Source organism: Lactuca virosa, chromosome 8, assembly GCF_052849685.1.
Source record: "Lactuca virosa cultivar CGN04683 chromosome 8, Lactuca_virosa_CGN04683_v6, whole genome shotgun sequence".
Lineage (NCBI taxonomy): Eukaryota > Viridiplantae > Streptophyta > Magnoliopsida > Asterales > Asteraceae > Lactuca > Lactuca virosa.
This window is the reverse complement of record NC_136433.1, coordinates 316339432-316411520: the sequence shown is the minus strand read 5'-3', so window position 1 is coordinate 316411520 and position 72089 is coordinate 316339432. Positions and strand designations below refer to the sequence as shown.

The following is a 72089-nucleotide window of genomic DNA, read 5'->3' as shown; positions in this document are numbered from 1 at the left end:
ATGTATACTGAGCATACATATATATAGAATCGGATAGAAAATAGATTGGGTGAATTCGTTCCAAGCCCACAACCAAACAACGAACAGGAAATGAAGCGGAGAACACACATCCTATTACCTGTCGGACCCTATTGGTATATATATATATATCCTGTGATGTATACATTAAGGAATCATAAGACTAGCATTATGGTCCTTTCTTTTAAACGTAGCCTTCTACCAAGGCATCTTTTGTTAAACGTAGCCTTCTACCAAGGTATCTACTGTTATGTGCTAGACTTGACGGTTCCGTTTGTCGTTTGTAAAAATGTATGTTTTCCCTAGTTTATAACTATCTTAACTCGAAAATAGTTTGAGTTTGACTTTCAAGTGGTACTGTCACTTTATGAAAGTAATGGGAAATGTAAGTACACAATTGTCGTTTATAATGACATGCGGATGTACTGATGACCTAAAAACATGTTTGTTTTATTATGGTCATAATGTGAAGGCTAGTACCCCTACTAATTGTTCTCCCTGTCTAGAGATTAAGGGAACCAAATGCGACCTCTGCAAATTCTTGCAAGCCGTGTAATTCACATTTGTTATATGATAATGTATACCCAATATAACTATCACCTTTTGTTTAAAACAATGAGTTAGTGATTCATTGGTATAATTAGATCTTGTTTGTTCTCATGCTATAGCAACCTAACTTGTTTGTTTTGTACTGTATGTTGTACATTCTGTTTGTTTCTCATAATTGTGTGTTCTCTCTGTATGGTATTGTTTGTTTCTCTTCATTGTATGTTCTGTATGGTATTGTTTGTTTCTCTTCACTGTATGTTCTGACTCATGTATGAACTGACTCTTTGTGTGCTTCATTGTACTAGAAGTAATGAAAAGTATCTACCTAAACTATACCTATTATAGTTTACTAATGTTTTACTTGAACTGTTATTGAAAAGACTCGTTTATCTACTAAGTTATGTTTGTACTTTAAAAACGGAGTTTTGTATAACTATAAAGTAACATAACTTTAAAAGAGTTTTTGAAATGTTTTGACAACTTATAAATGACATAAGTAACATTTTGAAAGATGTTTATACCAAACAATTACACAATTATCATTGTGTTCAACTTGTATTTCCCCCTTAAAACAGTTAAAACAGTTAAAAGATTCATTACGGGGTATGAACTCACCTGATGTGGGTGATTCAAACGGGTATGCGTGTAAGGATGAGAAGTTCCACGAATGAAGTCCCGAGACACAATAGGTCCTAAATGAAATATAATGACACATATTGGCGTGAATATAGTGTTTATAAACAACTATATGAAAGGAAACACCTTTCGGGACTAGGAAACACTTTGACCAAGTGTTGGAATCACATGTAATTCAACAAAGGAGGGTAGAATGACCCTCACATGAGTTTACGACCATGTGTTTACGGCCCAAGGGAGTTTATGGCCGTAAACTCATGGTCACTCATGTATAAGTGCAAGTTTGAAGGCCAGGGAAGCTTTAGGGACTTTTGCTCTACACTAGGATGAGAAAGACCAACCCAAAGGAAGCTTTTGATGAGTTTACGGCCCAAAGGTGTTTACGGCCGTAAACTCATGGTCATTGTGCACTTGAGAGTAGTTTAAGGTCTTATTTCCATCAAGTAAGGGTTCTAGGTCAAAGGTTTGCTTGTTGGAAGAGTTTAAGGCCCAAACATGCCATAACATGGAGTTTACGGCCAAGGAAGATCTTGGGCCGTAAACTCATGATCTTCATGGGAAAAGGCATGTTTCAATGTTGAAATTCAAGGCCTCCTACTAGATATGAAGTATAGGGAAGAGTACTTACGATCTAGAAGCTTGAAATGGTTGATATTCGCCAAGAACACTAGTGTGTGTTCTTGGTGTTCTTGGTGCAACTTGAAGATCTAAGAAAAGAATGATTTTCATGGATGAAATCATGGAAGGATACTAGATTAAGAGATGTATCAAAAACCTAGGAAGAATACTTACATCTTTTGAAGATCTAGGAAGGAAATCTTGATGATACTTGAGAGGATTTGAAGAAAATCGGCCAAGGAAAGGAAAGAATGAGAAAAATGGCCAAGGACCATATATATACACTTGAGTTTACGGCCACATGAGTTTACGGCCGTAAACTCATTGCCTTGTGGCCATGAACTCATTTTGATGAGGTTAAGGTTTGATTTTCTACACTGTGGTTCTAGCAGGTACATTCTAACACTCATTCCTTAAGTGTACTAGGCTAAAACTCCTTAGAATGACCTTAAACCAGGCTAGAACTCATTTCCAACGAGTCTGACACTCAGTTGAGTTGATTGACTGGGCTTTAAAAGTAAAAAAATTTCGGGTTGTCACAAGCAGTTATGCTAATCCTTCATTTGACTCTTTGTCAAGGAATTAGTCTTAATTTTCCAAATATGAAGGTTCTCATTCATCATACAATACAATTTGTATGATTCCAAGTTTTTGTCCAATTGAAACTCATGCGACAAGAATCTTTCCTTATTTGGTAAATTCTCGACATTTCCACAAATAACATAACTAAGAATCACATCCATTTCAACATTGCTAAAACTAGAAATACACAAACGTCAATTTTTCATACATGCCATTGCAAGGAAATAAATAAATAAGACAAAAAACAAAAATTTATTTTATTTACAAAAGGTGCGGAAAAACTTGTCCTTACAATGCAATTCAAATGAAAAACTACGCTATTACATATTCCTAAGCAATCTATCATAACTCTAAAAGTAGCAGCTCCAAAAATCCGATCATCGAATCATGCGATCGAAATCCATTTCTTCGCGATCAGACTCAGCTTACTTCTTCCTTTACGTTTCCTCTCTTTTCTTCGATTCTACAAAACATCAAAAAAATGTAATCTTATCACATAATGTATTAAGAATAAAAAAATACGAACTTACAAAGTTAGTTAATGGATTTTACCTGAAGTAGAGTCATACGTCTTGACACTCCCATCTCTTAGATCTCTCAGGTAGACAGGACAGCTTCGTCACCAATGCCCCTTCTCCTAGCAATAAAAGCAAATTGACTCTTTTGGAATAGCACACGGAACTACCTCAGACTTTGCCTTTCTCTTATGGTCAAACTTTTTGACCATGGCATGCCTTTCGTTGCCATTGCCTATGTCCATGGAGGTTTGGAAGGTAGATCTACCAATCAACTTTGCTTCTCCAGTGCGCCAAATCATTTCTGATTCAGGAGCAACAAGCAAATAGGTGAGATCGATGAGGGTCACGTCGTGGTCCATCTTATAGTACTCTCTTACGAACTCACTATATGAGTCAGGAAGCGATTGAAGAACCCAGTCAACAGCCAGCTTCTCACAGACAATGACTCCCAGCATTCTTAACTTGTCAATGTGCGACTTCATCTTTAAGATGTGTGCACACACTGACTTTCCTTCTTCGTGTTTACTTGCTAAAAGGGCTTGAGTGAGCTTGAACTTTTCAAGCCTTCGAACTTGTGGGTCAGGGAGAACAATAGGAGGAGGTGGAGGAAGTGAAGAATGATCTCTTGTTCTTCGATCGAATCGCGAAATATCATCTTCATGTGGAAAGCTTGTTCCAAGGGATTTGGGAAGACCATAGTTAGAATCAGACATTTACAAAACGGGAGAAAACTCATGTCAGTTGATTGAGTCCTTAATAAAACACCCAAATGAGATATTAAGGCTAGGATCCAACACAATGTTCTACAATTTGGAAGAGGGATGCCGTTGTTGGATTAGTGTCTAAGTCCATAACTATAATTGGTATGTACTTGACCCGATTGGCATGGTCCATTTGGGTTGCATGGCATCAGAACAATTTGGATAGACTTTTGTGAGAAAAGGATATTTATGATTTGTTAATATATCATAGGTTCTAATATATTAATATGAAATCATATTATTTAATTAGTATTGATCAAGAATTAATTTGGAATTAATTTTGTGATCAAAAGGAGACTAATTAAATATATGGGGATTGATTGTATAAATCATTCATTCTTATATATGTGGGCTTGTGATCCATAGTTCTTCATGTCGGGCTAAACCCATGGAGTAACCCATGGATACTCCATGGAGGTTTTAACTCATGGAGCATGAAGAATATGGAAAGACATGAGTTACATGGTGTAACCCTAATAGCCACCATATATAAGGACCCCATGGCTCAAGAAATTGGCACTGGTGTGTGTACACATGAGGGCTAGCCGATTTGAGCATAGGAACCTTTTCTCTCAAGTTCTTCCAAGATGTTGGTGATGTTGTGTGAACCATTTGAGGTGTCACACTTGAGGCACTAGGCTCTTAAGCTCCATGGAATCAAGCTACAACAAAGAGGTATGTAATTCTACTAGAAGTTATATTATATGTTCTTCATAATATGCTAGTTAGAACAATACCTTGGAAAATTGATATTTGCATGTATAATAGAGAAAACATAGATCCAAGCTATTTAGGGTTGCATGTACACCTTAGGAGTGTTAGAATGCTCAAAACCCTTCAGTGGTATCAGAGACTAGGCTTGTTTTCAATTATACTTGATGCAAATTGCTGAAAAATGCTGAAAAAATCGATTTTCTAGCTGTCTGGGCACTGGACTCGCCAAGTCCACTGATGGACTCGCCGAGTCCATGAAGAAATTCATCCTACTCGTCGAGTAAGTTCATGCACTCGACGAGTAGGAGCCCCAGACAACATATTTTCAAGTTTTTTGGCTGGAATTGGACTAGGAACATTACCCTAAGCTGTTTTTGAACTTGTAAACCTGTTTTTGATGTGGTAATGTTCATGCTAATCCAATTTCATAGATAATTGTCAATAGATTCATGTTTTGTATTAGTTTAATGGTTAGGATAATTACATGAAAAAGTGTTTGATCTGAATTATCTTGTTCTTATGAGTTGATTTAGATTAATAGAAAAGTTATGTGATAATATGTTTTCAATCCAAATTAATCTAAAAGTTGTTCATAACATGTGTTTTTGTAACTTGTCCTCAAGTTATATGAAAAGTCACATTTATGATTATTAAAACTCATAAGATTTCCATAAGTTATGAAAAATGGAGAGTCTCATTTTTAAATGTTTTAAAGTCTTCCATAACTTGTCCTCAAGTTATGGAACTTGAAGAGTTTTTCATTAAAACTACTTTAAACACATAAGTTATGGAATTGAAAAGTTTTGTAGTGTTCAAAACTTGCCCTCAAGTTTGGGAATTGGTAAAGTTTCCCCTCATGAATACTTTAATTCCAAGTTAAGCCCTTAGAATTTTAAAAGTTAAAATTCAACCCTTATACTTTATAGTATTATAAGTTAATAATATATATATATATATATATATATATATATATATATATATATATATATATATATATATATATATATATATATAAGAGCAAGTCAATCTTACCGTTAGTATGCCTCATTCACGAAGCCGGTCTATAAGGGGGGTATAAGGTTACTGCCTATAAAATGGCAGTTTAATGGGTTTCCACTCTCACCCACCGCTTCCTTGACTGGTGGAGGGTCGTTAGCCGAACGGGTAAGACAAGGACTAGAATTCTCCCTTCATTAAAAGTATTAATGATAAATGCTAAGTAACTAAACTATTATGAATTCCCAATCTTAGTTACTTAGGAAAATGTGAATTTGGTGCTAACCCATGAAATTACACTTTGCACTATGCTTAAGTCGTTAGTGGAGCACGTGTGGTTAACCGGCACACTAACCTGGATTTAACAAGGTAGGCAAAGGGTAACTTAATGTTTATCATAGTATCAGTGGAGCGCGTATGGTTAACCGGCACATCGATTGAGGGGTAATTATTAAGGGTACCAAGTATATTTGCATGGTTATTCACACCTTGTTTTGTGATCTTCGACATCCCAGTCACAAATTTTGAGAGGGAACAATCGAGATTGAAACATGCCATTGAAAAGTTCAATGAATCTCAAAAGATCTAGAAGTTTCAAATCCAATTAAAACCTAATATATTATTTCGTTTTTCATGGTGGAAATTGGTGAATCGTCATTCGCCTACCTTCAAATATTCTATAGCTTGGATTACGGCATCCCTCTTCCAAGTTATAAAATATTGTCTTGGGTCCTATCCTTAATATTTCATATTGGGTGTTATATTAAGGACTTTAAATCAACTATCTTGAATATCTCCCAAAAGATGTCTGATTCAAACATCTATGATCTTCCCAAAAACTCTTGGAACAGGCTTTCCTAATGAAGATGATGTCCCAAAAATCATTCTTCACTCCCTCCACCTCCTCCAATTATTCTCCCTAACCCACAAGTTCAAGGTCACTCAAGCCCTATTGGCAAGCAAGATCTATGTGTGCTCACATCTTGGAGATGAAGTCACATATTGACAAGCCGGGAGAGTTGGGTGTCAAAGTCTTGAGAAAGTTGGTTGTTCAATCACTTTCTAAGTCTCATAGTGAGTGTCCTTTGGGACTACTATGTAAAAGACTATGACATGTGTGACATCCCAGAATTTTAGTCAAAGACTGTGAACGGTCAAGTTCACAGTAAGTCTCTTTGTAGTTTGAATCATTGAGTTTTTGTGCATCTAATATAAAATAAATGAGTTATTTCAACTATTATAAGATATCAGATGGTATTTTACTTCCAAATGTGTAAATCGATAAACCAATCAAACAGCTCAAACTGCAACCATAGGAATGCGTGTGAAAAACTGAAAATATGTGTTAAGCAGTTGTGAGCAATATAAACATTCTAGTCTCGTAGTACACGTTTCCCTGATTCCGAAAATATAAAGAACGTCCAAAACGGAGTTCGTATGCAAATGATACGACCGTTTTAAGAATCCAAAATCAGTATAATACTAATTTCTTAAAAACCACAAAAACCGTTTCTATCCATTGAGGACTTGCACACCTCAAATAGAGATTCCGAAAGCGTTTTTGGACTCAGGCTATAGCCTATATTTAAATTCATATTTGAAATATTTTTGATAAAAGAATATATATGTATAAAAGTCAAAAAAATCATACGCTGTGAACCAGATTCGTGGAAATCTCACATTCGTGGAACATCATAGAATCACGCCGAAATCAGCATCAAACCTCAATTTATAAATTTTAACATTTTCTTGTTTTGTTATTGGAAATTCATTTTCGATATAAATTACAAAAAATACATAAGGAAATTTATTATTTATCAATATACACATACATACAATAAAAAGGTATATTAAATCTATTAAAAATATATCCATACCAATCAATAAATTCATACACAAATATATATTTATTTAAAGCAAATACGCATACATTAAATACATTATATAAAATATTAAAAATCAAACTTATACTTTTTACACTTAAAATGACAGCACATTTGTGGTTCCTTCTAAATTATATTTTGTACAAATAAACACTCTAAGGGGAAATACATTCTTGCACTTCACGATACTTTCTCCCCACGTTTTATTTTCACCTGCATACAGCTCACACACAGCTATGAGGAAAACACTGTCTGGTATTACTTCTACTCTTCAACTACTGATCCATAAACAATCAAACAACCATTAAACTTTTGATCATAAAAATTGATCAGATTCAAAGAAAAATTTAAGGACTCTTCCTGTTTCCCTTCTTTTTCAATCCCTGTTTTCACCTCCTGTTGAACATCAAACCCAGCACACATCCATGTTCTTCCTTTCTGCATTCGTTCCCAGCCAAGAACACAAGAACATTCTTGTTCTTGATTTCATGTATACCTGCAAATGAGAAATTCAACCACTAATTGATATGGCTTCATCTTCTTTCCATTGCAATTTCAAGCAACAAACACACATCCTAAATATCCCATCGAGTGAATCAAGAGGATTACATGTTGATGATCGATGGCCACAAGTAAACCATTGAACCATTTCTGCTCCTTGTTTACTTTCAAACGAAGCAATCAAACATTTTGCTGTTGCTGATTCCTCTTCAATCGAGAATTTTCCTCTTTCCCGTCGACCTTCACCACCGAATCCCCAGCTGCTTGCAATGTCCAGACCTCACACCTCACATCCGGACGAGACGAAGAAGACTTCGCTGCTTCTTCACGCCTTCCATCTCTTTGGACCCCATCGACCCTCGTTGCTGCCCTACCCCCATCCCATTCTTTCTTCGTCTCGTCAAGACCCGGAGACACCTCTCTCATCGCCGACCAAACCTTCTCCCTCGCACCTAGCAGCCGACCAAGAAGCAGTGGACGTCCGACCCTCCTCCGTCTGCTGCTGTCGCAGAGCCACCCTCCGCCACTATATCCGCTTGTTGTCATTGCTATGGAACCCCGACCGACCACCACTTGATGATAATATGAGTATTAGATCGACCACCACCATCATGTAATTTCTATTAATTGGATGTCCATTCGACTGCTCCAGTCGGAATCGTGAGACCTAGGTCGTGGTCTCGTCCCCAAATTGTTTGAACTGCAAAAGAAATTGCGACTGGTTTAAAAGACGGAACTGTTCAAACTTCGATTCCATTTATTTAAATCTGACCTTGAAGATGTTGAGTTCACGAGATTGACCCCTCATGTGACAACTCGAAATTTCTATCTTGTACAACCATTCACTTCAATAGAAGTCAGATTTGTTTCTGCTAACTTTTAAGTTGTTTGGAGTCAGTTTGAGTGTTCTACGGCCTAGACCTTCAAAAAGGAAATTATAAGACGTATACTCTAGGGTTTATTGTGCATCAATAAAGTCTCAAAACTCCAAGAGTTTGGAGTTTATGGCCCAAACATGAAGTTTACGGCCGTAAACTCTAAGGAGTATAAATATGACACTTAGTTATTTTACTCATTTTTTTACCATTTCCAAGCCAAGAACTCATTCTCTCTCAAGTATCATCCGATTTTCCTTCTTGATCTTCAACTTTGTAAGTGTTTCTTGCCTTGATTAGTTGATATCCTTCATCACCTAGTGATCTTACATGATTTCATCCATGAAATCTCTTCATTTTGATAGATCTTCAAGTGTTCTTCATTTCACCAAGAACACATACTAGTGTTCTTGGACTTTAAACACCCTTACAAGCTTCTATATTGTAAGAACTCTTACCTTAGCTTATTATAGGCTTGATACACTTGTTAAACAACTAGAAAACATCAAGAAACACAAGATCATAAGTGTTTACGGCCAAGGCAATCTCCTTGGGCCGTAAACTCTAATGAAAGGGCCATTGTGAGCCCTAGTCCCTTACTAAGCCTTGGATACAAGTCTAGATCACTTCCTTGTGGAGTATAGGACCTTAAACAAACAAAAGAACCAAGCACACATGAGTTTACGGCCGTAAACTCATGAGGAATGGTCCATGGGCCGTAAACTCTAAAAGGTGGTGCAATGGTGCCACAATCACTTCCTAAGGCTTGGACTTGATCATAGTATGCTTAACCTTGACTTGTAAGACCTTAAAACACCAAATGGTAGAAGTTACCATGGGTTTACGGCCGTAAACCCATTAGGACCGTAAACCCTAAACTGTAAACTCATGAAGAGTTTACCCTTGGACCGTAAACTCAAAAGCAAAGCCCTACAACCCCTAGATGCAATCCTTGGTACTTATAGCACTTGAATCACAGTGTTTTCCATGTTCTAGGGTGTCTTAACTTGGTAAATTAGTTGCTAAATGACTAATTGGATACACATATGTGTCATTATATGTTAAATAGGATCCGTGTGTGTGTTCAAGTCTTCACTTGACACTTAGCATCCTATACCATCCGTTCATCCAAACCACTCACTACAGGTGAGTTCATACCCCTTAATCTGTCTTTTAAATGATTTTAAATGCTTTTATGGGGGGGGGAATACAAGTTGAAACATTATAGTTATTATATCAATCACATGTGATTAATAACTATCAAACAAAGGATTTGCTATTCAATTAGATGTTTTATCAAACAAAACTACTTCAAATGGTTATCAATTACTTTTACATGTTAAATACTTTTTATTCAAACTCTTTTAAACTTATACTTTGCCAAATGCATATCTATATAGATATAGTTATATAAGTAGGATTGAAAGGACTTAGGACTGATAGCTCGCCTTGCTTCCTGTTCCTTGTTTGGTTGTGGACTTAGGGTATCGGTTATTTGTCCGAAGGTCGTTTGAATCTTAGTTATATATTATGTATATGTGTATAGATATAAAAGTTCCTTCATTCAGTTCAATACCTTTGGGTAGCAAAGGTATACAATCATGTTCATACATACAAACAACATTTCTAGTAAACTATAATAGGTATAGTTTAGGAAGTTACTAATACAATTACTAGAACAGTGAAACATACAATGAGTTAGTTCATACATGAGTCAATACATACTATGATGAGAAACAAACATACCATACAGATAGAGAATACTATGATGAGAAACAAACATAATATACTATGATGAGAAACAAACAGAGCATACTATGATGAGAAACAAACAATAACATACAAAGAGAACATACATACATACTAGACAGAGAGAGAACATACAATACAACTAGTACACACAATACATATACAAGAACACTACTACAGTTATGTGAGCCACGTAACGGGGCATGGCATCACCTGTGATGTCCCTTTTTGTATCCAGAATCTCCTTAAGTGGAGAGCGTTGAGTTTGTGTATAGATCTATACTGGATTGACTATCCTACACCTTGCTGCTAGCTACAGTGGGACTTGCAAGTCTACGGGTGCCAAACGTCATTCCTTCCGACGTCTTACATCGTCGCGTTTCTAGTCGGTAGCATGGTACAGGCATATCACATGGTACTTTAAATAACAATTGGTTTAAGGTAGTTAGTACAGTAGTAGTTACTTAATACAACACTACAGTACTATTTTATTTCCCCATTGCATTCACTTTATGATCTTCACACAATGAACAGTAATGTAAAAACTATATTCTTGGTTAATGATAGTCAGATTTGGGAAAATACATACTCTTACAAGAGACACACATACAAACACTTGATGCCTTGGTAGAAGGCTACTTTAGTAGAAAATATAGGGTTTTCTAGGAGATTCAAACACTTTACAAACATTTACAAACTTATACATCAAGTACTTACAAACACTTTCATACAAACACAGACACTAAAATACTTATGATCTCACCAGCTTTAAAGCTGATAAACTCTTTCAAAATAACTTGTATTCTCAGGTCACCAGTAGACAGGTACCGATGCCAGGTTTTGAGAAGATGGAGCTCGTTCAAGACTCATCTTTTATATTGCTTCATATTTTTGGTGTCTATTAAACTTTACAGAACACACTTGTATGAAATTATACTATGAATGCAATGGATGATGTTGTTGCTTGTTTACTACTATGCATTGTTGTGATACTGAACATGACGTCCTCCACCCCCGAACGATTCCGCCGTTCCGGTTTTGGGGTGTGACAGATTGGTATCAGAGCATTGTTTATAGTGAATCGAGTATATCAACCCATAAAAGATATACGAACTATAAACACAGCGGGATTTAAAAATACTCTGATAAAAGAGTTTATACTTTTAAATAATAAAATATTTAACCAAGTATACATACTTGCATTCATACTAAAATAAGTGTCACTAGGACAGAACAAAAGTATTACGATTGTTGGGCAGCACAAGTAGACATATAGTTAATCTGGGAAGATATAGCCTGATCAACTATATTATCCGAGGAGTGACTAGCATGTGCCTAAGTGTGGTTGTGAGGTTGCAACAAGTCTAAAAACTTACCAACGATACCACAACGAAAACCTTAGAACAAAACATAAACCTAAAATACTATAGGAGTATTTTGTGTTACTATAAATTACTTATGTGTTTATTTCTTATACCCCTTTTCTCGCGTAGATATCATGGTTGGATTCCATATCCCCGGAGACCCATACTATCCCAACAACGGCAATGAAGGATGGCTTGGAGAAGAGCCACCAGATGATCACCCAATCCCTTTGGATGATCACCAAGCTGAAGGCTTTTCTGATGGTTCTGACTTAGAACCGGAAGTCAACAACCTACCCCCCGTAGCTCCAAACCCAAACCCTCGTCCAACATTTCAAGGACTCACACCTTTGTGGGCCACAAACTTGAACAGATGGAGTCAGGAACAGGGTCAACCCATGCCCTACAATGGAGACAGAAGCTTTTACAACCTTAGCGAGGGAGGTTCAGCTAACAGGGTCCTACCCATCATGGTTCGTAGGATTTCTCGGAACACCGAGCAAGGACGAGCAGCTATCGACCGAGTCGTGGAGATTGACGCCAACTCTGGCGTTAACACGGTCCGCATTCGCCAACTCGAGGTAGCTATGGAAAGGGTTAGGATAACCAATGGGACTCTGCAGCAACAGCTAGCTGCAACCCAAGATGAAGTCAGGGAACTTCAAGCTCAGCAAGCAAGATCTTAAAGGCGTATGAGGGACATAGAACGCCTTCTGTCGGAGTCAAGGACTCACTCTAGTAGTTCTCGTCGCAGATAGAGTCTCCTCAACTTCTCTTTTGGATATAACTTAGTTTATGTAAAAACTCTAGTCTAATTTCCTATCTTTGTTAGAACTTGGACATGTTAGGTCTTGATTTGGTCGTAATTCTGTCAAAATTTTCCCATCTTGGTTGATGTAAGACCTACTTCTTGGTAATTTTTCCCGAACTTGTTACATCTGTAATTCCAGTATTATCGACAGATATCTAATCTCATGGAAATTATTATCCAAATGCGATCATCTTTTAGTACTAGATCTACATTCAATCGTGATATTCAATTGTGTTGTTGGACTATGGAGAGTTAGTCCATGAGGCATTGTCATCAAATTCTCCCTATTAAATTCTTATCAATATCTTCATCTTTGTAAACTTATAGTTGAAATATGCCTCCACGTCGATCAACGAGACGCGGTCCTCTGATAACTGCAACACCACCTGCTCCCCAAATCGATATGGCAGCTCTGAATGCTGCTGTAGCTGCGGATGTGGCTACAGCCATGGCTCAATATCATTCTTCTGGTTCCAGTGGGGGAGGAACCCCTGTTCAATCTACTCATGGTGAAATCCCTGTGCGCTTGAGAGAGTACTCCTACAAGGACTTCACCAGCTGCAAGCCACTGTCCTTTAAAGGGACTGGCGGAGTCATTGCCCTCTCGTAATGGTTCAAAAAGACAGAGTCGATCTTCGAGATCTGCTCATGCCCGGAGGGAAGCAAAGTCAAATTTGCTGCATGCACCTTCGAGGCAAAAGCCCTGACATGGTGGAATAGCCATGTAAAGTCACTATCTCTAATAGTGGAAAATGCTATGGGCTGGGAAGCTCTGAGAGAGCTGATGATCGAAGAATACTGCCCGAGGGGCGAAATCCAAAAGCTGGAGCGGGAACTGTGGAGCCTAACCATGAAAGGCTCCGACATAGTCTCCTACACCGCCAGGTTCTGCGAGCTGGTGGCCCTCTGTCCCAACATGGTTCATACAGAGGGAAAGAAGATAGAGAGATACATATGGGGGCTGGTGCCTCCATTTCAGGGGAATGTGTTAGCTTCAAACCCCACCACATTCGATAGTGCCAAGCGATTGGCACAATGGCTCATAGACCATGGGGTCCGTACTCCAGCAGCAACAACAACCCTAGCCATCTCAGAACCCTCCAAAGCTGCTGACAACAAGCGGAAGTTCTGGGATGACAAAAAGAAGAAGAAGGCTGCCAAAAAGCAGCAGGTCGTGGCAATTCATGCTGCGATAGCACCTGCCGCTGCTGCTCCGGTAAAGTAGTATGCTGGAAGTTTGCCAAAGTGCAACAGATGCAACTTCCACCACACAGGAGCCTGCCGGGGAAATGCAGTGCTCTAACTGCAACAGGAAGGGGCACACTGCCCGTTTCTGCAAAGCTCCGGCAAGGCCAGTCAACCAAGTCCCCGGCGCTGCAGTGGGCCAAGCTTGCTACAATTGTGGTGAAGTGGGCACTACAAAAGGAACTGCCCAAAGGCAGGGATCGTCGGCGGAGTAGGAAGAGTTCTGGCCATAGGCCACGAGGAAGCGGTTGCCGACCCCACAGTGGTCACTGGTACGTTTCTCCTCGATAACTCTTATGCATGCATTCTATTTGATAGTGGAGCGGAGAGGAGTTTCGTGAACCAAAAATTTGCTCATTTACTTAAGCAACAATCACGAGCACTTAATGAACCGTTCACTGTAGAAATGGCTAACGGAAAGACGGAGAGTACTAACTGCATATACATAGGTTGTACTCTAACCCTAGATAGCCATTCATTTTCGATCGACCTCATGCCGGTCTCAATCAAAAGTTTCGACGTCATTATCGGCATGGATTGGTTGAGTTTACATCGTGCCGACATCATGTGTTATGAAAAGGCTATTCGCCTTAATCTGCCGTCTGGTGAAACTCTAGTAATCTACGACGACAAACCCAGCACTAATCTTCGCCTCATCTCGAGCATTCAAGCCCAGAAATTCTTGCGAAAGGAATGTCGCACATTCCTTGCTCATGTTGTCGATGGGAGCCAAGAAACGAAATCTATTAAGAATATTCCAGTAGTACGTGATTTTCCCGACATCTTTCCAGAAGAACTCCCAGGGCTACCTCCGCAACGTCAGGTCGAGTTCAGAATCGACTTAGTTCCAGGGGCTACCCTAGTAGCCAAATCGCCCTATCGTCTAGCACCTGCAGAGATGCAAGAACTGTCCGGTCAACTTAACGAACTGCTCAGCAATGACTTTATAAGACCAAGCTTCTCACCCTGGGGAGCTCCAGTCTTGTTCGTCAAGAAGAAAGACGGATCGTTTCGTATGTGCATCAACTACAGAGAGCTCAACAAACTGACCGTCAAAAATCGTTATCCTCTGTCTCGCATAGATGATTTATTTGACCAACTTCAAGGGGCGAACTTCTTTTCAAAAATCGACTTAAGATCCGGGTATCACCAACTACGAGTGCTAGGGAAGGATGTTCCAAAGACAACCTTCCGAACTCGTTATGGACACTACGAATTCGTAGTGATGCCGTTCGGATTAACCAACACGCCCACAGTATTCATGGATTTAATGAATAGGGTGTGTCGTCCTTACTTGGATCAGTTCGTCATCGTCTTCATCGATGACATACTTATCAACTCTCGTAGTAAGGAGGAGCATAGTCAACATCTTCAACAGGTCTTGGAAACATTACGATCGGAGAAGCTCTATGCAAAGTTCTCGAAATGCGAATTTTGGATCCAAAGAGTCGAATTCTTAGGACACGTGATTAGCGAAGAAGGAATACACGTGGACCCTTCCAAAATCAAAGCCATTGAGAGCTGGTCAGCACCGAAGACGCCTACAGAAATTCGTCAATTTCTAGGCCTCGCTGGCTACTATCGCAGGTTCATTAAGAACTTCTCCCGGATTGCAAAACCTCTTACGACTTTGACCCAGAAAGGGCCTTTGACTGGGAAGAGAAGCAGGAGAAAGCGTTCCAAACGCTAAAGCGAGCCTTATGCACCGCACCGATACTATCCCTCCCTGAAGGAATAGAAGACTTTGTGGTCTATTTTGATGCGTCAAATCAAGGGCTCGGCTGTGTGTTGATGCAGCGAGGTAAGGTCATCGCCTATACCTCGAGATAACTGAAGACACACGAGGTCAACTACACCACTCACGATCTTGAGTTGGGAGCAGTAGTGTTTGCTCTGAAGATCTGGAGACACTACCTGTATGGTACAAAAAGCACAATCTTTACAGACCATAACAGCCTACAACATATATTCGACCAGAAGGAGCTCAACATGAGACAACGACGGTGGGTCGAGCTACTCAGTGATTACGAATGCAAAATTCGTTATCATCCCGGCAAGGCCAACGTAGTGGCTGATGCCCTGAGTCGGAAAGAATACTCTGGTCGTAGAGTCAAATCTTTGACTATGACTATCCATTCACACTTGTCCACACAAATTAAGGAGGCTCAGCTCGATGCTTTGAAACCTGAAAATATGGCGGGTGAATCCCTAAGAGGGATGGATAAGAATCTGGAAGTCAAGGGTGGCGGAGCCTTATATCTCATGGATCGGATTTGGACACCGAAACACGGTGGTTTTAGAGACTTGGTCATGACCGAGGCGCACAACACTCGATATTCCGTCCACCCAGGTTCAGATAAGATGTATCTGGATCTTAAAAAGCTATACTGGTGGCCTAACATGAAAGCAGAGATTGCTACCTTTGTGAGTAAATGCCTTACTTGCGCCAAGGTTAAGGTCGAATACCAAAAACCGTCAGGATTACTCCAACAATCGGAGATACCTGAATGGAAGTGGGAGCGGATCACAATGGACTTCATAACCAAGCTACCCAAGACGACGGGTGGTCTCGATACCATTTGGGTGATCGTAGACAGGTTGACCAAGTCCGCACACTTCCTGCCTATCAAAGAAACAGACAAGATGGAAAAGCTAACAAGAACCTACATAAGGGAGATCGTACGACTGCATGGTGTTCCTATATCTATTATCTCAGATAGAGATAGTAGATTCACTTCGAGGTTCTGGCAGTCGCTACAAAGTTCCCTAGGAACTAGGCTGGACATGAGTACAGCCTACCATCCACAGACCGACGGACAAAGTGAGAGGACTATCCAAACCTTGGAAGATATGTTGCGAGCCTGTGTGATCGACTTTGGGAAAGCATGGGATACTCATTTACCCCTTGTCGAATTTTCCTACAACAACAGTTATCACACGAGCATTAAGGCTGCTCCATTTGAGGCCCTCTATGGCCGAAAGTGCAGATCCCCTCTGTGCTGGGCTGAGGTGGGTGATACCCAGTTAGCTAAAGGACGAGTTCCTGACAGCACTCTCACAGGTCCGGAGATCATACGGGAAACGACAGAGAAGATAGTTCAGATTCGTGAACGATTGAAGGCCTCTAGAGACCGACAGAAAAGCTACGCAGATAAACGAAGGAAACCGTTGGAATTCCAGGTGGGCGAAGGTCTCACCCTGGAAAGGCTTAGTACGCTTCGGAAAGCGTGGAAAGCTAAATCCAAGATACATAGGGCCTTTCGAGATTCTCGTTAGAATCGGCCCTGTAGCTTACAAACTTAACTTACCTCGTGAACTCTGTAACGTACATTCTACCTTCCACGTCTCGAACTTGAAAAAGTGTCTGTCCGACGAGACTCTTGTAATTCCACTCGATGAAATCGAGATCAACGAGAGCCTCAACTTCATGGAAGAACCTGTAGAGATCATGGACCGGCAGGTCAAGCAAACGAAACAAAGCTGTATCCTGATAGTGAAGGTTCGTTGGAACGCCAATCGAGGACCTGAATTCACTTGGGAGCGAGAGGATCAGATGAAACTGAAATATCCTCATCTTTTTACTTAGTTATTTGTAACTACTTACTTGCTTAAACTCTAATTTCGGGACGAAGTTCCTTTTAACGGGGGGATGATGTGACAACTCGAAATTTCTATCTTGTACAACCATTCACTTCAATAGAAGTCAGATTTGTTTCTGCTAACTTTTAAGCTGTTTGGAGTCAGTTTGAGTGTTCTACGGCCTAGACCTTCAAAAAAGAAATTATAAGACGTATACTCTAGGGTTTATTGTGCATCCATAAAGTCTCAAAACTCCAAGAGTTTGGAGTTTACGGCCCAAACATGGAGTTTACGGCCGTAAACTCTAAGGAGTATAAATATGACACTTAGTCATTTTACTCAGTTTTTTACCATTTCCAAGCCAAGAACTCATTCTCTCTCATCCGATTTTCCTTCTTGATCTTCAACTTTGTAAGTGTTTCTTGCCTTGATTAGTTGATATCCTGAACCTAGTGATCTTACATGATTTCATCCATGAAATCTCTTCATTTTGATAGATCTTCAAGTGTTCTTCATTTCACCAAGAACACCAAGAACACACACTAGTGTTCTTGGACTTTAAACACCCTTACAAGCTTCTATATTGTAAGAACTCTTACCTTAGCTTATTATAGGCTTGATACACTTGTTAAACATCAAGAAACACAAGATCATAAGTGTTTACGGCCAAGGCAATCTCCTTGGGCCGTAAACTCTAATGAAAGGGCCATTGTGAGCCCTAGTCCCTTACTAAGCCTTGGATACAAGTCTAGATCACTTCCTTGTGGAGTATAGGACCTTAAACAAACAAAAGAACCAAGCACACATGAGTTTACGACCATAAACTCGTGAGGAATGGTCCATGGGCCGTAAACTCTAAAAGGTGGTGCAATGGTGCCACAATCACTTCCTAAGGCTTGGACTTGATCATAGTATGCTTAACCTTGACTTGTAAGACCTTATAAAACCAAATGGTAGAAGTTACCATGGGTTTACGGCCGTAAACCCATTAGGACCGTAAACCCTAAACCGTAAACTCATGAAGAGTTTACCCTTGGACCGTAAACTCAAAAGCAAAGCCCTACAACCCCTAGATGCAATCCTTGGTACTTATAACACTTGAATCACAGTGTTTTCCATGTTCTAGGGTGTCTTAACTTGGTAAATTAGTTGCTAAATGACTAATTGGATACACATATGTGTCATTATATGTTAAATAGGATCCGTGTGTGTGTTCAAGTCTTCACTTGACACTTAGCATCCTATACCATCCGTTCATCCAAACCACTCACTACAGGTGAGTTCATACCCCTTAATCTGTCTTTTAAATGATTTTAAATGCTTTTATGGGGGGGGATACAAGTTGAAACATTATAGTTATTATATCAATCACATGTGATTAATAACTATCAAACAAAGGATTTGCTATTCAATTAGATGTTTTATCAAACAAAACTACTTCAAATGGTTATCAATTACTTTTACATGTTAAATACTTTTTATTCAAACTCTTTTAAACTTATACTTTGCCAAATGCATATCTATATAGATATAGTTATATAAGTAGGATTGAAAGGACTTAGGAGTGATAGCTCGCCTTGCTTCCTGTTCCTTGTTTGGTTGTGGACTTAGGGTATCGGTTATTTGTCCGAAGGTCATTTGAATCTTAGTTATATATTATGTATATGTGTATAGATATAAAAGTTCCTTCATTCAGTTCAATACCTTTGGGTAGCAAAGGTATACAATCATGTTTATACATACAAACAACATTTCTAGTAAACTATAATAGGTATAGTTTAGGAAGTTACTAATACAATTACTAGAACAGTGAAACATACAATGAGTCAGTTCATACATGAGTCAATACATACTATGATGAGAAACAAACATACCATACAGATGGAGAATATTATGATGAGAAATAAACATAATATACTATGATGAGAAACAAACAGAGCATACTATGATGAGAAACAAACAATAACATACAAAGAGAACATACATACATACTAGACAGAGAGAGAACATACAATACAGCTAGTACACACAATACATATACAAGAACACTACTACAGTTATGTGAGCCACGTAACGGGGCATGGCATCACCTGTGATGTCCCTTTTTGTATCCAGAATCTCCTTAAGTGGAGAGCGTTGAGTTTGTGTATAGATCTATACTGGATTGACTATCCTACACCTTGCTGCTAGCTACAGTGGGACTTGCAAGTCTACGGGTGCCAAACGTCATTCCTTCCGACGTCTTACATCGTCGCGTTTCTAGTCGGTAGCATGGTACAGGCATATCACATGGTACTTTAAATAACAATTGGTTTAAGGTAGTTAGTACAGTAGTAGTTACTTAATACAACACTACAGTACTATTTTATTTCCCCATTGCATTCACTTTATGATCTTCACACAATGAACAGTAATGTAAAAACTATATTCTTGGTTAATGATAGTCAGATTTGGGAAAATACATACTCTTACAAGAGACACACATACAAACACTTGATGCCTTGGTAGAAGGCTACTTTAGTAGAAAATATAGGGTTTTCTAGGAGATTCAAACACTTTACAAACATTTACAAACTTATACATCAAGTACTTACAAACACTTTCATACAAACACAGACACTAAAATACTTATGATCTCACCAGCTTTAAAGCTGATAAACTCTTTCAAAATAACTTGTATTCTCAGGTCACCAGTAGACAGGTACCGATGCCAGGTTTTGAGAAGATGGAGCTCGTTCAAGACTCATCTTTTATATTGCTTCATATTTTTTGTGTCTATTAAACTTTACAGAACACACTTGTATGAAATTATACTATGAATGCAATGGATGATGTTGTTGCTTGTTTACTACTATGCATTGTTGTGATACTGAACATGACGTCCTCCACCCCCGAACGATTCCGCTGTTCCGGTTTTGGGGTGTGACACCTCCTTTGGATTAATTCAATTATTAAGTCCAAACTCCCTTTGGATTTATCCAGAAATAGTCCCTCCACTAAGAAACCATAACCAACCTAGTCCTGGAACCCCAAGTCAGCTTTAAAATGTATATTATCAACCCCTGTCTTGAGAATAATTCTCAATATTAGTCCCTGAAGTATGATTTTCGCAATATCAAACACTAGAGTTTGTTAATTTAAAGAAAGACCACCGTATACTTAATAATTAATACCAAAACTACCCTTTGGTTTATTAGGAAATACAAATATACTCGGTGGTTCCTTTTAAGAATGTGAAATGTCACGTAACAAATCTCACGACAAGTTTCTCAAAAGGTACCGACTTCGAACGATTGGAACTCACGCTTCAAGGGTGAGTGCTTACGACCCCTTTTTAATATTTCAATTACTTCGAGGGGAATACATGTGTCGATATATTTTGTTTATACAAACCAATTACCTTTTTATGCGAAAAACCTAGTTTATAAAAATATTATTATTTAACAATTTACTATATTGTTACGAATAAACTAGTATAAATTTTCGTATACGTATTATGGTTATTTTATTGTGAAATAATCATTTCACACAACAAATACTACATGATACAAAGTTTTATGATTTTTATATTATAACAAGTACGTTATGAAATTGTGTAGTATTTTAATGGTTCAAGATATTACTATACATGTATATTTATATGTTTATATGAATAAAGTTTATACATGTACATATGTTCATTAATTTGAAACATTCATTTTTAGTCTTATATGATATGCATACTACCAATTTAAAGTATTCCAAAGTTTTAAGACTTCTATACATGAATACTTTTATGCATAAGGCTTTACACACATATACAAGTTTAAAGTATTTAAAAGTTTCAAAGACTTTTATACATGAATACTTTTATGCATGAGGCTTTACACACTTATAAAAGACCATTATATTAAACTACATTTCTCTATAAAAGCGAGTAATTTATACATTTATAAATACGACAACCATACTCGGCTTTTACGAATGCTATACTACGAAATTCATTATGCCTGACACTTAATTTAATTAAGTTAGGGCTGAGAGTTATTCACAACTTTTCGTTAATGGTTTTTGAGTGAGATGCTACTATTCATTAGCTGAGTTTAATTACTTAGCCTGCCCCACACTGCTATAATCGTTAATCTTCGGAGCGAGGTACATATGTATAGATCTATATGGGGTCGACAACCCCACCTACGGTTGCTAGCTACAACCATCGACTGATAAATCGTAGCAGGTGATATGTGTCTACGATCGTTACTACGACGTCCAATGAAGCGTCGTAGGGAGGGGTACTTTTCGTCCATAGCTCGATTATAGAACTCACTAAAAATATTAACACGAATCTCTCTCTTTCTCTTACTACAACCATATGCTTGGTTGCCTTCAAGCACATTTTTAAGTATGAAAATTTCTTATACAAAGCATTCATTTTGACTTTTAAGAAGTCACTACAAGTACATTTTAAGTATGGAAATTACTTATACAAAACATCCATTTTGACTTTCAATAAGTCATTACAAGTACATTTTTAAGTATGTAAGTTACTTATACAAAGCATTCATTTTGACTTTCAAGGAGTTATTACAAGTACATGTTAAAAGCATGAATTTACTCATATCAAAATACATTCTTGGATTTTAAAGACTCTTTGCAAATACTGTTTTTAACTATCGTTATAGTTATACATACAAAGTTAATACTTTTTAGACTTATTAAAAGTATTACTGCGTTAGCAGAAAACCTGTGACACTCACCAACCTTTGTGTTGACTTTCAAAACTACATGTATTCTCAGGAAACTACTAAACAGACATTCAAGACAGATTGAATTACAGGTGACCAAGTTTATTTGTTGTTGTATCATATGCCTACCTGTTAAGGCAATTCATGTATTATTATTATTTGTAAAAACCTTGTATTCAAATATCAAGATGGAACACGAATGCTATTTTGTTTATTGTTGTACTTGTGCTGTATATTCAGTTTGCCTGTGATCCATGAACTTAGTTGCACAGCCCAGCATGTTCCGCCGCCTCGGCCGGCGGTGTGACAGATTGGTATCAGAGCTAAATTGGCTATAGAGAACTCGTATCCTCGAAAGAGGAATACAACTATAGCAACTAGCTTCTTATAAAAGTATTATTAATATTAATAACACTGTTTCTCGACTACTTACGGTACTTCATGTCTGGCATTCATTTGTGCTCGGTAGTCGGGAAGTACAAAACAAAAATTAATAATACTACAAACCCCACCAACAATAACATGTAAGAGTTATATATATACTCTGACCCACGATGAGAACACTTAATAAAAATTCTAACATGCCTCCAACTAAAACTACCAACTCAACCCTTTAGGCCAAACGCCTCAATTAAGGTTAGTACCGTACATAAGCCATACCATAAATAAACCTGGAACGTATGCCTATGTTATTTATGGTCGGGCCGGTGAACAACAAACCTTGAGCCAGGAGTTTGACAGACTACAATGGTTGAAAGTTTTTGAGATTAAAGGATGTTATCAAGATTCGCTACAGGAACCTAGTACTATAGAAACCTTATATCAACCCCAGAACAACATATACATTTTAAAATACACTTAAAAATCTGGTATAACGTTTAAATCTTCCTAATCTGCCTAAACCCAAGGAAGAACCAAGAACCAATGGCTCCGCTACCGTCGTAGCAGAGAAACCCATAGTTCCTAATCGATCATTCAGTAGTCTCCAAATTTCAATTCTCTCTCCATCGTTTGAAATCAGTAGGTTTCAATTGTCTCTCTATAATTTGGAACCTTACTATAAAAAGATCGGATGTGACTGCATGTACTTTCTGATTTAACGACCTCGCAAACCTTTACTCGGGAATGGTGAACCCAGAATACAAAAATACTGAAAGGTACATCTGGGGATTAGCTTCATAGTTTAAGGTCCGGTTAATGCATCCAGACCCACTACCTTTGATAGTGCTAAGCAATTGGCTTATCAATTGACATAATAGTATATCTGTCAGGGTATCATGACCCCACAAACCAAAAAGAACCAGCTTAGGAGTACAAAAAAAGAAGTCCCAGGGCAAGTCAAAAGGGAACTTCAAACATCGCAAACCCAGTCCAGAACTTGTAATTGTGTACGCTATAATCAAATACACTCCCACTCAACCAAAACCCCTACTCTAGGACTTTACGCCACTATACCAAGTGCAATTTTCACCATGTCGGAAATTGTAGGGTCTGCAACATCTATAACTTAAGAGGTTACACCTCTAAGTTTTGCAGAAAGGACCTAAATAACCACGTCCTTCACGTCAACCTAATGCCTATGACCATTGGAAGTTTTGATGTGATCATTAGAATGGATTGGTTATCACTTCATCAAACAGAGATTTTATGTTACAAAATGCCGTCCGACTACCTATACCCAACAACGAAGCTCTTTTGATTTATAGAGACAAACTAGGGAGGAATCTAAGAACCATCTCTTGCATGAAGGCAAGAAGGTGTTTGTAGAAGAGATGCTTTGCTTTCTTGGCCCACGTGGTGGATATGCAAGACAAGGGTAAGGAAATCAAAGACATGCTGCAAGTGTGCGATTACCAGAACGCATTTCCTAGAGTACCCCCAGTCAGACAGATAGAGTTCCGAATTGACCTAATCTCGGGTGCTGCACCAGCGGCACGATCTCCTTATCGTCTGGCTCCATCGGAAATGCAAGGACTGTCCAGTCAAATTCAAGAACTTCTAGACAAAGGCTTTATCCGGCCAAACTTCTCTCCATGAGGAGATCCGATATTGTTGTCAAATAGAAGGATGGATCGTTCAGGATATGCATCGACTGTCGAGAGTTGAAGAAACTCGCTATAAAGAACCGATATCCACTCCCGAGGATAGATGACCTGTTCGACCAACTACAAGGATCCCATTACTACTCAAAGATCGATCTAAGATCTGAATATCATCAACTCAGAGTGTAAGAAGCACACATTCCAAAGACGGCATTCAAGACTCGGTACAGTCACTACAAGTTTCTGGATATGCCATTCGAACTGACTATTGACACCAAATGAAATACACCAATTCATAAGGCTTGCAGACTATTATAGGAGATTCATCGAGAATTTCTCAAAAATAGCCAAGCCTCTCACCGCACAAAGCCAGAAAGACAAGAAATTCGATTGGGGAGACAAACAAGAGTCTGTCTTCCATAAATTGAATCAATTATTGTGCAGTGCACCAATTGTGTCTTTTCTAGAGGGAACGAAAGACTTTGTAGTATTCCGCGATGCCTCTCACCAAGGGTTGGGATACGTGCTGATACAGAAAGAATAAAGTCATTGCATATGCATCCATATAACTCACGCCAAACAAGACCAACTATACTACCCACGACTTAGAGTTAGGAGATGTAGTGTAGGCCTTAAAGATTTGGAGACACTACCTCTACAGAACAAAGTGTGTCGTGTTCATTGACCACAAAACCCTTTAACACATCTTAGATTAGAAGGATCTCAATATGAGATAACAAAGATATGTCAAGTTGCTAAATGATTACGAATGCGAAGTTCGTATTCATCCTAGTAAGCTAATGTCGTGGCAGATGCATTAAGAAGGAAAAAGCAAGCAAAGCCTCTTCGTGTAAAGGCTCTAACCCTAACCACCCACTCCAATCTCACCACCTAAATTAGTGATGTGCTAAAAGCACTCAAACTCGAGAATATCATGGAAGAAAAACCTTCGAGGAATGGACAAACAATTCGGACTCAAGGAAGATGGAACACGATATTTCATAAAACGGATTTGGATCCCTAAGTTTGGTGAAGTTAGGAGTCTAGTCTTAAACGAAGCTCACAATTCGAGATATTCAATACACCTCGGATCAGATAAGATGTACCTCGATCTTCAGAAGCTGTATTGGTGGCCCAACATGAAGCTAGAGATTGCCACCTATGACAGTGAGCGCTTGACTTGCTCCAAAGTCAAAGCAAAGTACCAAAAACTATCAGGTCTACTATAACAACCGCCAGTCCCGAATTGGAAATAGGAACAGATGACCATGGACTTCTTAATGAAGTTGCCAAGAACTTCAAGCGGTTATGACACCGTATGGGTAGTGGTTGACCGTTTAACCAAGACTGCCCATTTCCTAGCTTCAAAGAAACTGACAAAATGGAGAAACCTGCCAGGACCTATCTCAAGGAGATACTCCATTAGCTATAAGGCACGCTGGAGATACTCTACTCACTGGCCCTAAGGGCAATCAGGAAACAACGAAGAAGATCGTTAAGATAAAGGAACAATTGAATGTTGCACGTAGTCATCAGAAAAGCTATGCCGACACAAGACACATAACCTTAGAATTCAAAGTCAGAGACTTTGTCCTACTAAAGGTTGCACTATGGCAAGTGTCATTAGATTTCGAAAACGAGGTAAACTAAACCCCCTGTTACATTGGACCTTTTGAAATCCTAGCAAGGATTGGTCTGATGGCGTATAAACTCAAATTATCTCAAGAACTCAACAAAGTTCACGACACCTCCCATGTATACGATTTCAAAAGTGTCTCTCTAATGAGAACCTTGTCTTTCCTCTCGATGAGATCCAGGTCAACACTAAACTTCACTTCGTGAAGGAGCCGGTGGAGATCATGGGATCAAGAAATCAAAAGCCTCAAACAAAGCCACATAACTATAGTAAAACGTCCGATGGAACTCTCGTAGAGAGCTGAAGTTTATTTGGAAACGTGAGGATCAAATGAAACAAAAGTATCCGCAATTTTTCAGTGGTGCTCCCTTTGCTACTGGAAGGAAATGATACTAAAACAAAGTGATAGTAAAACAAAGTAACCTGAACCATAATAATTTCGGGACGAAATTCCCTTAACGGGGAGGTAATGTGACATCTCGGAATTTTAGTCAAAGACTGTGAACGGTCAAGTTCACAGTAAGTCTCTTTGTAGTTTGAATCATTGAGTTTTTGTGCATCTAATATAAAATAAATGAGTTATTTCAACTATTATAAGATATCAGATGGTATTTTACTTCCAAATGTGTAAATCGATAAACCAATCAAACAGCTCAAACTGCAACCATAGGAATGCGTGTGAAAAACTGAAAATATGTGTTAAGCAGTTGTGAGCAATATAAAAATTCTAGTCTCGTAGTACACGTTTCCCTGATTCCGAAAATATAAAGAACGTCCAAAACGGAGTTCGTATGCAAATGATACGACCGTTTTAAGAATCCAAAATCAGTAGAATACTGATTTCTTAAAAACCACAAAAACCGTTTCTATCCATTGAGGAACTTGCACACCTCAAATAGAGATTCCGAAAATGTTTTTGGACTCAGGCTATAGCCTATATTTAAATTCATATTTGAAATATTTTTGATAAAAGAATATATATTTACAAAAGTCAAAAAAATCATACATTGTGAACCAGATTCTTGGAACATCATAGAATCACGCCGAAATCAGCATCAAACCTCAATTTATAAATTTTAACATTTTCTTGTTTTGTTATTGGAAATTCATTTTCGATATAAATTACAAAAAATACATAAGGAAAGTTATTATTTATCAATATACACATACATACAATAAAAAGGTATATTAAATCTATTAAAAATATATCCATACCAATCAATAAATTCATACACAAATATATATTTATTTAAAGCAAATACACATACATTAAATACATTATATAAAATATTAAAAATCAAACTTATACTTTTTACACTTAAAATGACAACACATTTGTGGTTCCTTCTAAATTATATTTTGTACAAATAAACACTCTAAGGGGAAATACATTCTTGCACTTCACGATACTTTCTCCCCACGTTTTATTTTCACCTGCATACAGCTCACACACAGCTATGAGGAAAACACTGTCTGGTATTACTTCTACTCTTCAACTACTGATCCACAAACAATCAAACAACCATTAAACTTTTGATCATAAAAATTGATCAGATTCAAAGAAAAATTGAAGGACTCTTCCTGTTTCCCTTCTTTTTCAATCCCCGTTTTCACCTCCTGTTGAACATCAAACCCAGCACACATCCATGTTCTTCCTTTATGCATTCGTTCCCAGCCAAGAACACAAGAACATTCTTGTTCGTGATTTCATGTATACCTGCAAATGAGAAATTCAACCACTAATTGATATGGCTTCATCTGCTTTCCATGGCAATTTCAAGCAACAAACACACATACTAAATATCCCATCGAGTGAATCAAGAGGATTACATGTTGATGATCGATGGCCACAAGTAAACCATTGAACCATTTCTGCTCCTTGTTTACTTTCAAACGAAGCAGTCAAACATTTTGCTGTTGCTGATTCCTCTTCAATCGAGACTTTTCCTCTTTCCCGTCGACCTTCACCACCGAATCCCCACCTGCTTGCAATGTCCAGACCTCACACCTCACAGCCGGAAGAGACGAAGAAGACTTCGCTGCTTCTTCACGCCTTCCATCTCTTCGGACCCCATCGACCCTCGCTGCTACCCTACCCCCATCCCGTTCTTTCTTCATCTCGTCAAGACCCGGAGACACCTCTCTCATCGCCGATCAAACCTTCTCCCTCGTACCTAGCAGCCGACCAAGAAGCAGCGGACGTCCGACCCTCCTCCGTCTGCTGCTGTCGCAGAGCCACCCTCCGCCGCTATCTCCGCTTGTTGTCATTGCTATGGAACCCCGACCGGCCACCACTTGATGATAATATGAGTATTCGATCGACCACCACCATTTGTAATTTCTATTAATTGGATGTCCATTCGACTGCTCCAGTCGGAATCATGAGACCTAGGTCGTGGTCTCGTCCCCAAATTGTTTGAACTGCAAAAGAAATTGCGACTGGTTTAAAAGAGGGAACTGTTCAAACTTCGATTCCATTTATTTAAATCTGACCTTGAAGATGTTGAGTTCACGAGATTGACCCCTCCTTTGGATTAATTCAATTATTAAGTCCAAACTCCCTTTGGATTTATCCAGAAATAGTCCCTCCACTAAGAAACCATAACCAACCTAGACCTGGAACCCCAAGTCAGCTTTAAAATGTACGTTATCAACCCCTGTCTTGAGAATAATTCTCAATATTAGTCCCTAAAGTATGATTTTGGCAAAATCAAACACTAGAGTTTATTAATTTAAAGAAAGACCACCATATACTTAATGATTAATACCAAAACTACCCTTTGGTTTATTAGGAAATACAAATATACTCGGTGGTTCGTTTTAAGAATGTGAAATGTCACGTAACAAATCTCACGACAAGTTTCTCAAAAGGAACCGACTTCGAACGATTGGAACTCACGCTTCAAGGGTGAGTGCTTACGACCCCTTTTTAATATTTCAATTACTTCGGGGGGGGGGGGGGGGGTGGAATACATGTGTCGATATATTTTGTTTATACAAACCAATTACCTTTTTATGCGAAAAACCTAGTTTATAAAAATATTATTATTTAACAATTTAATATATTGTTACGAATAAACTAGTATAAATTTTCGTATACGTATTATGGTTATTTTATTGTGAAATAACCATTTCACACAAAAAATACTACATGATACAAAGTTTTATGATTTTTAAATTATAACAAGTACGTTATGAAATTGTGTAGTATTTCAATGGTTCAAGATATTACTATACATGTATATTTATATGTTTATATGAATAAAGTTTATACATGTACATATGTTCATTAATTTGAAACATTCATTTTTAGTCTTATATGATATGCATACCACCAATTTAAAGTATTCCAAAGTTTTAAGACTTCTATACATGAATACTTTTATGCATAAGGCTTTACACACATATACAAGTTTAAAGTATTTACAAGTTTCAAAGACTTTTATACATGAATACTTTTATGCATGAGGCTTTACACACTTATAAAAGACCATTATATTGAACTACATTTCTCTATAAAAGCGAGTAATTTATACATTTATAAATACGACAACCATACTCGGCTTTTACGAATGCTATACTACGAAATTCATTATGCCTGGCACTTAATTTAATTAAGTTAGGGCTGAGAGTTATTCACAACTTTTCGTTAATGGGTTTTGAGTGAGACGCTACTATTCATTAGCTGAGTTTAATTACTTAGCCTGCCCCACACTGCTATAATCGTTAATCTTCGGAGCGAGGTACATATGCATAGATCTATATGGGGTCGACAACCCCACCTGCGGTTGCTAGCTACAACCATCGACTGATCAATCGTAGCAGGTGATACGTGTCTACGATCATTACTACGACGTCCAATGAAGCGTCGTAGGGAGGGGTACTTTTCTTCCATAGCTCGATTATAGAACTCACTAAAAACATTAACATGAATCTCTCTCTTTCTCTTACTACAACCATAGGCTTGGTTGCCTTCAAGTACATTTTTAAGTATGAAAATTTTTTTATACAAAGCATTCATTTTGACTTTTAAGAAGTCACTACAAGTACATTTTAAGTATGGAAATTACTTATACAAAACATCCATTTTGACTTTCAATAAGTCATTACAAGTACATTTTTAAGTATGTAAGTTACTTATACAAAGCATTCATTTTGACTTTCAAGGAGTTATTACAAGTACATGTTAAAAGCATGAATTTACTCATATCAAAATACATTCTTGGATTTTAAAGACTCTTTGCAAATACTGTTTTTATCTATCGTTATAGTTATACATACAAAGTTAATACTTTTTAGACTTATTAAAAGTATTACTGCGTTAGCAGAAAACCTGTGACACTCACCAACCTTTGTGTTGACTTTCAAAACTACATGTATTCTCAGGAAACTACTAAACAGACATTCAAGACAGATTGGATTACAGGTGACCAAGTTTATTTGTTGTTGTATCATATGCCTACCTGTTAAGGTAATTCATGTATTATTATTATTTGTAAAAACCTTGTATTCAAATATCAAGATGGAACACGAATGTTATGTTGTTTATTGTTGTACTTGTGTTGTATATTCAGTTTGCCTGTGATCCATGAACTTAGTTGCACAGCCCGGCATGTTTCGCCACCTCAGCCAGGGGTGTGACAACATGACCCTGAATGTTCTTATCTATTGCTTGATGCTGCTGAATCAGCAATGATTTGGAGCTCTGGTAAAGCAAATTTGATTAGTAGATCAACTTCCCAAACTACAATGGACATTGACAATTGGTAACATTGGATATCCAGAAAAGCTTTCTCTTCCCAATGGAAAGGGATTGGCCATAGTCAACTCGGTTGACCAAATGGTAAAGAGAAAGGCAAGTCTGAGATAGTCCAGTGTACCATTCCCAAAGGGTCCATATGGTTCTATTGCCAAAGGAAGGGGCATTGGTTGCAAAGCTGCCCTAACTACCTGAAAGATCTGAGAGAAGGTCTAGTCAAAAAGTTTGACTCTGCTTCAGGTAAGTCCACTATCTAACTCTATTAAGTTCCTATTTGGAGATTTTTATTACATGATGTGATTGGGTCACATGTTGAAGTTTTAAGAATCAAAGAAAAGAGAGGAAGCTTAAAGAAGAAAGCTGATTCTGATCGCGAAGATGGATTTCGATCGCATGGTTTGGTGATCAGAATTTTTGAGCTGCTGCTTAAGAGTTGTGATAGATTGATAACAACATAGTTTTCATATGCATTTGCATTGTAAGGATAAGTTTTTCCGCAAGTTTTAAATAAAAGAAAAGTTTCATTTTTTAATTTATTTTAAGTATCCTTACAATGGCATTTGTGGAAAAATTGTTGCTTATATGATTCCGTTAATAGCAATATTGGAAAATGGATTTGATTCTTTCATTTGTGGTAGTGTCATAGTTTACCAAATAAGGAAAGATTCTCATCACCTAAGTTTCAGTTGAATAGAAACTTGGAATCATGCAAGTTGTATGATGAATGAGAATTTTAATCTTTGGAAAATTAAGACTAATTCCTTGTTCACATGTATATGTGAGTCAAGTGAAGGACTAAGGGATCGAGTACACATTCTTGTGCACTGATCAAGTCCACCACAAAGATCGATAAGATTATTCGTCATGATTTACTGAAGTTTAGTAAATATGGTTATACTTACAAGTTTAAGTATAATTCTGAAGCATTGAAAAGTTTCGATGTTTGGCAGAACGAATGAGAAGAATCAAATTTGGCAGAAAGATAAAAGTTTCTCAAATCTGAAAAGATGGGAGAGTACTTTAGTATCATGTTTTATGATCATCTTAATGATTGTGAGACCATATCACAATTCATCCTCTAGGGACATCTTAGTGCATTCTTATGGCTAAGAAGAGGAGTCGTGACTTGTACAAATGGTTAAATCAAGAAGATGACTCATACTTCGTTCCAAAACAATTCTTAGAGTCATACTCCAAGATTGTAACTTGAGTGACATATCATATAGAAGGTTTGTTAACACTTGTCAAATGTAAGAGTAAATTGTGTCCTACTCTTGTACATTTGAAATTGGTAAGTTGTGATATTTTGGATAAAACAAAGACCAACTAAGGCCAATTGTGTGAAGTGTTTGTCTTGATAAAGAATCCGCACTATCTCTTGAATATTTGGCAAGAGAGTCTTATATGTCAAGAGGACAGTAGGAGTCTTAAAGATTTTAAAAAGCTTCAAGATCTAATCAAGAATAAAACCTGTAGTTTCTCACTAGCTCACGACTTGAGGTTTATAACCTATCATGTTGACATATTCCTATTTTTGTGCCCATTCCAGTTAAAGTTGGCTTTGCATATGAGTTCTGAGAGTTCTCAATTGGTTGCATAACAACTTGGAAGCAATGGCAGGCCCTTGTGCGGCCAGGAGGCAAGAATTTAAGGTTGCACAAGTTCATTCCATATGAATTTATCACTAACCGTGTCTTGAGATTATGGTTTTGACAAATTCACAGAGAAAGGAACACATACACTATAAAATCTAAGTGTCATAAGGTTTCTCTCCGATTCATGAAAATGATGGTGAGGAAACGCTTTCACTAAGTAGATTTTAAGTAGATAGCAATTGTGATATTTGCATTCTCAAATTCGTTAGTGGAGCGTGTCTGGTTAACCGACACACTAACATGGAATTGTGAGAAATGGCAAAGGTCTAAACAGTTGAGACTATGATTACGACATCCCTTTTCATAGTTCTAAAATTGTTTAGACACACATATGAGCTATCTAAGGGAAGGTGTATGACTTTGATAAAGTTTTATCAATGCATCTCGTATCAGAAATCTGAACTTTTGGTATGAAAGTCAATAAAGTATTGATTTCTAGAAGTCCAGCTGATTTCTGAGTACATGTCAAAGCTAGTGGGAGCATAAGTGTTATGCTAATAATCATCATGTTAGTGGGAGCATGATAATTATAATAAGTATTGCAAGTTAGCAATGTTAATTATAGAAAAACAAGAGTTCAATTGGGAAAAGTTGTTTTTGCTATAATTAAGGGAGAGGAAATAATACTCCATTTCAATTATAAAAGCTTAGATTGAGGTTTTAATCATCTTTAGTCAAGGATATATATGAATTTTATGTTGGAATGGCTCAACATAAGGAAATTCTATATATGGGTCCATTATTTGCGTTCTAAAATTCGATTATGATTACGTCATCCCTTTTCATAATCTGAATTATGAGAACTTGGCAAATAGAAATAAAAATATTATAGCAAAAGACTGGTCTAGTATCATGTCTTTATGTGAGACATCATGAATCGTGTCCCATATGCTTCAGATATAGGGTCGATTGCATGTGCTATAATATTCATTTATTCTAAATTTTTCCAAATGCCTAGAGCATTAAGAGGGAAAAACTACTAGAACTAGATATGACTAATTTGATTAAGCAATTGTCGATGACAATCTAAGGTTTACCAAAGATTGGTTGCTCAGGGACAGTTGGAAGTATGGTGTAAATTTTTGGAGAGGACCATATTGACATATTCTGAAAAGAGGCAACTCTTGTTCAGAAGTGATAGTCAAAATGGGAATGTGGAAATATTCCCATAGGTGGAAGTTATTCATTAGATCTGTGTAAGATTAGGAAACTTAATGCAAGAAGGATGTTCAAAGCATTGTGCTTTAAATCCGAGACTTCGTTTGCATGGAGTTGATCTCCATTGGAATACTCTGTAATGTCTGTTGACAAGTCTTTGTGACTTTGTACATAATCATTACAAGAGGATCAATGCATATAAGTTTAGAATCTAACAGATTTAGGTAAATGGCAGGATTTGGAATTCTTGCATTTGCGGTAAGGAATTGGGATTGTGAAATAAGAATCATTGGAATTATGCTCAATCGATCTATTTCATAGAGTAAAGATCATAGACAAACTTAGTGTGCATACTTGGTGTATGTCATAACTAATGTTTAGACAAACATAGTGTGCATACTTGGTGTATGGCATGACTAGTGTTTAGAAAACATAGTGTACATGCTTGGAGCATGGGACAACTATTGTTTTAATTCAAGTATAAAGTTGATAGTTGAAACAGTATACAATGAATAATGGGTAATCAATATGGTGATAAATAAAAGGTGTTTTATTTATATTCATAAGTTCTGAGACCATATTGGATTCGATTATTCTTGTGTTTCACTTTGCATGTTTTGACTTCCAGAATAACTAGGTCGTTCTTCCTGAATGACTAAGTTATTCAAACCATCCACAGTCGGTCATATGTTGGAAGTAGATATGAATCAAGATTGTCATGAAGCTGGTTTGTAGATGTCCAAGGTAGTGGACATAGCAAGAGTTGCTGCAACATTCATGAGTGCTCATAAGTTCTGAGTATTGGATTAAACCCACGCTCATTTGAATCACTTCATGGATTTTATCACGAGTGATCATGAGACGATAATATCTTATATTCTTCAAACCTAGAGATATGACTTGTTGCCTATGAGTTGGTTATGCATTGATTGTATGAAAACGCATTGGTAACTCGATGTTATAAAATGTGCCTTTGTGTATGATTCAACAAGTAGTAGAACAAGCATATGAGTCGAATTTTATCCATTCCTTTTACCCTTAAAGGGATAAAAGCGATATTTGTGGGCCCCTCGATGATTTAGTGATGACACCCCGAAGTGCTTGGCCAAGCCAGGACTGATTTGATTTGTTCAATTAGTCGGTCGTCATAAATCGGAAATCGGGAAACAACAAATGGACAGAGAGAATGATTATAATCCATGTCTCAGTCCATATGATATCTAGAATGGAGGAATATATGATCCCTTATCTAATGGACGCGTCATTGATTTGTTCAGAGTTCGACAACAGCTTTTAAGAGCTACGATTGCTAGTCGGGTTTTGAAGTCATACGTGTGACAACCGTCAAGTTTGACCAAGTCAAAGTCAACTATAGTCAACAAGTCAAACCGGTAAACTCATCTAACCCTTGTATATTAGGGTTTCCATTATGTTTCTTATTGAACAACTCGCAATCTTAATATAAAGTATCACTTAGAGTTTCCACGTGTTCGGAAATTCTAAACCCTAATCAGGGTAAGTGATGAATCTACTCGATAAAACATTATTCCATACCCCTCGGGAGCATATAACAATCATAACGAGGTTTACAAACCTTGCGTTACAAAGCCAAACACTAAAAAAGGTCACAAAAGAAGTCTCTCCCAATCTCTTTCACTCTATCTCTCCCTACCTCAAATCTCTCCCAAATCTCTCTAAGTATGTGAAATCTCTCCCAAATCTCTCTCTGAATGAGAAATCTCTCCAAGTATGTGAAATCTCTCCCAAATCTCTCTCTGAATGAGAAATCTCTCAAAGTATGAGAAATCTCTCTCTGAATGTGAAATCTCTCCAAGTATGTGAAATCTCTCCCAAATCTCTCTCCGTATGTCAAATCTCTCCAAATATGTCAAATCTCTCCCAAATCTCTCTCAAAATCTCTCTCAACTTTTTATAATCGCCCGGGGCATCCCGATCCTTAATTTAGTCGAAAACCGCTCGAAAACGAAAGTCTACGCGAAAAACAGCCTTAAGGAGCCGAAACCTCTTAAGGAGCCGAACCCTCTTAAGGAGCCGAACCTCCCTTAAGGAACTGAAATCCTCCTGAGAACCGAAACCACCTCCTGAACCGAAACTACTAAGGAACCGAAAGTAACCTTCGGTCCGAGAGGCCACCTTCGGTCCGAGAGGACTACCTTCGGTCCGAGATCTTGACCTTCGGTCCCTTCTGATGAGCCGCCTGCGAGACCTCTCGGTTCCCATATACAACCGAACCCTACCTTCGATTCTATGCTCCTAAGGAGCCGAACCTTCGCACCTTCGGTTCTGAATTTCGGAAATTGGCAATTTTTTCCTGGTTTTCAATATTGTTAGCGTTTTGAGCCCGTTTTTTGTGATTTTAACGCGGGATTTTCACCCAAAATCATATTTTAACATATAGAACCCCATACTTCATAATTAATCACGTTTTTGGGGTATAATCCTTATCCAAGAAGAGTGGGTGGGATATTATTGGTGGAGTGTTGACTTTACTTTAGTGTATGACACAAGCAACCACCCATGCCCACTCCATGACCAGCCATTGTCCTTCCACCATACCTAGTCCTTTCATTGTACTCTTTCCATCATTTTTCCAGCCACATCCTTGATCAAAGGCTGGAAAACTCCCTTCTCTCCTCATATTTCTCTCATTTTTCCACCAAAGAACAAACTTCATTCTCTCTCACTTTCTCTCTCTAAAATTCGAGATTCAAAGGCTGGTCTTGGGTTCTTCCTCCACAATTGGTAAGTATCTTCCTCCTACACTTAGATATTCTACTATCCTTCATCCAAATCATAGATTACTTACACAAATATCGTCATATTTGTTGTTAGATCTTCAAATCTTCAAGCATCTCCCAAATGTTCTTGAGTTGAACACTTCTTTTCTCCATCATCCATCTACTGAAATCACTCAAGGTGAGTTCATACCCCTACATTTTCATGTTTTCTTCAAGTTTCAGGGGGGGGGGGGGGGGAATACAAGTTAAAACACCAAGAACACAACTAAACTCAAACAACCTTCATCAGAAAAGTTGAGTCTTATTCACGGACTGTTTTGAATATCTTAAACTTAATATCTTTCAAAACTGTTTAATATGCAAATAGTTTAGGTTCATACCTTTAAAATGACTACTTGCACATCTCCATAAGATTTTTCTACGATTTATGGTGATTTTTACAAAACTGCCTATCATTTCAGAAATGAATTCGGACCAGTCTGTGAATATGAACAATTTAACACAAGTTAAATACTTCTAAAAATCATAATAAAAATTACGAATAAACTAGACACATTTTATGAACTCTCGGAATTTACGGATTCAGTTTTCGAGTTCGTATGATTTTTCTATGATTCTTCTAAAACAGTGCAGAAAGGTTAAAAACTAGTTAACAGCTTATAACTTTCATAACACTTTGTATTATGTTGAGCAAAGTGTATAACAATAAGTTCTAAATATTGAAGGTACTTTCTTGTTAGTTTTTCATCATAAACTGAAATTTAGTCATTCATGATAAAGATTCTTCATTCATTTCGAACACATGTAATTAGGGATGAGCAGAAGGACCGAACCGGCCGGAACCGGACCCGACCCGGGAACCGGCTTCGGCCAAAATCAAGAACCGAATCGGCCCGACGGTTCTACCGGTTCCCGGTTCCTACCGGTTCTTGTCGTGTCTTCAAATGTTGAAACCGGTCCTCGAAAAATAGCATCATACGGTTCCGGTTTTTGCCGGTTCTACCGGTTCCGGTTATATCGGTTCCGGTTCCTACCGATTCCCGGTTCCAAAAATCCACAAAAATAACGTCCCGGTCCCGGCCCGACCGGTTCCATCGGGTTCCGGTTCCGGTTCTGGTACCGGTTCCGGCCGGTTCCCCGGTCCATATGCTCATCCCTACATGTAATAAACTATAATAAGCATAGTTTATGGATTTTTACTACATGAGAAAGGTTTTACTCTCAAAACAAATGGGTTTTCCATATACTACATAATAGTAATAGTTTATGGACTCATAGCACTAATGTATTTTCATAAAAGGGGTTCTTTTACATTACAAACGTTTTGGATAAACTATAATAGGTATAGTTTATGTATCATTTACATTTCAAACTCATTTACCAAAGGTTTTCAGTTCAGTTCACGTAAATCTGTTAATGAATAAATTTGTGAGACATTCGCTTCGCGTTACTTCCAAAGTAACGAAATCAAAAGTCCTGTAAATTGTAACCAGAGTCTCTTGTAGGGAGAGCGTGATAGTTGTGTATAGATCTATATTGGGTCTGACAAACCCACACCTGAGCTGCATGCAATAGCTAGACCGACAGGTCTGGGGTGACAAGTGTCATTTAACTTGCGACGCCTGAAGAACGTCGTATTACGAGGCCGTCTGAGTCTTAGCATGGTTATAATAGCTCACATGTGGTATTAACAAATCATAAGATTTACGGGTTTTACTTTTAAATTAGCGAGTTATGTCAATTTAACTCACATGAATTACTTTAAGTATGGAAAAATACTTGTATATTTCGGTCTGGACATCTAAGGCTACATAACTTTTATAAGGAAAATATTGGATTTTCTTTGGAAACATATTTCTGTTAAACTACATTTCATCTAGAATTGTTAGACTTCAGCTATAATTGCTAAGTGTTTATGCCAGAGTTATATACGAATTTAGTCACAATCGACTTAGAATTGGTGGGCCCGCCTTACTTCCTGTTCCTTGTTTGGTTGTGGACCTAGGGCAGACCCATTATATTCGACGGTTTATTTAACTTGAATTTTATATAACTTATATACACTGGATGATTATAGAAGGAATCTACGGGTCTTTCTAGGGTTCATTATCACATAACATAGGAGCATTTATTTCATACTTAACTAAGAAAATATTGGATTTTCTAGAAATCATACTCAATCGCTTTTACCAGGAAAACGGTTTCTTCCTCAAGCAAAACTCTTATGAACTCACCAACTTAATTGTTGACACTTTTCAAAACTACTTGTATTCTCAGGAAATCAGTGAAACGGGAAACCAACAGCATTTTGAGGATGGGACGTTAAATCGTCAAACAGTTCATTTTGTCATCATCATAATGTAATTGATTTTGAAACAGGTAAACATATGCTATGGTGTAACCTTTTCAATTATATTTATGATGGTTGTATTTACTTTGAGCACTATTATACTCATTGTTGTGATACTATACATGAAGTCCGCCACCCCCGGACGTTTCCGCCATCCTTGGTTTGGGGGTGTGATAGATTGGTATCAGAGCATTGTTTATAGTGAACTAAGTATATCGAACCACATAAGACATACAAACTATAAATGCATTGGGACTAAGGTCTCTGATTTAACATTTTCAAATAACTATACTTTTAGAAATAAATAGTTTCTTGTTAAAAGTATACATGATGCGTGTATGGGCTTGATTTAGTGAGTGGGGTAGTGTTTAGGTAAATTAAGCTAGAATAACAACCACAAATATATGGAATGAAAAGGATAGATTTGATAAACAAACTAGACCTATAGCTTGTAAATCTGAAGACAAACTAAGACCTATTAGTTTGAATTCGATCAACTCAAGGATCACGTCCAAAAGATGATAATTTGTGAACTATGACAATAATTCAAAGTGAAAATAAGGGTTCTTTGATTAAAATTCGTGCCTTATCTTTCCCATGCATAAACTTGGCTTTATATGAAGCCTTTATTACAAACTTGGTGGTTACAAGCCAACCAACCAATTATTCATTAAAACTAGTAAATGAAATTTAAGGAAACTCTTGAAATAACACAAAAAAAACGTCCAAGACACTTGAGAATGAAAAAAAACGTCTATGCTTCATTAAGGAGCCATATGAAGCATTAAGGAGCCATAAGAAGCATTAAAGTGCAACCATAATCCACCAAAGAGTGATAAAAACGGCTAGGAGGCTTTATGAAGCAAAAAGTAACGTTTTTAGCACTTATGAATCCTTAAAAATGTTGCCCTAGCCTTCATGCAACCCTAATTCAATTTGTGGGTTACCATGCATAACCCAACCATTGAGCCCAAGCCACCTTCTAGCCCACTAGTGATCACTAATCCATCACCTTTTGGGCTTTCATAATCCATGCATGGATCATCCCCTCCCTCTTTGAAAGGAATTGACCTCAATTCATCAAGTCCATCATCATCAAGATAAGGTGAAAGATCTCCCACATTAAAGGTAGCATGCACTCCATGGTCTCCTCCCAAATCTACCTTATAAGCATTATCATTGACACGTGACACCACTTTATAAGGACCTTCGGCTCTTGGCATTAACTTGTTTTTCCTTTTGTTAGGAAAACGTTCTTTCCTCATATGCACCCACACCAAGTCACCATCTTGAAAGACACGTGGTTTCCTATGCTTGTTTGACTTCTGTTTGTACAACTCATTCACCGTTTCAATCTTCTCACGAACTTGTTGGTGTAGTTTCATCATGGCCTTCAACTTGTCATTAGCATCCTTGTGAACCAATTCATCCTTTGGCAATGGAATCAAATCCAAAGGCATGTAAGGATTCACACCATACACTACTTCAAAAGGAGAATGACCTGTTGCATAAGTAGGAGAACGATTATAGGCAAATTCAGCATGTGCAAGTTTGATGTCCCAATCTTTTTGAGTTTTGCTAACCAACCCTCTCAACAAAGTACCCAAAGTTCTATTAGTCACATCCGTTTGTCCATCCGTTTGTGGATGATGGGATGTACTAAAAAGTAACTTAGTACCCACTTTCCTCCATAAAGTGTTCCAAAAGTAACTTAGAAACTTGGAATCCCTATCAGAAACAATTGTTTTAGGAATACCATGCAAACGAACCACCTCTTTAAAGTACAAATCACCCCTTTGAGTTCTAGGCAAAGCCATAATGAAATCCATGGACACATCTTCCCAAGGACGAATAGGAACCGACAAAGGAGTGTAAACACCATGCTTGAAAGTTGTTTTCGCCATGTGACATGTAACACACTTGCCCACTATGTTGGTTACATCCCCCAACATTTTTGGCCAAAAGAAATGTTCTTGAAGCACCTCCAAAGTTTTGGTAATGCCAAAATGACCAGCCAAACCACCGCCATGAGCTTCACGAATCAGCAACTCCCGTATTACATGTTTTGGGACACAAAGGCGATTGCCTTTAAATAGAAAGCCATCTTGAATCACAAATTCACCATTAGGACCACCTGCACATTTCAAAAACATATCTGCAAAGTCCATATCAGATTGATAATGGTCCTTTAGAGTTTCAAATCCCAAGAAATGAACATCCAAAGTCACCAACAATGAGTAACGCCTCGAGAGTGCATCAGCCACTACATTGCTTTTTCCATCCTTGTATTTGCATGAAAAATGAAAGGATTGCAAGAACTCCACCCACTTTGCATGTCTTGTGCTCAACTTTTGTTGCCCATTGATGTACTTCAAGGATTCATGATCAGAATGCAAAATAAAATGATTTGCACGCAAATAATGACTCCAATGATCTAAAGCACGAACAATAGCATAAAACTCCTTATCATAAGTGCAATAATTCAAACGAGCACCACCCAAGTTTTCAGAAAAATAAGCAATAGGACGTTTGGATTGGATCAAAACAGCCCCAATACCAACTCCACTTGCATCACACTCCACTTCAAATGGTTGAGAAAAATCTGGAAGAGCCAAAATAGGAGCATCACACAACAATGCCTTGAGTTTCTCAAACGCCTTTTCCCCATGCAAAGACTTCTTTCTTCAAACAACCTGTTATGGGACTTGCAATGGTGCTAAAATCACGAACAAATCTTCTATAGAAAGAAGCAAGACCATGAAATGATCTAACTTCAGAAATGCTAGTAGGAATAGGCCATGACTTGATTGCTTTAGTTTTGGATGGGTCCACGGACACGCCATTTCTTGACACCATAAAACCCAAAAATGCCACTTCTTCCACCAAAAACGAACATTTTTCTTGCTTCCCATAGAGTTTTTGAGCTCTAAGCATCTCGAAAACCTGTTTTAAGTGCACCAAATGATCCTCCAAGCTCTTGCTATATACCAAGATATCATCAAGGTACACCACCACAAACCTGCCCAAAAAATATTTTAGCACTTCATTCATTAGTCGCATGAAAGTGCTAGGTGCATTAGTTAGACCAAAAGGCATCACGGTCCATTCATACAAGCCATGTTTAGTTTTAAAGGCTGTTTTCCATTCATCCCCTTCACGCATACGAATTTGATGGTAACCACTTCTCAAATCAATTTTTGAGAACACAATAGAACCATGCAACTCGTCTAGCAAATCATCAACTCTAGGAATAGGAAATCGGTATTTTATGGTGATGTTATTAACAGCCCTACTATCAACGCACATCCTCCAAGAACCATCTTTTTTTGGAACCAACAAAACTGGAACAACACAAGGACTTAGGCTTTCACGAACATAACCCATTTTCATGAGTTCATCAATTTGTTTTTGCAACTCTTTTGTCACCTCCGGATTACATCTATAGGCAGCTTTATTAGGCAAAGGAGCACCCGGAATAAGGTCAATTTGGTGTTCAATACCACGGATTGGAGGCAAACCTGGTGGTAATTCGTTTGGAAACACATCTTGAAACTCCAAAAGCAAATCAGCAATAGCATTTTCTCCATTCACGATCTTCTCCATCTTTGCATGCTCTTTGGCCACAAGCATGTAAATCACATCACCTTTGTCAAGAACTTGCTCCACCTCCCTTTCACTAGCAAACACAGAAAGATTAGGTTTTTTTACTTGTTTAGAATTCATGGACCTTATCGCCGTTAGGGACATGGGTTTTAACACAATTTTTTTATTATTGTGTTTCAACTCATATTCATTGCTCCTCCCTCTATGTAACACGTCCCTATCAAATTGCCAAGGACGCCCCAACAAAATATGACATGCATCCATAGGAATAACATCACACAACACTTCATCTTCATAAGACCTCATAGTTAGACCAACTCTAACCTCTTTTGTCACCTTTATTTTGCTTCCATCATCCAACCAATGAAGAACATATGGTTTTGGATGGTTTGTAGTAGACAAACCCAATTTGGTCACCATTTCATTAGAAGCAACATTAGTACAACTTCCACCATCAATAATCAAACTACACCACTTGTCTCTAACCAAACATTTGGTGTGAAACAATTGGTCTCGTTGATCTATATCAGCCACAGTTTGAACCCCTTGAGTTTTAAGGGTTCTAAGCACCAAAACTGTATCATACACCGGTGCTTCATACTCTACCTCCTCCTCTTCTTCCTCTTCTTTTTGTATATCATGAAAAATACCCGCCAACCTCTCTTCTTCCTCCAACTCTTCACGACATTCAATGGCCTCCCTTAAAGTCACCACCCTTTTGTTTGGACAAGCATTTTGGTAATGACCAAAACCTTGACACTTGAAACATCTAATTTTCGCCAAACTAGTTTCTTTGGTACCACTAGTAAGTTTAGGAGCAACGGGAACACTACTAGAACCAGAAGGAGTAGAAACAGAATTTTGTCTATTGCTAGACTCGGGCTTGGACCACGACTTTGACTTAGGACTTTCAAGACTTGAACTTGAACTCCCACCAAAACGTGCTTTGGCTTGCCCCTCCAACTTTAAACACAAACCACAAAGAGTTCCAAAATCAGCATAAGGATACAACTCCACAACATTGGCAATGTTGTAGTTCAACCCTTTTAGAAAACGAGTCATTTTTTGTTCTTCAATTTCTTTAATATCCCCCATCAAGGACAACTTCTCAAATTCATCAATGTATTCTCCAACACTCATTTTTCCTTGCCTCAAATCAGCAATCTTCTTGTAAGTGGCAATTCTATGAGTAGAAGGAACATATCTCTTTCTTAGCTTTCGTTTTAGAGAAAGCCAAGAACAAATTTTTTCTTTGCCTTCACGGGTTCTCTTGGCCTTAAGCCCTTCAAACCACAATGAAGCACCACCACTTAGCTTGAGAATGGCATACTTGCAGCTTTTTTCGTCATCCACTTCTTTGAACTCGAACATTCTTTCAATCTTCCTTTCCCACTCCAAGTAGCGTTCAGGATCAGTTCCACCAACAAATTCAGGCAAGTCAGACACCTTGAATTCTTCCACAACCCTATGTTCACCACGGCGGGGTTGCCTTCGATTTCCACCTTCTTGGATGTTTCTTAATGCTTCACGAAGATTTTGTAGGAACTCCGGATCATCAAAATCCATTCTGCGCTCTGATACCACTTATGATGCGTGTATGGGCTTGATTTAGTGAGTGGGGTAGTGTTTAGGTAAATTAAGCTAGAATAACAACCACAAATATATGGAATGAAAAGGATAGATTTGATAAACAAACTAGACCTATAGCTTGTAAATCTGAAGACAAACTAAGACCTATTAGTTTGAATTCGATCAACTCAAGGATCACGTCCAAAAGATGATAATTTGTGAACTATGACAATAATTCAAAGTGAAAATAAGGGTTCTTTGATTAAAATGCGTGCCTTATCTTTCCCATGCATAAACTTGGCTTTATATGAAGCCTTTATTACAAACTTGGTGGTTACACGCCAACCAACCAATTATTCATTAAAACTAGTAAATGAAATTTAAGGAAACTCTTGAAATAACACAAAAAAAAACGTCCAAGACACTTGAGAATGAAAAAAAACGTCTATGCTTCATTAAGGAGCCATATGAAGCATTAAGGAGCCATAAGAAGCATTAAAGTGCAACCATAATCCACCAAAGAGTGATAAAAACGGCTAGGAGGCTTTATGAAGCAAAAAGTAACGTTTTTAGCACTTATGAATCCTTAAAAATGTTGCCCTAGCCTTCATGCAACCCTAATTCAATTTGTGGGTTACCATGCATAACCCAACCATTGAGCCCAAGCCACCTTCTAGCCCACTAGTGATCACTAATCCATCACCTTTTGGGCTTTCATAATCCATGCATGGATCATCCCCTCCCTCTTTGAAAGGAATTGACCTCAATTCATCAAGTCCATCATCATCAAGATAAGGTGAAAGATCTCCCACATTAAAGGTAGCATGCACTCCATGGTCTCCTCCCAAATCTACCTTATAAGCATTATCATTGACACGTGACACCACTTTATAAGGACCTTCGGCTCTTGGCATTAACTTGTTTTTCCTTTTGTTAGGAAAACGTTCTTTCCTCATATGCACCCACACCAAGTCACCATCTTGAAAGACACGTGGTTTCCTATGCTTGTTTGACTTCTGTTTGTACAACTCATTCACCGTTTCAATCTTCTCACGAACTTGTTGGTGTAGTTTCATCATGGCCTTCAACTTGTCATTAGCATCCTTGTGAACCAATTCATCCTTTGGCAATGGAATCAAATCCAAAGGCATGTAAGGATTCACACCATACACTACTTCAAAAGGAGAATGACCTGTTGCATAAGTAGGAGAACGATTATAGGCAAATTCAGCATGTGCAAGTTTGATGTCCCAATCTTTTTGAGTTTTGCTAACCAACCCTCTCAACAAAGTACCCAAAGTTCTATTAGTCACCTCCGTTTGTCCATCCGTTTGTGGATGATGGGATGTACTAAAAAGTAACTTAGTACCCACTTTCCTCCATAAAGTGTTCCAAAAGTAACTTAGAAACTTGGAATCCCTATCAGAAACAATTGTTTTAGGAATACCATGCAAACGAACCACCTCTTTAAAGTACAAATCACCCACATTAGATGCATCATTGGTTTTATGACATGGCACAAAGTGTGCCATTTTTTAAAACCTATCCACCACCACCATAATGGAATCCTTCCCCCTTTGAGTTCTAGGCAAAGCCATAATGAAATCCATGGACAAGGACGAATAGGAACCGACAAAGGAGTGTAAACACCATGCTTGAAAGTTGTTTTCGCCATGTGACATGTAACACACTTGCCCACTATGTTGGTTACATCCCCCAACATTTTTGGCCAAAAGAAATGTTCTTTAAGCACCTCCAAAGTTTTGGTAATGCCAAAATGACCAGCCAAACCACCGCCATGAGCTTCACGAATCAGCATTAAGTCAAACATTAAAATACTATAGGAGTATTTGGTGATACTATAACCAACTTATGTGAAAACTAAAGATCCCTATTAGTAGGTCTATAATGATTGAGTGCATAAGCTAAGGTTATACATAATTAAAGATATTATAGACTCAGAATCTATGACTATTGCTTTATTTCCTGTTCCTTGTTTGGTTGTGGACTTAGAGTAGAGTCATTTATTCGATTGTCTATTCTATCTCAGATTATCTATAACTGGTATGCACTATGTGGTTATAGACGTGACTAATAAGGATCACCCTCTATAAGTAATTATAGGATTAGACGTTTATTAATTATCTCTTCCACCCCTATTCTCGCACGGACATCACGACAAGATCTTACATACCAGGAGGCCCCTACTTTCCGAACCCGGAGAGTTAGTGGGTGATGAGGAAAAGAGTCGGAGGTGAAGCCAGAGGTCGACAAGTCTCCTCACATAGCATGGGCTCTCGCGAACCGTCTCGACTCCATCGAACCTGTGCCCCGTTGGGCAGCATTGATTGAGGGATGGAGTCGCCATCAGCAACAACAATCGCCATTTGGGGACGTATTGTCGTAAGCAGAGTTCATTTTACTCACAAGACCTTGTAGATTAGGTGTATGAGTATGCGTTGGTGCTACTCCCCTCCATGTGTAGGCCCGACCCTACGAGTTAGTGATTACACTAGTCGAGAGATTTATTTGCGGTCCAAACTTTTCTTGCAATGATGTGGTGTGGACCTGCATCAGGCTCAAAACCTTCCTCTAAAAACTAAATATGCTAAAATCATACAAATAAAAGGGGCATGCGTATTATTTCATTGGGAGCAATACTACTAAAATTCATAAGTTTATCATATATAGACTCTCGTTATGAACTATTTTCAGAACACCATAAACAACCGGAACACGATACACTCAGAACTAAGATAAATAACTCCCGACGTATAAGCCCTTATTCAAGACTCACTATCATCTCACTTTTTTTTAAGCCTCATAGCTGAAAGGTGCCTTTTTCGTAGACCTATGAGGGTGCGATCATACCAGCACTAATGCATCGGATCCCATCAAAACTTCTCAGCTAAGTGTGTTTGGACAAACATGATCCCAAGATGAGTAAACCTTAACGCACGTATGAAACCTACTTGTATCCACTACCATAACTCCGTCTTAGGAACGTTAGCAGAAACACCGAGAATAGTTCAGTAAAGTGCGAAATTTATACATGTGTATATAAATGGTAAGGATATAGCTAGAGATAATCATCCCCACTCACGACATCGTTCCTCTCCATGCAACAGGATTATGTCTTCACAAGGAGGTAACCAGCCAATAAGCAAGGCAGCAATCCTACAGATAGACTCTGCTACTTTTCAAGCTGCGGTCACGGCAGCCGTGACAGCCGTCATGGCGTAACTCAATGCTAATAACACCAGCAGAGGTGAAGGCGGTGTTGGCGATTCTAACCACAGTAACAATCAAGAACGCCAACGGGTGTCTGCCGACGAAGACGCCTCAGACCACAAACCCAAGAGCAAGAAACGAAAGTTTTGGGACAGAATGAAGCGCAACCTATCTCAAAAATACATAAAGGGACAACAATCCGTGGTTGCCCCTGTAATTACAACAGCAGTCACGACTCATGCCTTGACACTAGCCACAAGGTCTGTCACCCAAGCACCGGCCAGACCATATAATGGAACACTCCCAAAGTGTAACAAGTGTAGCTACCATCACAATGGGGTTTGACGGGTGTTGCACTGTAAGAACTGCAACAAGAACGGACATACTGCCCGTTCCTGCAGGACCCAGACCCAACGCATCGCTTCAATCCCCAATGTCAGGGTAAGTCCAGTATGCCATCTATGCGTGGAATGGGACACTTCAAGAGAGACTGTCCAACTGAGAAAAATGACGGGGGAGCAGGAGGAGTGTGACGAACAAACCAGCAGGAGCGACAAGGGAACCCTATTAGGACTTTTGTAATGTTTCCAACTACAAAAACGTTTGAGTACCATATGTTTGTAATGAATTTGGTATGCTTGCTAAAATTACCGTCTTTCAAAAAGTAGTTAAAATACTCTCTCGTTTAAATCAAATCAAAGACACTCATATATGACCCTAGGATCATTACTAGCAAGCTGTGACGACTTTGTGTATACGTCAGGGATAATTATAATCAAAATAATAAAGACTTAAAGCGAATAATTCCATCCTGACTCCTGTTCCATGTCTAGTAGTGGGGTTAGGGTAGAGCTACTCACTTGATGATTTCACCAATACCAAATTACAAGCGACTTGCATATACCACTCGATTATAGAGTGACCGGTCGGGGATCATGATATAAAGTATCATTACTAGCTATCAGAACACACTCACTACCAGCGCTAGACGCTGTGGTATGAATCATCTGCAGTAATAATAACATCGAACAAAACGGAACACACTGAAAAGAAACACAAGATACTCTATCACTCTAATGAGCATTTCTTGCGAATACGGCTTAACACATGTTTTACCTAAAAAGATACTGTTGTCATCATTCAATTTCGATTGGTATAGTCCTCACCTTCCCGATTTAACGGCTACGAAAGGACCCTTCACCTAACCCTCTGAATATCGGAACCTTCGTCTCTCATAAACACAAATCTGACACGGACCTCCGGGTCATCTCTCGCTGTGAAACCCCAAAACACTCACCATAAGAGTATTATACCTTCCGAAACCCTTCCACAAGTATTTCCAGAAGACCCTTCCGGAATGTCACACATACAACAGATAAGGTTCAAGCGCAGAAGCTTGGGACGAATACGGTTAGTCTATCACTACTAAGTGTACACGCGAGGATAATATATAATTAAGATTCTACAAGACATTGGATGTGTGTTTCCGCCCTATTTCCTGTTCCTTGTCTGGTTGTGGACTTGGGGCAGAGTCGCCCATCCAACTGTCTTACCAACCTTAATTACATATGACCTATATGCACAAGTAAATGATGGATGGACCAGGTACAAGTCCTACCTTAAACTGCGGGACAAGGCTACCCAGGAGTGCTAGTGAACGTTCTACCACCGAATAACTTTAGTCGTGTAAACCGAACCCATATGTTCCATACCGATCTAATCAAACGAGAAACACTAAAGCAGACCCTATGCAGCGCTCCGAGGAGAAGTTATCACTTATGACTTAGTACAAGTTCGAGAAAGGCTGAAAGCATCTCGAGAACACGACAAAACCCGAATAAGTCTTATCACCTATATAAAAACGCAGGGTTTTTACTGGTGAATCTATGATGGCTAGTGTAAACATTATGGTCATATATCATTAAGATTCTATAGACTTAGAATGTGTGATTCCGCCTCATTTCCTGTTCCTTGTTTGGTTGTGGGCTTAAGGCGGGGTCACTCATCCGAATGCCCTTGCAATATTAATGATATACGATTAGTTTACACCAAAGCGATTATAGAAGATCTGGTAGGACTTATATTGCAAATTTCATCACAAATTGCTGAAGCATTCGTAATACTAGAACTCACTAACTACATTATAAAATATTCATAGTGGTAACAACAAGGATAAAACGGAGAGCATAAAGGCACACGTAGAATACACTATCATTCCAAAACAATAACTCCTTTCAAATCGACTCAGCTCAAGTTACAATAAGAAGTTCCAAGGTCGTCATTTAACATCAGGCGGGTTGGTCCCCACCATAATCAATTTTCTTTACTACAAAAAGTTCCCCCATCTTTCCTCCAAATTCTTGAAGTCCCAGTCGAAACACTAATTTCGGGACGAAATTCTTTCTAACGGGGGATGATGTGACAACCGTCAAGTTTGGCCAAGTCAAAGTCAACTATAGTCAACAAGTCAAACCGGTAAACTCATCTAACCCTTGTATATTAGGGTTTCCATTATGTTTCTTATTGAACAACTCGCAATCTTAATACAAAGTATCACTTAGAGTTTCCACGTGTTCGGAAATTCTAAACCCTAATCAGGGTAGTGATGAATTTACTCGATAAAACATTATTCCATACCCCTCGGGAGCATATAACAATCATAACGAGACTTAACGAGGTTTACAAACCTTGCGTTACAAACCCAAACACTAAAAAAGGTCACAAAAGAAGTCTCTCTCAATCTCTTTCATTCTATCTCTCTCTACCTCAAATCTCTCCCAAATCTCTCTAAGTATGTGAAATCTCTCCCAAATCTCTCTCTGAATGAGAAATCTCTCCAAGTATGTGAAATCTCTCCCAAATCTCTCTCTGAATGAGAAATCTCTCCAAGTATGTGAAATCTCTCCCAAATCTCTCTCTGAATGTGAAATCTCTCCAAGTATGTGAAATCTCTCTCCGTATGTCAAATCTCTCCAAATATGTCAAATCTCTCCCAAATCTCTCTCAAAATTTCTCTCAACTTTTTATAATCACCCGGGGCATCCCTATCCTTAATTTAGTCGAAAACCGCTCGAAAACGAAAGTCTACAAGAAAAACAACCTTAAGGAGCCGAAACCTCTTAAGGAGCCGAACCCTCACATGTGGTATTAACAAATCATAAGATTTACGGGTTTTACTTTTAAATTAGCGAGTTATGTCAATTTAACTCACATGAATTACTTTAAGTATGGAAAAATACTTGTATATTTCGGTCTGGACATCTAAGGCTACATAACTTTTATAAGGAAAATATTGGATTTTCTTTGGAAACATATTTCTGTTAAACTACATTTCATCTAGAATTGTTAGACTTCAGCTATAATTGCTAAGTGTTTATGCCAGAGTTATATACGAATTTAGTCACAATCGACTTAGAATTGGTGGGCCCGCCTTACTTCCTGTTCCTTGTTTGGTTGTGGACCTAGGGCAGACCCATTATATTCGACGGTTTATTTAACTTGAATTTTATATAACTTATATACACTGGATGATTATAGAAGGAATCTACGGGTCTTTCTAGGGTTCATTATCACATAACATAGGAGCATTTATTTCATACTTAACTAAGAAAATATTGGATTTTCTAGAAATCATACTCAATCGCTTTTACCAGGAAAACGGTTTCTTCCTCAAGCAAAACTCTTATGAACTCACCAACTTAATTGTTGACACTTTTCAAAACTACTTGTATTCTCAGGAAATCAGTGAAACGGGAAACCAACAACATTTTGAGGATGGGACGTTAAATCGTCAAACAGTTCAGTTTGTCATCATAATGTAATTGATTTTGAAACATGTAAACATATGCTATGGTGTACAACCTTTTCAATTATATTTATGATGGTTGTATTTACTTTGAGCACTATTATACTCGTTGTTGTGATACTATACATGAAGTCCTCCACCCCCGGACGTTTCCGCCATCCTTGGTTTGGGGGTGTGACAATACGCAATAATAGTTTTAGACTTATCCAAGTGGGAGACTATTGGATTAGTGTCTAAGTCCATAACTATAATTGGTATGTACTTGACCCGATTGGCATGGTCCATTTGGGTTGCATGCCATCAGAACAATTTGGATAGACTTTTGTGAGAAAAGGATATTTATGATTTGTTAATATATTATAAGTTCTAATATATTAATATGAAATCATATTATTTAATTAGTATTGATCAAGAATTAATTTGGAATTAATTTTGTGATCAAAAGGAGACTAATTAAATATATGGGGATTGATTGTGTAAATCATTCATTCTTATATATGTGGGCTTGTGATCCATAGTTCTTCATGTTGGGCTAAACCCACGGAGTAACCCATGGATACTCCATGGAGGTTTTAACTCATGGAGCATGAAGAATATGGAAAGACATGAGTTACATGGTGTAACCCTAATAGCCACCATATATAAGGACCCCATGGCTCAAGAAATTGGCACTAGTGTTTGTACACATGAGGGCTAGCCGATTTGAGCATAGGAACCTTTTCTCTCAAGTTCTTCCAAGATGTTGGTGATGTTGTGTGAACCATTTGAGGTGTCACACTTGAGGCACTAGGCTCTTAAGCTCCATGGAATCAAGCTACAACAAAGAGGTATGTAATTCTACTAGAAGTTATATTATATGTTCTTCATAATATGCTAGTTAGAACAATACCTTGGAAAACTGATATTTGCATGTATAATAGAGAAAACATAGATCCAAGCTATTTAGGGTTGCATGTACACCTTAGGAGTGTTAGAATGCTCAAAACCCTTTATCCGTAATCCAAATTGTAGAACATTTGAAGGTAGGTAAATGAAGATTTACCAATTTCCACCATGAAAAATGAAAAGGAAATTTAAGTTTTAAATGAATTGAAACTCCTAGATCTTTTGAGATTCAATGAACTTTTCAATGGCATGTTTAAATCTCCATTGTGCCCTTCATTTGTGACTGGGATGCCGAGGATCACAAACAAGGTGTGGATAACCATGCAAATTAGCTCGGTACTCTCGATGTTACGAATCACCTAATCAATGTGCCGGTTAACCACACATGCTCCATTGATCTATGATAAACATCAAGCTACCCATTGCCATCCTTCATTGGTCCCATATTAGTGTGCCGGTTAACCACACACGCTCCACTAATCGACCAATAAGGGTGCAATGTGCAATTTCATGGATTAGCACCAATTCCACATTTTTCCTAAAGTAACTAAGATTTGGGAATTTATAAAAGTGTTTAGTTACTTCGTTTTTCATTATACTTATAATGGAAGGTTGTGTCCTATCCTACCCGTTCGGCTAACGACCCTCCACTAGTCAAGAGTGCGGTGGGTAAGAGTGGATACCCATTCAATCTCCATTTTATAGGCAATTTCCTTAAACACCCCTTATAGACCAACTTCGTGAATGAGGCCTACTAACGGTAAGACTGACTCTTTACTTATACATATATAATATATTAAACTTTTAATTTTATATAGTATTGTAACATCCCAAGTTCAGAAGCATGAGTTCAGGGTTCTTTGTGTAAATAAGAGAGTCGACTCGACGAGTAGGTGGCTTAACTCGTCGAGTCGGGGCGGGTTTTTGGCCACGTGCTAAGTGACCAACTCGCCGAGTCGGCGACGTGACTCGACGAGTTGGTGCTGGAAAGAGAAAACCCTAAAATTTAGGGTTTGCACCCTATTTAAAGGACCTTAAGTCCTTACCTCAGCCCCCTTATCGCCCCTTGACGTCCAGAAGCATCCCTAACCGATCCAAACCCCCATTTTGAGTGTGTGAAGGAGGGAAAGTGTGTTTTGAGGCAATTGCAAGAAGAAGGCTTGGATTTTAAGAAGATTTAATCATAGAGGAGCTGGTGGAATCGACTTCTCTGCTCAGTGGCATCATTTTGAAGGTAACAAGTCGTTACCTTGACCTCGTGGCATCTAGATCTATTCATGGATGAGATTTGGGGCTATTTAGCATGTTTAGGATCCATTTCGGGTTTTGGGTCTAGATCTGAGGTTGCAACTTCAGATCTAGACATGTCTTGGTCCATGAAATCATAAAGTATCAGCCCTTTAGCATGTGTGTGAGCATTCTTGTCTTGAACCTTCTCTCTAGCTTGTATTGAGCCAAAATCACTTTGCATGCACGTAAAGTTGGAAACTTTACGTGTGAAACTAGCCTTAGGAGTCCAGATCTATGAGTTGGAGGCAGTGGGATGGACTGAAATCATCTGAATGAGAATGACACAAGTGAACTCGGCGAGTCTGTTCTTGGACTCGACGAGTCGGGTCGAAACCCTAATCATTTCTGATTATGATGCGGATCAGTGAGTTGGACAGGCTAGGACTCGGAGATTGATGAACTCGGCGAGTCATGGGGTGACTCGGCGAGTCGAGTCGTGATATGAGAGTTTTCTGAGTTTAAGAACTCGGCGAGTCAATAGGTTGACCCGGTGAGTAGGGTCAATCAGGAAGGTTGACTTTGACCAGGACTTTGACTTTGACCAAGAGTTGACCAGTTTGACTTCCAAGGGTATTTTGGTAATTTGGGCACTTAATTGATGTGCTTCCATCATAGTGCGAGGAGGTGGAGTTCGTGGTTGTGATCGGAGGATTTGATCTTATCTCTTCAGTTCGTCAATTTCAAGGTGAGTTATCCTCACTGTACCTAAGGGTCTAAGGCACCAAGGCCGGCCGTTTGCTCTGTTATTTGGAATGGTCTCTGTTATGATATGTTAGTATGGAATCCTGGTAGATAGGATGATTATATGCTAGTATGATCTGTTAGATCGGTATCCGGGTAGATCGGATGTGGTTATACCTAGTGACATGTAGTTGGTCTGACTGTCTGTATGCTGGTAAGAGATTACCTGTTATATGTGCACATGCTTGTTATGGTAGTTGAGGGTATTCCATCCCGAGGATGACAGGGCCCTAGTATGTTGTCTTTATAGACTGTTATATGATTATCTGATATAGGTGCACATGTTTGATTGGTTACATGGGCATTCCAACCCGATGGTTGTGGGCCGCGAGTATTCCATCCCGAGGATGATCGGACTCATAGTAGGTGGGCAATCCAACCCGACGGTTGTGGGCCGAAAGTATTCCATCCCGAGGATGATTGGACTCATAGTAGGTTGGCATTCCAACTCGATGGTTAAGGGCCTGGGGTATTCCATCCCGATGGATGATTGGACCCATAGTAGTTGTTGTATGTATAGGAGTGTGGGCATTCCAACCCGATGGTTGTGGGCCGATAGTATTCCATCCCGAGGATGATTGGACTCGTAGTATGTTGGCATTCCAACCCGATGGTTGAGGGTCTGGGGTATTCCAACCTGATGGTTGATTGGACCCATAGTATGTTGTTTGTTACTGTATGTGTATGGTTATGTGTGTATGGGTATTTTGGGGGTAACTCACTAAGCCTTCGAGCTTACATTTATCGATTATTGTTTCAGGTACATCAGGAGATTGTGGTAAGGCAAAGGCGTGATCGTACAACTCCTCACTTTTTATGATTCTGTTTCTGGGATACTCTGATAATAAACTATTTGGAAACCTTTTTGTAATAACTAATGGAACTTGGGTTGTTTTTGAAAGTTTAAATTGGTTTGAAATTTATGGGTGTCACAAGTATAAGGGTGTATTTTAAACTTTTAAAATACTATGGTTTTTTAAATTTTATTAAAATTTTCAAAAATTAAAACCATTTAATTTAAAATCTTAAAATTTAAAAAACCGTTGATTTAATAATTATTCAAAAATTAAACGATTAATTAAATTATTAAATCAAATAAGGATTACCAATTTAAATTAAACATATTAACTTAATTTAATCCTTTATCCATGGATTTCGAAATTTAGGTAGGGATATCTTTAATTATCCAATTAAACAATTTACAAGATAATTACCAAAAATAACAACCTACTAACTTATTCCTTAGATTTCGAAATCTTCTGCTTGGAGTGGAAGGCAAGGCTTTCAACCTTTCCAAAAAATCAAAAAACCCTAGGGTTAGGAAAACCTAGATTTCGACTCCAAGGTGGCCAAAGGAAAAGGTTTGAAAACCCTTAGGGATTTTCGGAAAACAGGGTTCTAAAACCCTAATTTGCGAAAATTTAAAGGCCTTAGGGTTTAATAGCCATAAACCCTAATTTTGTCTAGTTCAATAAATTGTACCAAATCTAAGTGAAAACAAAAACCATACGCTCTGATACCACAGATGGGTTTTATACAAAACAAACAATCCTATGTGTGCATGCAACCCTAATTTGAGGATCTATGTTTTCACTATTAGACATACAAGCATTGAAAACAAAAACTAGAAACCCTAGGAGGCACATGTAATTTTCGAAATTAACATATAATTAGGGTTAGGATACATACCTTATTGTTATATTGTAATAACAATCAAATCCTTGAAGATCTTGAACTTTGGTAGCAAGCGCCACAAGTGTCGCGCCTCTAATGGCTCACAAACAAACCTAGCAACCAAGGATTACTATAGAGAGAGAAGGGAAGTGGAAAATTCGGCCCTAGCCTCTCATGGAGTGCCCCTAGATGAAATCTAACCCTATAGGGGTTTATATAGGTGATAAGGAAGGTTTAGGATAAGGCAGGTGTATCTTAGATAACCCTAATCCCTCAGCTTCCTCCCTAAGGCTTCCAAGGCACCCTTAGAGCCCAAGGAAACCCTAGGACACTCTAGATTTCGTTCCATCCCTCTAAGGGAGGTTCTAGAATGCTCAATGCTAAACTTTTGAACATTGTCACCTTTAGTCCCTGCAGTTTCAATTAATTCCTTTAATCCCAAAATTAATTCCAAATTAATTTTTGATTAAATATTAATCAAACAATATGATTTCTAATTAATATATTATATACATAATACATTAATAAATTAATTTATTAACCAAGTAATAAATTAATAAATCATTCTTCTCTCTCCAACAATAATCCTATTCAATTGCCAGGTTTGAAGGCAACCCAAAAGGACATTGCTACTATCAATTCAAGTACATACCAATTATAGTTATGGGCTTAGACACCTAATCCAACAATAATGACGTCGAAACTTTTAATTGAGACAAGCATGAGGTCGATTGGAAATGAATGGCTATCTAGAGTTAGGGTACATCCTATGTATATACAGCTAGTGCTCTCAGTCGTTCCGTTAGCCATTTCTACAGTGAACGGTTCTTTCAGTGCACGTGATTGTTGTTTAAGTAAGTGTGCAAATTTCTGGTTCACGAAACTCCTCTCCGCTCCACTATCAAATTGTATGCATGCATAAGAGTTATCGAGGAGAAACGTACCAGTGACCATTGTAGGCTCTGCTACCGCTTCCTCGTGGCCTATCGCCAAAACCCTTCCCACTCCGCCAACGTTCCCTGCCTTCGGGAAGTTCCTCTTGTAGTGACCCACCTCGCCACATCCGTAGCAAGCCTGGACCACTCCAACGTCGGGGACCTGGGTGATTGGCCTAGCCGGAGATTTGTAGAAACTGGCAGTGTGCCCCTTCCGGTTGCAGTTTTCACACTGCATTTCCCGACAGGGTCCGTTGTGGTGGAAGCTACACTTGTTGCACTTTGGCAAGCTCCCATCATATTGTTTCATCGGCGCAGTGGAAGTAGGTGCTATCGCGGCATGAACAACCACGATCTGCTGCTTCTTAGTAGAGTTCTGTGTTGTGTTGCTCTTCTTCTTATCCCAAAACTTCCGCTTGTTGTCAGCGGATTTGGATGGTTCTGGGACGGCAAGGGTTGTTATTGTTGGTGTGCGGACTCCGTGATCGATGAGCCGCTGTGCCAATCGCTTGACACTGTCGAAGGTAGTGGGGTTTGAAGCTAAAGCATTCCCCTGAAATGGAGGCACCAACCCCAAATATACCTCTCGACTTTCTTTCCCTCTGTAGGGACCATTCCTATACATAGAGCCACCAGATCACTGAACCTGGCAGTGTAGGCTACTATGTCGGAGCCCTTCAAGGTTAGGCTCCAGAGTTCTTGTTCAAGTTTCTTAACCTCTCCCCTCGGGAAGTATTCCTCAATCATAAGCTCCTTCAGAGTTTCCCAGCCCATTGCATTAGCCACTATCAGGGTAACTGACTTGACATGGCTATTCCACCATGTTAGGGCTCTGTCCGAGAAGGTGCAGGAATCAAATTTTACTTTGCTTCCTTCCGGACAGGAGCAAATGTCAAAGATCGACTCAGTATTTTCGAACCATTGCGACAGAGAAATGATCCCACTGTTGCCGTTGAAGGCTCTAGGTTTGCAGTTGGTGAAGTCCTTATACGAACAATCTCTAGAGAGCACAAGAGCATCACCTTGAGTAGAATGTACAGCTGTTCCACTCCCGCTAGTACCGCTAGCGCTGAATTTAGCTAAGGCTGTCGTAACAGCCGCAGCCACTGCAGCTTGGAGAGCTGCATGATCGTATTTATGGAGGAGGTGGTGGTTGAGTTGGAGTTATCAGAGGATTACTTCTCGTTGATCGACGTGGAGGCATCTTTCAACTAAAAGTTTACAAAGATGAAGATATTGGTAAGCATTCAATAGTTAGAATAATGAGAGTGATCCATGGACTAAATCACCATAGCCCAACAAATAGATGAGAGTATGATTGTAATGGAGATCTAACAATAGAAGGATGAAAGCATTTGGATAGTGATTTCCCATGAGATTAGATGTCTGTCAATATCACTGGTATTAAAGATGTAACAAGTTCGGGAAAAATGACCTTGGAGTAGGTCTTACATCAAACCATAAATGAGAAAATTTTGACAACACTAAGACCTAACAAACTGAAAGTTCAAGGTCCTAACATAAGCAGGAAATTAATACTATATTCTATACATAGACCTAATTTATATCCAAAAGACAGAGTAGAGTAGACTCTACTCGCGAGGGGAGTTGTTCTGGTTGGTACTTGATTCAGCCCTGGATTCAGCCAGCTGTTGTTCCGCTTCCCATACACGTCTTTGACTCCACCTGGTTCTGACGAAGATCCCTAGTCTCAGATCGACATGCATTCAGTTCCACCTGTAGGGCATCAGTGCGAGACCTTTCAAAGTTCTGGCCGTCGGTCATATAACGAAGACGAACTGTGTTGACTCCTGAGTTAGCATGGATCTCCATGCCTTGGTCGAAATTTGCTCTCCCCAGCTCAGCATCACGAGCATCACGTCGCACCAAGATAGGACGGACTCTGTCTGCTGAGCCTCCCTCATTCAAGTTATATTAACTCCGGTCTCCGTTTTAGGGAGGTGGTTGTGTTGTCCCTGCTCGTGGCTCCACCTGCCCAAGTTCACCGCCCACAGAGGCGTCGGGCCATGAAAAGTCGGACGAGGGTTAGGATTTTGAACAACTTGGGGTGGATTATAGACCTCTGGTTCTGAGTCTGAGTCTTCTTGGAATTCCTCTTTGTTCTCTTCATCAGAACTTTCTTCGGGGTCTTCTATTGTTGGGACCACCGGGTTCTCTTCTTCAGGCTCTGCATCAATCCATCCACCATTCCCTTGATGGGGAAAGTACGGGTCGCCAGGGAGATGGAATCCAGCCATGTTATCTAAGTGAGAAAAGGGATGTAAAAACATATAATAGGCGTACTACTTAAGATAATTATAGTATGATCCTTACCATACTTTAATACTTGCGTAGTGCATACCAGTCACATGTAACCAAGACAGAATAGACCTTCGAATAAGTAACTGTTAGATTCCATTTTTTGCATCTTATAGGGTAGTTTTTATTATCATTTTAGCGTCATATTTTGTATATTTTCATGTCATTTGCTTAAATAATGTTCAGCTCATGTCTTTTGTTAGAATTCCCGTACTACACGTGTTTTTATGTTAATTTCAGATAGTTCGAGTGGAGCAGTGCTTTCGGATCAGTTGGATGCGCGTTTGGAGCTTAAAGTGGAGCTTGAGACTTATGAAGGATTATGAGGAATGCTTACAAGATGCTTTGGTCAAGAAACATTTGATCGAATTGATCACACGAAGATAGAATCTACAATCTAAAGCTAAAGCATGTTGCTGGCAGCTTTGACCCCATGTCAGTATTTTGACCATATCTCGAGAACCGTAACTCCGATTGACGCGATTCAAAATGATCTGAAAATTAGACGAAATTTCGGACGACTTAGGAACAACATGCGATCGCATGTTGTCTCTATGCGATCACATGGAGCCTTTATGCGATCGCAGGTTAGGTCGCAACATGGATTCGAGGTTTTTTAGTGCCAAAAATTCATCCGGAAGTGAAAAATGAAAACCTACGATCGCAGTTTGTGTACATGCGATCGCAGGTTGGCCAAAAAGTTCCAGAATAGCATCCTATTTCATTAAAAAGGCACGAGACGCGTTTTCTTCAAAACCATCGATCGCAGGTTGTGCCCATGCTATCGCATGCACGTCGTTTTTTGCTGTTGGACGTATAAATAGACCCTCATAACCTTCCAGTAACCTAAGTTGGCGATTCCATAGGTACCAGACGATGAAAATATGATTTTGGAGGTGTTTCTTCTCTGATTTCAATGATTTCTGAAGATCTGAAGACTGTGGATCATCTCCTTCAAGTAGATTAGTAAGATTAGTTGTTTGATGTCTCTTTTCATTTGTTTTTATCAGATTTTAGCCATGTCTGGCTAAACCCTAGTTTTCAGTTCTGTAAAGACAAGTACTTTTCATATGATTGATCATTAGATCTGGTTTTTGATTTGTGTTTCTATCTAGATTCTTCAGTTTTGTTCTTAATGAATGTTTGATTTTGATTCTTGTTAGTCTGATCACCTAGCTAGGGTTTTATCATTCCAGTTAATCAATTATAAAATATGTAATTGTTCTTATCAACTGGTAAAAGTAACAAGTAATAAATTGGTTCCGTATTTGGGATTTGACTTTATTATAAACTGCAAAAATCATATCTTTACGCTTCCGAGCTTGTGAGAAGTATTGGTTATTGCTGGGAATTTTACATAGAACTTAATGCAACTTTTCTGATCTTAATTAAGAGCTTGTTTGATTAGACAGTAAAAAGTTAGGCTTAATTGAAGAGCTTGTTCTGGTTAACTAAATAAGGTAAAAGAGAATTTACTAGAGCTTGTTAGTTTTTCTCAGTACCAGCTTAGATAGAACGCATTTCAAATAACCAGGTCGATATTGATTGCATGATTAGGAAAGTCGCAACAGAGCTGAAACCATTTTTATTATTGATTTATGTTTAATTTAATATCACTGCATTTTTAGTTTTTAGTTTACAATTAAAAACCCCCTTTTATATTTCTGTTTCTTGACTAGATGTGCCTGATGCAAAAGGCATTGACCATTAGGCTGTGTCCCTGAGGATTCGTGTCACACCCCAAAACCGGAACGGCGGAAACGTTCTGGGGCGGAGGACGTCATGTGTAATATCACAACAATTGTATCATAGCAATCATAGCAAACACAACCAAACATTGAATACATATATGAAAAAGGTTTACATTGACTTAATACATAGTTTTGTTTATATCAAAAGTAAAATAGAAAGACGTGACTCTAACGTTCCGGCTTCTCCAAACTCCTGGAAGTACCTGTCTACTAATTCCCTGAGAATACAAGCAGTTTTGAAAGAGTATCAGCATAAAGCTGATGAGTTCATAAGCATTTAGTTTTTGGAGAAAGACGTTCTTTTGATTCTTTTGAAAAGTGTTCCTCAAGAAAATCCCATATTTTCTTATAAAAATCATAGTTGAAACCCATTCCTTCCATGACTTCCCGATTCGTACTAGATACGTACAATCAAGGAGTCATGGAATGAACATGAATATCCGTTAGTTGATTAATAAACCATTAGTTTATAAAATATCGTGTTATCCTGGGAAAATCCTATATTTTCCCTAAAAGTAGGTTATTGATTATCCGTTCTAAACTGAAGAGTACAAGTATCTTCCATACTTATATTGTTAAAGCGTAGTTTCTTTTGAAAACCCTGGTTACTCCCAGTGAGGTATATTAGTTTTATTACATAAATAAAACTAATTAAAACGTGGTGATCTAAATCCTGAAGGTATTGTTAATACCCTTCCGTAATCACTTGGTTATTGACTCTGAAGTTAGTTCGTTCGTTTGATCTATTATTACGCAAGTAAATCGTTGTTATCTACGTTGTGAGTGATATGACCGTACTTAAACTTGATATGGCGCGAATCGGGCACCAGTACCCTTTTATGACTTTGTCACTCGTAGACCTGCCGGTCCTACTGTAGCTAGCAGCAAGGTGTGGGATAGTCAGTCTCATATAGATCTATACACAACAGTCACGCTCTCCTTCGAGGAGATTCTGATCATAAGTGCTAGTCCTTCACTCAGTTAAGTTTGTGAGTGTTACCAAGGACGTGTCTCCAACTAGACTAACAAATTTACAAGTAATAATGCTGAAAACCCTTTTTGTGATTAACATGAATCTTTTATAAAATGATATCTTTCACTTCATGATTCATAAGTTCGTTTTTCCTTAGTTTTGAAAACTACTTTTGCAAGTTGGTTTCTTAACCCATTTGGTAAAACTGATTTCCATATTCGAAGTATATTTAAAACATATCTATATTAGACAGAATAATATATTTGAGCACAAGATTGCTTGTATTCCCCCCTGAAAACATGAAAAACTCGGAAAAGCGTAGAGGTATGAACTCACCTCGAGTGGATGGCTTGAATGAAAGGTCGGTATGAGATGCTGAGTATCTAATGAAACCTCGAACACAACTAGATCGTATTCAACATGTAATAACACATATATGAGTCAAATGAAGGTATTTCACTACTAGATATGATAAGAAACCACTCTAAAGACTTGGAAACACTTGAACTAAGTGACAAAATCACATGTGATTGAGTGAAGGAGGTGTATGGCCACCTTATAAGTGTGTGCGGCCATGGGTGTGCGGCCCATGAGGTGTGTGGCCGTACACTCATGATGGAAGGTGTCTTTGAGGTTTTTTCAAGGTTCACACTAGAATCCATGAAGTGTTCTAGGTCCATGCTTAGTTGTGGTGCAAGTTTGAGGTCAATAAGGGCCATGGAAGTGGGTTTGCGGCCGTAGGGTGTGTGTGCGGCCATACATAGGGGGTGTGCGGCCATACACCCTTCATGTTTATGCCCAAAAGGTCGACTTTAAGATGCAATAAGGCTAGGGTCATGTCCAACTTGAAGATGGGGGTCAAACTCTCACTTTGGAGGGTCTTTTAGGAGTGTGCGGCCATCTTATGGGGGTGTGCGGCCGCACTCTCTTCTAAACATGAAGAACATAACGAATATTGCAGTCTCAAGGCTTAGATAGAGTGGTCTTTCAAGGATATCAAGTTAGAGGATGAATTACTCATGTTCTTGAAGCTTTGGAGGGTTCACGGTTGAAGAACTTGAGAGAGAAGAAGTAGTGTGCGGCCAAGGAGTGAAAGGAATGAAAGGAAAGGGGTCTACCCTTTATATAGGGGTGGGTGTGTGGTCCTGAGGGGTGTGGATGGCCGTACACCATGTGTGTAGCCGCACACTCCTCCAAAAGGGGTGTATGGCCTGATTTTGTCACTATACGACTTGCTGACTCATTCCTAATCTCCACCTTGGTTGAACTCAAGCTTAGAACGCTTAAATGAACCCTTAAACAGTGCTAGAAGTTAATAGAAACGAGTTTAACATTGACTAGATGTACAAGGTAGATGTTTCGGGTTGTCACAATTCGACCCTGTTTCCCTGTGCTATATTTTTAGTGCAACCAGCAGTGATAATTTATTTCTTAATATGCGCGCGGCAACATGTTAACAGTAACCCTAACTCTAAGTCCACAACCAAACAAGGAACAGGAAGTAAAGCAAAGATCACAGATTCTAAGTCTATGACACCTTAGTCACCTATAACCTTAGCATATCCACTCAGCAACTATTGACCTACTAATAAAGACCTTTTAGTTTTCACGCAAGTAATTATAGTATCACAAAATACTCCTATAGTACTTTAAGTTTATGTTATGTTCTAAAGTTTTCATTGTAGTAGAGTTGGTAAGTTTTTAGACTCGCTGCAACACCACAACCATTCCTAGGCACATGCTAATCACTTCTCGGAAAGATATAGTTGATCAGGCTATATCACTCCCAGATCTGATTATATGTCCCCAAGCCTACTTGTGCTATCCAACGACCGCAATACTTTTGTTCTGTTCTAGTATGACACTGATCCTAGTATGAATACTTTGCTAAAATATTTTATTATTTTAAAAGTAGTAACTCTTGGTCAGAGTGTTTTAATCCCGATGTGTTTATAGTTGTGTATCTTTTATGGGTTGATATACTCAATTCACTATAAACAAAGCGCATATACCAATCTGTCACACCCACAAACCGGAACGGCGGAAACGTTCGGGGGCGGAGGACGTCATGTTCAATATCATAATAATGCACAATACTAAAACAAGCAACAACATCATCCATTGCATTAATAATATAGTTAATACAAGTGTGTTCTGAATGTATTTGTAAGACACCAAAAATTCATATATCAAAATAAAAGACGAGTCTTGAACATGCTCCGTCTTCTCAAAACCTGGTCCAGTGTACCTGTCTACTGATGACCAGAGAATACAAGTTATTTTGAAATAGTAGATCAGCATTGAAGCTGGTGAGTTCATAAGTATTTTTGTGTCAAATGTTTGCATTAGTTTGATGAAAATGTTTGTAAGTGTTTTGATGTAAATGTTAGTATACTTCCTAGAAAATCCTATATTTTCTACTAAAATGGAAAGTAGTCTTCTACCAAGACCCGACTGTTTTGTATGTTTGTTCTTTTGTAAAAATGAATGTTTTCCCAAGTTTATGACTATCATTACTAGAAAATAGATTACATTGCCTTTTATGTGAGAATATCACTATATGAATGTAATGGGAAAAATGAAGATGTACAGTAGTATTGTATAAAGTAACTACTGAAGTACTAACTACCTTAAAACCAATTTGTTTAATTAAGGTAAAATGTAATGAGGTTATAACCATGCTTGATTGATTAGTATAAAACACGACGTTCTAAAGACATCAAAATGGTATGACATTTGTCACCCGTAGACCTGCAGGTCCCACTGTAGCTAGCAGCAAGGTGTAGGATGTCAATCCTGTATAGATCTATACATAAACTCACGCTCTCCCTCCAGGAGACTCTGGTTACAAAACGTGGCACAACAGTATATTGCTATGTCATGAAGTAGTGCCTCACATTAATGCTATCTTGTTCTTGTATTAGTATGTATGTTCCTTCCTGTTCTCGTTATAGTATGTTCCTTTATGTTCTTGTTATAGTATGTTCATTCCTGTTCTAGTTATAGTATGTTCCTTCTTGTTCTAGTTATAGTATGTTCCTTCTTGTTCTAGTTATAGTATGTTCCTTCTTGTTCTAGTTATAGTATGTTTGAACTGACTCATGTATGAACTGACTCATGTAAGTTTCATTGTTCTAGAAATAGTAAGTAGCAATCCTCTAAACTATACCTATTATAGTTTACTAGTATGATTGTTTGACTGTTACTGATGTATAGAAAAGACTCAATTACTCACCAAGCAACTAAGTTAAGTATAATCCTTAAAAATGGGTTTAATATTCATATATGTATTTAATAACTATAACTATGATTTAACCGACATTCGGACTAGTGATACTACCCCAAGTCCACAACCAAACAAGGAACAGGAGTCAAGGTATCTAGCAATAGTCCTAAGTTTATTAAAGCATACTTATACATAAATAGATAGTCGAATATGATTTATTATAAAAGAAGTTTATAAAAGCTTTAAAAGAGTTTTCAACAAGTTTTGAGTATAAGAAATCCTTTTGGATGTTGTTTCAACATGTAAATGGTTAACACAATTTCATTGTGTTCTACTTGTATTCCCCCCCCCCCTAAAAGCATTTAAAAAGCATTTAAAAGTGTAGTTATAGGGGTATGAACTCACTTGTAGTGAGTGATTCGAATGTAAGATCGATATAGGATGCTAAGTATGCCAAGTGAAGTCTCGAGCACAAACGTATCCTATTAAGCATATAATGACACATATATGTATACAATTAGTGTATATAACAACTAACATGTAAGGGAAACACCCTTAGGAACTAGGAAACACTCTCAATGGAGTGTTAGAATCAAATATGATTAAATGAAGGGTGTTCACGACCACACAAGGAGTGGTCACGGCCTTAGAAGGGTTCACGGACATAGAACACATGATGTATTCACGGCCCAACCTTGATCCTATGAAGGGTTTACGTCCATGGAAGGAGGGTTCACGGCCAAACTTGCATCTAAGAAGGGTTCACGGCCCAATGAAGGGTTCACGACCGTGAACTCTTGAAGATTCATGCAAAGTGGTGTTTGTTTCATGGGGAATCAAGTGTTTCTAATGGACAACAAGAAGATGGATGAGATACTTACTTTTTGGAAGCCTTTAGACTGTTCACGGTTGAAGAAAGTTGAGAGAGAATTGGTGTGTTCATGGCTAGAGTTGAAGAAGTTATGGAAATGAGCCAATTTCTTATATATATATGGAGGATGTTAACGGCCAAGGATGGGTTCACGACCGTGAACTCCTTTTTGATGGTTTTTTTCGGCTCGATTGCAACTCAATGAACTCAAGCTAACGCTTCCTAACAAACAATCCTTGAGTATACTAGGCTTAGAGCTCTCAAACAGACCCTTAACAAGGCTAAAAGATAACAGAATCAAGTCTGACTTTTGATTGAATTGATTGACTTTACAAGATAGAAATTTCGGGTTGTCACATTTATGTTAAGAGTTTCTAATGAATATTAATATTGTTTGCAATAAAAGTTTGTACATTATGTTAATTTGTATTGTACCTCTTAAGTATCCAAACCAAAACCGACCCGTTGATATCCCTTCTTCCGAATGGCATAATTGGGAGATTGATTCCTCGATCTTCAAAGAAAACTGACTCCTCCTACTCCTTCTTCTCCTTTAGGATAGGATCGTCGTTGTTTTTCGGTTTCGGTTTTTTTAAGTTTCGGTTTTTTTCGGTTTCGGTTTTTTCGGTTTCTGATCGGCCGGTTCGGCTCGGTTTTTTGGTTTTACGATTTTTTTTGCACACCCCTATTCATAGATAATATTATATAAACTAGATGAGGAACCTCGTTTTGTGGGGTTGGATTTGTTAACCGATGGAAGACATTGCGTCAAAGTCTCAAAGATGATGTCATCGTTTATCAGTTGTTCTTGAGGGAGTTACGGGGGGTTAGATGTTGTTGGTTATGTGTTTCGTCATGGTGGAACATTGTTTTCTTGTTCAATGAACATTGTAAACCCGTGTAACTTTGTATTTGGTTTAGGTTTGTTCATCTATTTTTATCAATGCAAGTATTGCCTTTCCAATATTAGTGATCCGTTCCTTAATTTTTTTTTATTTTTTTTTCTAAAGTTCTTATGTTTTTTGTGAATATATTTTCGTTCTTTTATAAGTATATAAAGTTGTTTACCAGTAAAAATAGTTTGGATATATGATTGTGTTCTAAAGTGTGTGATATTTATTGAGTAAAAAACTTTATAAAATCCTAAGCAGATAACATTTACAATGAACCAAAGAAATAAAGTTCAAAACCAAAATATTAAAAATACAATGCTTATAGGTAACGGAATATTATAAAAAAACTCCAAATCATAATTGTTAGCAACCCATATATCCTACCTGTTGCTTCTTCTCTTTATCTAAACCACTCCTGTGAAGAACTTTGAGCTCAGCAACCCCCAACGAAGGTTAAGTGAAGATGTTTATGGATGTTGGAAGCCCTATTCCAAAACTTCATGTTATAGTTGTCTATATACCTACAAAAGATTAATTGTTCATTAGTTAACTTAATCTAACACATGATTCCAACCACTAAAGACATTTTTAATTTGTCGGTTTAGATAAATGATAGTATCTGCAATCTTATTATTTTAATTCAGGAATAAGAGAATAGACACCAAACACACACTAATACACCACAAGGTTACAAAAGCTTCATTATTTTTATTAAATTGATTCACCTGTACATAATGTCAACGTTCAAAGCCTCAGTCATCCCCTTCATGTAAACGCTCTGATCAAGTAAGTGAATGCATTGTTGTTGTAAACAATAGTGACAAACAACATAAATTTCCAATATAACAGCAAATTCAAATCAGAAAATATTTTCTTTATCATTTATACATATACACTCCACGGTGTAAACTTATCATTTTAAATCAGGAATAAATGAATAGAAATAAAAAGAAAATATTATAAAAAGTTTACAATCAATAAAAGAAAAAAAATAATAGAAAAGCCAGAACTAACCTTAATGAAATTCGACCCTTAAACTAATAAGCAGATTATTCTCTATGCTCCTTATCTTGTCACCACTCTACCATCTTCACTCTGCTTTTTACTATATGTAAACAATTAAGCACCCAATTACACAAAACTCTAATATAATTCATCCATGCTTAGTTCATAATCTAAATCAATCAGTTTTTTCTTTAATTTCACCATATTGGGTGTGAAATTTGTTTTAAGGAACTACTATAACCACCGTTTCTCATATGTTTAGCACATGGACATTGTAATGGTCATAATCAAATTTGAAATTTAAAGTGTTTAGTAGTTTATTATTATCTACATAATAAATTAAATAAAAAATTAAGGATTCAAACTATCTGTCTAGAATCATAAAGTTAACTTATGAGTTCCTGTTGTGATTACATAAAACTTATGCACACAAATAGGCTATATTAACTAAAAATGACTAAAGTATCCAATTTTTTAACATTATACCATGAAAACTAAAAAGCCAAAATTACTAAATTGAATAAAAAACCGGTAAAGACAGCATGTCTTACAAGCTCGTACTCTTTTGTTAAAAATATCTCTTTCGGAAAATACCCATCAACTTTCTCTCCAGAAGATGAGTTAAAAGTACACTATGGATGAAAATACCATTATGTCCATTAACAAAATTGAAGTGCAGTAGATATAGACAGATACATACATATACAATTTTTTCAGACATACCTACGATTATGCCAAGCAGAATAGCTCCTTTTCATCTGATATCAATCCTGCTATGAATCTGTATAACAGATCAAGTCCATTTAGATTACATAATACCCTGAATAACTATGTCATCAAATAGAGGTGTTTCACCTCCTATAACTTCATGGCTAAAAATTGCGTTTGTCTTGCTTCTGGAAAAAATTTAGAAGCTTGAGTTTCCGCTCTGTTGAAGAAAAGTCATCAATCTATTCATTTCCAAAAAATCAGCAAAAAGAACTTAGGGAGATAAAAAAATAATACATAAGATTAAAGTTGATACCAGATGTAAAGTTTCTCTTTGGCAGATTGCTTTCCATGACTAAACCATTTCAAGCACGTTGTACATCACTATGTACTAGCTCCCACTCATACTCGGTACCTGATTAACTAAAAAGAAGCGAAACGTTTTTAGGTTTACAAATCATTAAGATAATAGTAAGTATTCAGTTGAGACATAAAAGTATAGCTCACATACAAATGATCTCAAAATATATCTTCAAACACGTCAAATAAAATCTAGAACTCCCAATACAAAACTAACCTATATATAAATACCAATATTTCAAGCCAAAGTATAAATTGAGAAATTATCTCTTTATGTTTTTGAAAATATATTTCTTAGTCTTAGGATTCAATAAAAATTCATCTATCATATTCTCAATTCAGATCTTCGAGTACTTCCAAATGAACCAAGACTGGACCAGAAAAAACGATTATAAAATTAACCAAAAACTCAATTTTAATAGTAAAATCCCAAAACTGACCGAAATGCCCCTGGTCTCTTTAATAACGATTTTGGTTGACAGAGATACCAATCTTGAATTCAATCTAACATTCAGTGCATATGCAACATCAAACTAAATCCCAACAGCACCAAGTAAAACCAATAGAAAAGATAAAAACAGAATTCCCAAATACCCTTTAATCAAGAACACATAAATCAATTTTTCTGGCCAAAATACTAAAAAAAACCAAATTTTGAAATCACCCAGATCAAAATAATCACAATTTAACCAGCAACTTCCCATCAGACCATAGCAACCTATTATTATCAAAAATTATCGAAAATACCCCTTAAGCAGCATGAGTAATAATCGATCCTTTTTAATTATATGCATATGGATATATGCATATAACACAAACTCAAACCCTATTTTTAGCATATGTATTTTTATATGCATATGCATATATGTATAAGAATAAGTATATGTTAGGTTTGATCCTATTTATGTAAGCCTTTCACTTGCTTCTCTTCGATGGATGTTTGATTTTCCCAAAATGTATCCTAATTTTTGGCCTAATTCTTCTTCTGATGATCGATTCAACCTCTGATCAAAAACATATACCTTGGTTATATTAAAGTGTGGTTTTAAATGAATATACTTTTATTACCATACTTACATATTTTTTGTTTGCAATCCTTGTCCTTAATATAAACTTTATCAATGTCATATATGAAAATAAAAAAGTAGTACCTTATGGGCATGTAGTTGTACTTTTGTTCTTTAACCTTCATTTCCTTAAAAAAACAAAAGAATTACTCTTCATCTTTGACCATGGTTCTTGATTCTCCTTTCAGCCTAAATCAATTGAAACCCAATTTGTTCTTATTATCTATACAAGTCATGAAACTTTATGCATTAAGAACTACTTACCAGTTTTATCAACGCCATATATGAAAAAAAATTAGTACCTTATAGGCATGTAGTTGTACTTTTGTTCTTCAACCTTCATTTCCCTAGAAAAAAAGCAAAAGAATTACTCTTCATATTTGACCATGGTTCTTGATTCCCATTTCAGCCCAAATCAATGAAAACACACAACCCAATCTATAATCTATGAAGATACCAAAAAAAAAAAAAAAAACTCAAAAGCATTAAAGTTATAATTGCAAAGCCCCAAAATTGGAAAACCACAACCATGTGAATAAAACTCCACAATGACCAATCTATCCCCTGCATTTGATAGTGTATCCATTAATTCTTGGGTTAAATTAATCTCAATCATGTTGGGTTTAAGCGTATCTTCCTACCATCTCATGGATTTACTTACACAAATTGATGCATGCGTGTGTAATCATGAAAAAATGGAATCAGACCTAGTATTACCCTTTTGGTCTAAGAAAAGTGGTGCTCATCAGGGGTAACGGTAAAATAGGAAGAAACATGCATGTAACAGCTGACAAATTTTTTGCGTGAAGGCGGAAATTAAAGAAGTAACAAATAATAGATTACCTTTTGTGAGCAAGAAGGCGGAAATTAAAGAAGTAACTAATAACAGAATAACAGATAATAGATTACCTTTTGTAAGCAAAAATAGGAACAATATCCGATGAATCTGAAAAGTATAATAAATGTCATAAAGGTTCAAGTCTCAAGAACGTATTCCAAGGGCATATGACAAATTAGATAAGCAAACATCATGTTTCTTGTTACTTGTTTGTAAAGGATCTGTTATTTGAACTGATAACACTATGTTGACTGTATCAAATAGAAAGAAAAGCAGAGAAACCATTTGAATTGCAGATTTAGAAACTAAATGGAGGCGATGGACAACTGAACTTAAAAAAAAATACCTAAAATTGCAGACGATAACAACAACATACGACAACCGATTCTTGCACAAAGCATTTATCAGTGTTACTTCTGAGCCCCTACGTCGTCTTTCTTCTACCGTGCATATTGAAAACAAAGGAAATTGAATGAAGTTCAAAAAATCAACCCCTGTTTTTCGCCCCTTTAAGACCATCATATATTCATTCAAATTCTCCATAAGAAACTTCAAAAATAAAAATAATAAAACAGTACATGTAGGCTGGCTACATAGAATTATTCAAAGATATTTTTAAGAAAAAATTACGAAAACAAACAACTTTGTTGATTTATTAGAATTGCCAAAAAATGTCTTCTTTATCTTTAAGGGGATCCAAACGTAAACCAAACTCGGATCCTTTTGAATCACAAGAGTCGAATGTAAACAAAAAGGGTATATACACAACAAAAAGGTTACATAAATTTTTTCAAGGGTCTGGAATTTTGATACATGAAAAATGTTGAGACCCCAAATCCTCTCAGCACTTCACCTGCAAAAAGATTCAAAGTTTCAAACAATCAATATTTATATCCCAGGACTTTTATTTTTAGAAAAAATAATCAAGTTAAAATTATTTATTACCCATATTCACAAAGATGGATTATACGACCTTACGACATCATCGCCAAGCTGTCAGGTGAAGAATCGATAGAGGAGGAAGCGGAGGTGGAGGTGTAGAAAAATGAGACGAATATGAGCTGAGTAGGGAATCCCAGTACTGGAAGGCCATATAGTAGTAAAACATGTCCTCCATACCTTGTAGCTTGCGTCTACCCCTGACCCCAATAATCACAGCGATCATCGGCGTTGAAGCTGGTGAGCTCAGCGGTTCTAGATTCTGATGGTGGCGGTAGAGAGACGATTCAATAGCTAGATGATGGTGGTGGAATGAAAAAGCTGGAAGAAGATAGAAAGATAACACGAATGAATAAGTGTGGGGGTAGGACGATCGTCAGCGTCGTCCCCACCGATGTGGTTGACGATCGCTTTAGAGAAGAGCGAGAAAAGAATGAAGAAGAAGAAATTAGAAGAATCGAGAAGATATCGATCTCAACCGGTGACGATTAAAAATAAAAATAAAAACAGAGCTAGAAAAGATGAAGGCGGTGGGTTTCTGGGTTTCTGGGACAGTGGAATATACTGGATGAGAGAAGGGATGGGGTAAAGAACAATTACAGAAATCGGAATATCATTGGCTGAGAAAACGGTGAAAATATAGTGTCCAGCAATAATATAGACAATGACAAAAAAACCTAAAGCAGAAAATGGACGTTTTTTAACATATATATATATATATATATATATATATATATATATATATATATATATATATATATATATATATAGATTAATTGTGCATCTAGTTTATCAAATGTCAATGTTATATAAATTATCAAATATCATAAATTCGTTTTAATTTTTAATGAACATGGTATTTTTGGTTTTCAAAATTTATATGAATAATCTTTTTAGGAGGAATTGAATAATCAAGGTATTTAC

General features: G+C 37.8%; 3 long non-coding RNA genes across 9 annotated transcripts; 1 reads left to right on the top strand and 2 right to left on the bottom strand.

Annotated features, from left to right (window-relative positions):
* Nucleotides 1-27066: 27066 nt before the first annotated feature.
* On the bottom strand, nt 27067-27740 carry LOC145133517 (uncharacterized). The gene is made up of 2 exons (XR_013718602.1): nt 27632-27740; nt 27067-27518 (listed from the first exon to the last, which is right to left on the bottom strand). It is a non-coding gene; the product is annotated as an uncharacterized LOC145133517 (long non-coding RNA).
* Nucleotides 27741-28212: 472 nt separating this feature from the next.
* LOC145133516 (uncharacterized) lies at nt 28213-31092 on the top strand. Of its 3 annotated transcripts, none has more exons than XR_013718601.1 (5): nt 28213-28443; nt 28594-28709; nt 29505-29681; nt 30188-30272; nt 30376-31092. It is a non-coding gene; the product is annotated as an uncharacterized LOC145133516 (long non-coding RNA). The 3 variants fall into 3 exon arrangements; XR_013718600.1 differs by having other exon boundaries at nt 28213-28709; nt 30376-30800; nt 30879-31092; XR_013718599.1 differs by having other exon boundaries at nt 28213-28709.
* Nucleotides 31093-66532: 35440 nt separating this feature from the next.
* On the bottom strand, nt 66533-71801 carry LOC145132353 (uncharacterized). 5 transcript variants are annotated; one of them, XR_013718029.1, is made up of 11 exons: nt 71172-71800; nt 70573-71079; nt 70298-70334; nt 69691-69735; nt 69473-69577; nt 68278-68384; nt 68109-68181; nt 67977-68034; nt 67263-67353; nt 66974-67026; nt 66533-66769 (listed from the first exon to the last, which is right to left on the bottom strand). It is a non-coding gene; the product is annotated as an uncharacterized LOC145132353 (long non-coding RNA). The 5 variants fall into 5 exon arrangements; XR_013718033.1 differs by lacking the exon at nt 70298-70334 and having other exon boundaries at nt 68278-68376; nt 71172-71801; XR_013718031.1 differs by lacking the exon at nt 70298-70334 and having other exon boundaries at nt 68109-68203.
* Between the last annotated feature and the right edge of the window lie 288 nt (nt 71802-72089).